The sequence below is a fragment of the Ranitomeya imitator genome, chromosome 10 (assembly GCF_032444005.1).
Source record: "Ranitomeya imitator isolate aRanImi1 chromosome 10, aRanImi1.pri, whole genome shotgun sequence".
Lineage (NCBI taxonomy): Eukaryota > Metazoa > Chordata > Amphibia > Anura > Dendrobatidae > Ranitomeya > Ranitomeya imitator.
Genome location: NC_091291.1, coordinates 30041625 through 30107164, shown reverse-complemented (window position 1 = coordinate 30107164; position 65540 = coordinate 30041625). Strand labels below are relative to the sequence as shown.

The 65540-nt window shown below is 45.5% G+C and overlaps 2 protein-coding genes across 2 annotated transcripts in view; one reads left to right on the top strand and one right to left on the bottom strand.

Moving 5' to 3' along the window:
• The first annotated feature begins 4990 nt into the window (after nt 1-4990).
• RRAS (RAS related) lies at nt 4991-38718 on the top strand. Its single transcript, XM_069742183.1, has 6 exons — nt 4991-5210; nt 30530-30617; nt 31471-31573; nt 32691-32799; nt 33100-33218; nt 36098-38718. The coding sequence occupies exons 1-6, from the start codon at nt 5109-5111 to the stop codon at nt 36183-36185; spliced, it is 609 nt and encodes a 202-aa protein (XP_069598284.1). The 5' UTR covers nt 4991-5108; the 3' UTR covers nt 36186-38718.
• A 14630-nt stretch (nt 38719-53348) lies between these two features.
• Nucleotides 53349-65540, bottom strand: part of PRR12 (proline rich 12) — a 77986-nt gene continuing 65794 nt past the window's right edge. The window contains exons 9-14 of the mRNA XM_069742591.1: nt 61162-63059; nt 60413-60538; nt 59580-59677; nt 58929-59057; nt 58261-58356; nt 53349-54760 (exon numbers count right to left, since the gene is read on the bottom strand). Of these exons, the coding sequence (XP_069598692.1) occupies nt 54620-54760; nt 58261-58356; nt 58929-59057; nt 59580-59677; nt 60413-60538; nt 61162-63059 (2488 nt within the window). The 3' untranslated portion in view covers nt 53349-54619. The remainder of the gene's footprint in view (nt 54761-58260; nt 58357-58928; nt 59058-59579; nt 59678-60412; nt 60539-61161; nt 63060-65540) is intronic.

Sequence of the window (65540 nt, the reverse complement as noted above, 5' to 3'; positions counted from 1 at the left end):
TTTTTTTTTTTTATTACTTCCTGTTTGAGAATCCCAGTGCATGCTGGGATACTCAAATGAGCCGTCAGTAGGGAGCGTGGCGTCTACACCTTCCTAAAACATCAGTGATGTCTTTTTCAGTGGCTAGGATAGTCTCTCCTCTACTGAGCAGGCAACGGTTATCAATTACAACAAATGCTCATTTGTCACTGTGCAATATGCATAGTGACAGTGCACTCCCTTGCCAGGTCTGATGAGAAAGTGACGAGCCAGCAAGAGAGCGCACTGTCAGTGTGCATTGTAAGGAGAAAATCCGGAAAAGCAGAGACCAGCACAGCCCAAGCAAATGACAGTTCACTCTCTTGCCTGCTCGTCACTTTTCGTCAGAGTGCACTGTCACTGTGCATATTGTTACTGAGCTAAGCATTTGTTGGAATTGACAGATATCAAGGTATTGCAGTCAGGATGCCATGAGCTGCGGAACCAAGGGGCGAAAGTACAGTATGTTCAGGGGTTACCGTTGCACATTGGAGCTTAGGGGTTAGTTGGGCCTAAAAGGTTCCTTTGGCCCATATGAGCAGATATATACACAGACCCATGAAAATTGGGGGCCCTGTAGGAGATTTTGCATCGTGGCCCACGAGCTTCGTGTTACACCACTGTACATAAGCGTAGTCATGAAACAGAATAGGAGTCAATAAGGCGGTGAAACCACAGGAACCAGACAAGAACGTAATCAGGAATGAGGTCAGGATGAAAGTCAGCATGGCAGACACTTCCGAGAGATGAGCTCTGATGGCTGGAAGTGTAGGAAGGCCGTGACTCATGGATGGGTGTCCAGTTGCCTCCTCAGATATGTGGCGAGCCCCCACGTAAGGGCAATGGGGTACTCGGTACCGGGTCCTTCAGTTCCCTCAGCTGGGATGTCACGATGGCCCGACCCAGACCGTGGCCCTATGAGGGGCGCCCAAATTAAATAGAGTTCATATAGTTTGTAGATGATGATAGTGTTCGTGACGCCACCTGTGGTATTCGGTCAGGGTGACCGACACTGCTTAGGGGTCCGCTGGGGTGATGGAATGGCCGTCACCGGGGCAGGATCAGCGTCCTTACCTGCCACCTCGGCGTCTTGGGTCTCGACTGGCTCCACCGGTGACAGTGTTGGTAGCGGTTCCAGTGGCAGTGCAGGGAATGGTGTCAGTGTCTGAAGCTCTTCCGCAGGCACCACCTGGTATGAGGACTTAGTCTTCACCTGCAGCCGCAGGAGCTGTTCGATTAGCTCCTCCATTCCGAGCTGCAGGGATTCAGCATCAGCAGTGAGGACTTGGCTGCGGTACCCTCCCGGGTAGCTGGGGGAGTCTCCTGCTCCGACCCCACGCTCTGGCTCCGTGTGACCTGCCATGGCGTCCTCCACGTGGCTGCTGTCCTCCTCACCCTTTTCCCGCTCTCTCCTTCTGGGGCGGTTTCGTTTTCTTTGTCTCCGCCCGCCATTGAGGATCAGGACGCGGATCTCGGCTGCAGACGGACACGTCCTCAAGGTACAGAGATATTTGGACTGGGCGGCCATTGTCTTTCACGCTTCTCAGTTCGTTCACGCCCGCAACTCCACGCCCTTCTTTTCCAGCGCTCCTTGTGGCGCTGTAATGGCGGCGATTTTGGCGGTAATCTTTGCGGTAACCAGCAACACACAGTCTTTAAGCAATTCACAGTTCCAATACAATTCTGACACAGTTCCTAGGCACACATGACCCGATTTTTCAGGCTTAAGTAGATCCTGTTCGTGACGCCAAGATTTGTGGCGCGCCCCCACGTAAGGGGGGTACTCGGTACCGGGTCCTTCAGTTCCCTCAGCTGGTATGTCACGGTGGCCCGACCCGGACCGTGGCCCTATTAGGGGCGTCCAAATTAAATAGAGTTCAAATAGTTTGTAGATGATGGTAGTGTTCGTGACGCCACCTGTGGTATTCGGTCAGGGTGACCGACGCTGCTTAGGGGTCTGCTGGGGTGATGTTATGGCAGCTAGATGGTATACCTTCCCACAGGTGAAGTGTTTCCCCAGGGCTTTCTGGAAGTGTAGATGTTGATGGTGGATGGTGCAGGGCGCGGTGAATAACGGGGACACAATGGGTGCAGTCTTTTTACCTTTACTGGAGGCTTCAGCATCCACAGTCCAGGGTGCCGGATGACGGGGTAGGCAGGGCCCGGCCGATCTGATGGCAATTCCAGAGTCCCCATATCCAGGTGGAAATCAGTAGCCTTCCCCTTGCGCACAGTAACGTAGTAGGTCCCTACGTGCATTAGCTCCCATAGGGTCCTCACTCTTGTTACTCTTCTCTCGGTCCCCCAGATGGATAGGACATAACCCGTATGACGGTGGTGGCCTGAGGCTATTTTATAGGGACCCTAGTGTCGCCCCTCCTCTGCGTTGCCACCTTGTCTGCTTAGGTGTTTAGGTCGGACAGCCAACTTGGAATCGACTGTCCTGCCGATCTCTGAAGTAAAGCGTAGAGTCTATTACTCCCTCGGTGTTCCGGCTACCGGATCTGCGCTCAGTGGGAGGCAGCCTGCTTCTGGCACACTTCCTTTCTTGTCCTTTCTTAGGAGACTGCCGCATGGGTTGCAGCTCCGTGTCCTTCTTTCCCTTCCTGGGCCGAGCCCAGTCTGCTCCTCTCCTCTCTCCCTGACTATCTCCTTCTCCCTCCAGTCAGCTTCTCCTCCAACTCCAACTGACCTCACTTCCTAACCAAACCCCCAGTTTTACCCAAGTGTGAGGAGTGGCCTAGTAGATAGAACCCTTAGCTCCCCCTGGTGGCCGGCGTGTGAAGTGTGTGGCTGTGATACCTGGCAGGGTGAGCTCCTTTGGTGCCATCAGACGTAACATTGCTCCCCCTAGTGGAAAAACAACATTACTGCAACGACCAGGACTCTGGGGCGCTGCAGATACCTCCCGAGAACCTTGAAGGAGTACCATGGACACATGGTTTATATGTCCAGTTATTAGAGCCCTCCAGGCGCCCCTCAGGACAGTGATTGGTGGACTGCGGTGCCAGCACATGTTTAGGTTTGCTAAGGTTCCAATTAAAGAGTTATTCTCAAAATTAAATAATCCCCTGTGCATATAGGATCATTGGCGGACTGACCAATTTACCCACCAGCGATCAGGAAATCAGGGCTGTGCCGAGCGCCATATTGAATGGAGCGGATTCACATGGCTCCATTCATTGTCTATTGTACTGATGGACACAGGCAAGCGCTATACTCAGCTTTCTCCAGCAGTCCCATAGACAATGAATGGAGTGAAGGTGGAGCATGTGAACCTCCGCTCCCGGGTTTCAGAACTCCGATCTCGGTTGGACCCCAAGCGATCAGTAAAGTACCTTGGGGATAATTTAATATTTTGGGAATGCCCTTTTATCCGGTCATCCCATGAACCAGTTGGCCCATGTAGCGGTCCATAGGTCACATCCACAAGCCCCTGTCTGTGCGCAGATGGCAGCGCGTATCTGCTGCTGATGGTGGACTCCAGGGAGGCCAAATGTGTGCAATCCAGTGACACAGTGTGGGCGTCTTATTGGAAGAGGAAGAGGAGTTAGTTCAGAAAACTTCTAGGAACAAAGTTCCTGAACTTTCAACATGTGGACGGGTCCAGAGGCGCGGTGGTCCGCCATGACTCACTTCCCGAGCACAGCACACACACAAGGAATGTGTAGAGTCATGGCTACACCTTCCCTGGGGATAGCGCATTGCAGGGGTCCTGCCCTCCATAGCACAGGGACATACAGATGTAGCAGAGCTGGAAGTGTCACCCGACCTCTGCTCTGATGCACTCACCCTCAATCAGGAAGAATGAGGCCATGCGTTTTCTGTCAGTTTTTTTTTTTTTAACGTTGCGTATTTAAAAAAAAAAAAAACCCAAAAAACGCAACTAACCTATTATAATGAATGGATTAGGAAAATCTCCAACATCAAAAGCTTATTTGTGGGAATGGAGCCTCACGGACACCTGAAAAAGCGGCACAGAAATGTCAACACGCCGTCGTCACTTCTACTCATGGCTTCTGGGCTCGGAAAGAAGGGACATGTTCATTCTTCAGGCGACAAAGAAGCCATCGGTATGTGGGCAGCCGCGAGAACGGAGGCAAAGCCGCCTCAGGAAATTGACCTGCATGGTTTCCGTGAAGCGGTTTCACTCTCGGCAGAGTCCACGGGTCGAATTCGAGGGACTTTATCGAGCAGAAACCGTCCAAATCCTCCTCAGAAAACCTCAGACGGCTCCAAACTTGGAGACTCCGCTCAAAATCAGCCTCTGGTGTGAACACTCCCTCAGGGGTCTGCGCACACATCGACTCCATTCCTAGCAGTTTTTTTTTTCTGTCAATTGAAGCGGTTTTGTCGTCATTTCTCGCGGCGGCAGGAACCTGTTACTCCCTTTTTACCGCCTCGCGGTTTCCGAGCCCTGACGCGGTTAAAAGAAGCTACAAAACACTGAACGTGAGGCGTTTTTTTTTTAAACAATATTTTAACTGTTTGAGGCGCTTTTTCCCAGATTCCAGGCGGAAATCGCCTGAAAAAGACATAAGAGCACTTTGTGTGAATGTGTGAGGAGACCTTGTGGGTTATACGCACACGCAAAGTGCTTTTATGGTCCATTTTTGAAGCATTTTTTTTTTACACATTTTTTGGGCGACATTGGCCTTTTTATTATAACCGCTCTGCGGAGCTAATCATTCGTCAGATGCAAGTCCGCCTTATAAGGAGGAGGCAGAACCAGAGGGACTGAATAGCCGGGGTTACCATGGGCAACATAAACATCTGCAGTGAGAACCCAGCGGCGCTAGGACCGCGGGAGGACTCGGGCTCGGCTGACCGCTCGGTAATCGCTTCGTAGCCCCTTGACCATATAAGGAGATGAAGTTTTTTTTAGTGAATCAGACCCCCGTCTTATTAATATTCATGAGCTCATTAGCATTGTCTAGGAGGAGCTCGGGCGGGAGGGAGAAAAAAAAAAAAAAAGGCAGGGCGGCCATATTTGCAGCGACTGACTCCATGGAAAGTTTGCGGAGGTGAAGAGAAGTTTGGGAGATTTAATTTTTTTTTTTTTGCGTTGCCATCTTTGCCCGGTGCCCAACATGAGTGCCAAGGACACGTCTGCCCCGGTGGAGAAGTACAAGCTGGTGGTGGTCGGAGGAGGAGGAGTGGGCAAAAGTGCCCTGACCATCCAGTTCATCCAGGTAACGCCGCCGCCGCCGCCGTGTGTGACTGGCACCGACACGGGCACCTGGTGCAGGGTGGTGGCACCGGGGGGCGACACAGATCGGGAAAGGGTTAATACACAACAATTATCGGTCCAATCGCTGCCATCAGATCTGATCGATAGCCTTTTTTTTTTTTTTTTGCAAGATTTGATCTGATTGAATCCGATTGGTCAGATATCCATACTTTTAGTTTGGGGGGTTTCGATGTTTTTTTTTTTTTTTTTAATTTATTTATTTTTTATTACATTTGTTTTACCACAAATTTGCTGTGATATTTGCAAACACAATTCCTTCTTTTTTTTTTTTTTCTATTTTTTTTTTTTTATTTTTTAAATTAAATATTTGCACGGCCCAAAACCAAACAAAGGAAAATACAGCCCGGCGTTTAAAAAACAAAAATAAATAAATGCAAAAAAAAAATAAATAAATAAAAATCCCTCCAGTAACAGGAGGGTAAAAATGGATTTGATTGACATCTGCCAGTGCGGAAGGGTGAAAAAAAAAAAAAAAATTGGTCGACTGATTGTTTACGATTAACCAACTCGGATCAATTTCCGCACACGGGATCGATTGGACCGATCTTTTGGTTGGTTTGTAGTTTTTTTGTGTTTTTTTTGCCATTTTAGAAAGGGGGGGAAAAAATACAGTTTCGGTGTATTTTCTAAGTTTCTAGTTGTGAGACTACAACTCCCAGCATGCCTCGAAATCGATACATAGCAAAGATATGAGAAATCCTTAAGCTAACGCATTTTTAGAACCTTAAAGGGATTTTTTTCCGTCTATGGCGGCTTTAATTACGGTGGGTAATGGCTATAGGATATGGGATAAGTCTGGCGCCACCCTGCGCCTGCAGGACAGTACAGGAATGACGGATTCCTGCTGCCAGAGGCGGCTTTTTCATCCAGTGATTCAGTTTGGGGTGTAATTCAATTATTGCGTAAGCCTGCATACCGCCATAGGGCACATCTGCACACCGCTGATTAATGCCGCCTTCAGCCTCCGCTTAACCCTTCGTGATTCGGAAGGTTCCTCTCTGCTGAGGTCTATTTGGATTTTAGATTCTATTCGCCACCTAACAGAATGTCATCCTTAGGGCCAAGTTCACACATCGCGTCAAATGCTGCAGATTTTAAGTGCGGCTTTATTGATTTAGTTAATACCTGACTGCAGATAAGCTAAAATTTGGGATAAATCCGCAATGAGATTAGGGGCGACGTGTTTGTTACGCCTCAAGAGGGCGCCGTATGTGTTGCGCGTCGAGTGGGCCCCATGTATGTTACGAGTTGAGGGGGCGCCGCATGTGTTGCGTGTCGAGGGGGCGCCGCGTGTGTTGCGTGTCAAGGGGGCGCCGCGTGTGTTGCTCGTCGAGGGGGCGCCGTATGTGTTGCGCGTCGAGTGGGCCCCATGTATGTTACGAGTTGAGGGGGCGCCGCGTGTGTTGCGTGTCGAGGGGGCACCGCGTGTGTTGCGTGTCAAGGGGGCGCCGCGTGTGTTGCTCGTCGAGGGGGCGCCGTATGTGTTGCGCGTCGAGTGGGCCCCATGTATGTTACGAGTTGAGGGGGCGCCGTGTGTGTTGCGTGTCGAGGGGGCGCCGCGTGTGTTGCTCGTCGAGGGGGCGCCGCGTGTGTTGCTCGTCGAGGGGGCGCCGCGTGTGTTGCTCGTCGAGGGGGCGCCGCGTGTGTTGCTCGTCGAGGGGGCGCCGCGTGTGTTGCTCGTCGAGGGGGCGCCGCGTGTGTTGCTCGTCGAGGGGGCGCCGTGTGTGTTGCGCGTCGAGGGGGCGCCGTGTGTTGCGTGTCGAGGGAGCGCCGTGTGTTGCGCATTGAGGGGGCGCCGTGTGTGTGTTACTCGTTGAGGGGGCGCCGTGTGTGTGTGTTGCGTGTCGAGGGGGCGCCGTGTGTGTTGCGCGTCTAGGGGTGATGTGTGTGTGTGTGTTGCGCGTCGAGGGGGCGCCGTGTCTGTTACGTGTCGGGGGGGGGGGCGCTGTGCTGTGAGTATATACCCTACTGTAAGTGAATAGTAATAGTGCATATAAATAACATGGGGTACTTGGTAAACACTGTTTTTGATAAAAAATAAATAAATAAACATCCCACCGCAACAAGGCGTACCCTATTCGGGATGGTCCTATCCCTCTGGTATTGAAACCTCACCTTGTGTCCATCGGGTCACCTTGTCGCGGTCGGATGGCTTTTATGCTTTTTGGATTACAACCAGTGTTTACTAGTCCCCTCTGTTGTTTGCATGCACTGTTACCATTTACCTACAGCTGGGTATGTGCCCAATTTGTCTGTTAAGGCCACAGTGTGAACATGCTCCTACCATTGCCTGTCTACCAACTCATATTCCGGCTCATTTCTTTGTCTTTGATGACTGTCCAGTTGTTGGTGCCATCTTTACGCTGGTCAGTAGGGTTTATCCCAGTAATCTGTACCAGTCACAATACTCATTATTGGGTGTAAATAGTCCCACCGTTTATTTTTTTTTTTTGCAGTGGGGGCTGAGCTGAGCTTTTTCAGGCTGAGGTAATGGTGTGCCGTCATGCAGTGGACTCTGCTTACATTCCAGCCCCAGATTGGGGATCTGTGATTGGGACCGCCGGAGGCCTGAGCCTCCTTATCTCGCCGGCCCCACCCGCTTACATCTGCTGTTACCTGAGGGGAGAATTACTGCTGGCTCCGCTCATTCCTTCATCCTCCATGATGAATACGTTTCGCAGATCACTTCTGCTCTGCCGGGATTTTTTTCGATTGTTGCAAGATGTGGGAATGTGCTGGAATTAGCGAGACGTCATTTAAGGTTTACGATTCAGTCTTGAAAGTATTATGGGATAGCGTAAACGGCAATTTCCTAGGAGTCTCTCTCTCTGTATTTTCCCATAATAAGCATCGTCATATGAAGGCTGCAGAGAGATGACGATTCTGTAAAAACCTCCTAAGGCTGTGTGTACACAATGTCTTTTTCAGGTGGAATGCTCCTGAAGAAGCGCTGCGAAACCGCTGACATTTTTTTTTTTTGTTACCTAACGCACATCAGTTATTGATTGCTCCTTTTGTTCTATCTAATCCCATACTATAAGATTTAATCTTTAAAGAGCACCTTTCACTGGATTTTTATTTAAACTACCGTAAGTACCCCCTACCATTGCCACTGCTCCACTGATTCTAGAACAGTTTTCCTTTTTCTTCCGTGCCCCTCCGTTCCAAAGTTATCCCCTTCGGAAAGAAAGATGCACATTTTTCTGTTCAACCGACTGGAGGTATACCAGAGAAACTTTTGTGGGCGTGGCCATGTTTTGATTGGCCAGCATCAGAGGAGAAAAAGCAAACGCCCACAAGGAGGTTCTATGGCACATGCCCAGTTAGTCGAAAGGGAAACTTTGCACCTTTATCTTCTGAGGGCATAACTTTGGAATGGAGGGTCGCAGAAGAAAAATAAAAACTGTTCCAGGATCAATGGAACCACGGCAATTAGAGGGGGTACTCAATTTAAATTAAAAAAATCCAATAAAAATCCCCTTTAAATAGAAAAAAGCCAACAATAAATGCACAAATCATTATTACATGATTAATCATTATAAAATGGCACAATTTTATAAAATCATAGACCATCCCCCACCAAAAAAAAAATGTGTGGATATGGCCCAATACGTGTATGAGAACATACACTGAGGGATGACGCCGTCTTTTTTCCTTGATCTGAGTTCTCTTTGATCTGAGTAATGGTGGTCAAGCTGTGACATGAGAAGGGCAAATGTCAGGGTCTGTGAAGAAAGTCTTAAGAGATCAATGGGCAATCGTAATGTTCTCAAAGGAACAGCAAGGCCAGACGGCCATGTTTATCACAATATATCCTGGAGTAACCTGGTGCACATCTCCCAGTGACAAGGTGCTGTGGGGTCCAGACTCCTTTTGGGTCCGATAGTGGCATCTGAAGCTGTCCGTACTCGGGACGTCAGTGTGATGAGCAATATGGCTGCCATCGCTGCTCGCACAGAGTCCTAAACCTCAAAATGGCTTCTCAGGGGATGTTTAATGAGATTTTTCACTTTTCTGAAACATTTCACAAATCTGTTCTGTGAAACATGGCTCCAGGTTACAAGATGTAAGTTTTCTTACTACCTTTCTGTAGTTCCTATTGTTCCCTGTTATCAGCCAGTACAGAAGAGATTTTGGCGTTATGAACTTTGACTGTAAAGCCGAAGCACCCCCATACACTTTTAGGTCGGCGGAACAATGGTTCAGCTGGCAGCGGGAGGTAGGTTAGTGTCGCCGAGGGGGATCCAACAGCTAGGTTAGGGTATCCGGCAGGTAGGTTAGTGTCTCCAAGGAGGTCCCGTGAGGTAGGTTAGTGTCACTGAGGGGGATCCGACAGGTAGGTTAGTGTTGCTGAAGGGGATCCGTCAAGTATGTTAAGGTATTCGGCAGGTCGGTTAGTGCCGCTAAAAGAGATCCAGCAGGTAGGTTAGTGTCGCCGAGGGGGATCTGACAGATAGGTTAGGGTATCCTGCAGGTAGGTTAGTGTCTCCAAGGGGTTTCCGTGAGGTAGGTTAGTGTTACCGAAGGGGATCCAACAGGTAGGTTAGGGTATCCGGCAGGTAGGTTAGTGTCTCCAAGGAGGTTTCGTGAGGTAGGTTAGTGGCACCGATGGGGATCCGACAGGTAGGTTGGTGTTGCCGAGGAGGACCCGACAGGTAGGTTAGTGTCGCCGAAGGGGATCCGTTAAGTATGTTAGGGTATCCAGCAGGTAGGTTAGTGTCGCTAGAGGGGATCCAGCAGGTAGGTTAGTGTCGCCGAGGGGGATCCGACAGATAGGTTAGGGTATCCGGCAGGTAGGTTAGTGTCTCCAAGGCGTTTCCATGAGGTAGGTTAGTGTCACTGAGGGGGATCAAACAGGTAGGTTAGTGTTGACAAGGAGGATCAGGCAAGTAGGTTAGTGTTGCCGAGGTGTATCCGTCAGATATGTTAGGGTATCCGGCAGGTAGGTTAGTGTCTCAAAGGGTGTTCCGTGAGGTAGGTTAGTGTTGCCAAGGGGAATCCGACAGATAGGTTAGTGTTGCTGAGAGGGATTAGGCAAGTAGGTTAGTGTTGCTGAGGGGGATTAGGCAAGTAGGTTAGTGTCGCCGTGGGGGATCTGACAGGTAGGCTAGTGTCGCCGAGGGGGATCAGGCAAGTTGGTTAGTGTCACCGAGGGGGATCCCTGAGGTAGGTTAGTGTCTCCGAGGGGGATCCAGCTGGTAGGCTAGTGTCTGGTAGGCTGGTGCTGGTAGGCAAGGGAGATCCGAGAGTTAGGTTAGTGTCACTGAGGGGGATACGACAGGTAGGTTAGTATCGCCGAGGGGGATTCGTGAAGTAGGTTGGTGTCTCCGAGGGGGATGCGGCTGGTAGGCTAGTGTCTGGTAGGCTGGTGCTGGTAGGCAAGGGAGATCTGAGAGTTAGGTTAGTGTCGCTGAGGGGGATACGACAAGTAGGTTAGTGTCGCCGAGGGGGATTCGTGAAGTAGGTTGGTGTCTCCGAGGGGGATGCGGCTGGTAGGCTAGTGTCTCCAAGGGAGTTCCGGGAGTTAGATTAGTGTCGCTGAGGGGGATACGACAGGTAGGTTAGTATCGCCGAGGGGGATTCGTGAGGTAGGTTAGTGTCTCTGAGGGGGATGTGGCAGTTAGGTTAGTGTCAGGGAGGGCAGGGCCTCCATGACACTTACCTCACAGATCTCCAGAAATGTGTACGTATACAGTAAATCTGAGCGATATCACACACTCGTCCTATAAGTCGCACTTCTGTAAACTGAGAGTTAGTTTTATTCATTCTTCAGGGAGGGGAAAGGGTGGGGGAGATAGAAATCCTATTTTGGGATCTATGAGGCATGACAAGTGGTTTTAAGATCTCTTCGTAAACAGTTATAAATGATTTTCTTGAAAAGGAAGTGGGGAAAAAAGAGGAGGTGAAATCCCTTTAATCATCTGATCCTTTGTATGTACAACTGGAGACGGAAAAAAATGGCGCTGGGTGGCCTGTATGTAACAAAGGGGGTTCATAAAAAAAAAAAAAAAAGTGCCTTAAAAAAAAAAAAAAAAAAGAGCAAGGGGGATTTCCCATAGAAATTTTTGAAGAGGATTTTGGTACGGATCAGTTCCCTGTTTGAACGTAGATTACAAAAATCTGGTCGCATTCTGCTGAAACGGCGCCACCCAAGTGTAGAGGCTATGATTGGTATTGCAGGAAAAAAAACAGCACCTGGTATGAGTTTAGCCAATTAACAAAATGGAGACGCCAGCCTGGTATTTATTAGTTCAGGCTAAGAATGACTTGAATGTATTAAAGTTTTATTACGCCTCTATTGTTCCGCCGCTTGAATAATTCTAGGAAAAGCCTCTGAATCTGCCAATTATTCTTTTTTCCAAGTTGTGGTTTATTTATTTTTTTTATATATATATATGTAGTTTTTTTTTACAGTTTGTGACGGTAGAACTCTTATAGGTATCCACTTCCAGTCCTCAAATGGCGGATGACGGGAAACAATAAATGTCATTTGATTATAGTGTTCTCTAATATGTCGGTCGTTGTCGTAAAAAAGGGATAATAATAGAAAAATAATGAAGCGTCCTCCCAGGAGGAAGACCGTGTGACACAGGGTGAACCTGCTCTCCTCTCTGTCTTCCTCTCAATGGCCTGTAAAAATAAACCGTTTCTTTGTCTGTTAATAAACAGGAAATGGCGAGAACTTAATAGTCCGCTGCCTTTCTCCTAAATAAACCCATGTACGGCTGGAAACAATACCGATCCGCTGATGTCATAGGACGCCTTCTTTCACCATTTTTCAATATTTAAGCTCCAGGAAATTTGATTTTCTTTGTGTCATAATCTGTCCTTTTCTATGTATCTGCTATTTATGTAGGCACAGGCAGTACAACCTCCTAGTCTCACCTGTAAATGATGTATGCGCCGGCAGTATTACCTTCTAGTCTCACTTGTAAATGATGAAATGATGTAGGCACAGGCAGTACCACTTCCTAGTCACTTGTAAATGATGAAATGATGTAGGCACAGGCAGTACCACTTCCTAGTCACTTGTAAATGATGAAATTATGTAGGCACTGGCAGCACCACTGTCTAGTCACTTGTAAATGATGTATGCGCGGGCAGTATTACCTTCTAGTCTCACATTGAAATGATGTAGGCACAGGTAGTACCACTTCTTAGTCACTTGTAAATGATGTAGGCACAGGAAGGTACTACCTTCTAGTCTCACCAGTAAAAGAATTGGGAACAGGCAGCGCTACTTCCTAGCCTCTCCTGTAAATGATGTAGACACAGGCAGTAAAAATGATTGTCTTCCATTAAAAGATGGAAAATTTCCCCCTGTAAATAATGTAGGTCCAGGCAGTACTATGTCCTTGTATCACCCTTTAAATAATTTAGGTACAGACTACCTATTTCTCCCAGTAAATAATCTAGACATAAATATTAATATATATATATATATATAGATATATCCCTGTAAAAAAAAATATAGGCACAGGCAGTACTATTTTCCTGTCTCAACCTGTAAATATTGTAGGCACAGGTAGTACTATCTACCTGCTTTTCTCAGGTTTATTTACTTGTCTCCACCAGTAATTAATGTAAGCACGAGCAGTGTTGCCTTTCTCACTTTCTGCAATCAATGATTGCTCAGTTAGTACTGTCTTCTTTTCTTACTGCAAATGTATGTTTAAATAGGACTCTCTGCCTGCAAATGGTGTATGCCCAGTACTGCCTCTGTATTATTATTATTATTATTATTTATTGTTATAGCGCCATTTATTCCATGGCGCTTTACATGTGAGGAGGGGTATACATAATAAAAACAAGTACAATAATCTTAAACAATACAAGTCATAACTGGTACAGGAGGAGAGAGGACCCTGCCCGCGAGGGCTTACACTCTACAAGGGATGGCTGAGGATACAGTAGGTGAGGGTAGAGCTGGTCATGCAGCGGTTTGGTCGATCGGTGGTTACTGCAGGTTGTAGGCTTGTCGGAAGAGGTGGGTCTTCAGGCTCTTTTTGAAGGTTTCGATGGTAGGCGAGAGTCTGATGTGTTGTGGTAGAGGGTTCCAGAGTAGGGGTGATACGCGAGAGAAATCTTGTATACGATTGTGGGAAGAGGAGATAAGAGGGGAGTAGAGAAGGAGATCTTGTGAGGATCGGAGGTTGCGGGTAGGTAAGTACCGGGAGACGAGGTCACAGATGTATGGAGGAGACAGGTTGTGGATGGCTTTGTACGTCATGGTTAGGGTTTTGTACTGGAGTCTCTGGGCAATGGGGAGCCAGTGAAGGGATTGACAGAGGGGAGAGGCCGGGGAATAGCGGGGGGACCGGTGGATTAGTCAGGCAGCAGAGTTTAGAATAGATTGGATGGGTGCGAGAGTGTTCGAGGGGAGGCCACAGAGCAGGAGGTTACAGTAGTCAAGGCGAGAGATGATGAGGGCATGGACTAGGGTTTTTGCAGATTCTTGGATGAGGAACGAATGGATTCGTGAAATATTTTTGAGTTGAAGTCGACAGGAAGTGGAAAGGGCTTGGATATGTGGTTTGAAGGAGAGATCCGCATCAAGGATTACCCCGAGACAGCGAGCTTGTGGGACTGGGGAGAGTGGGCAGCCATTTACTGTAATGGATAGGTTCGTTGGGGGGGTCGCGTGAGATGGGGAAAGATTATGAATTCTGTTTTGTCCATGTTAAGTTTCAGAAATCTAGCGGAGAAGAAGGATGAAATAGTGGACAGACATTGAGGGATTCTGGTTAGTAGGGAGGTGATATCTGGTCCAGAGATGTAGATTTGTGTGTCGTCAGCATAGAGGTGATACTGAAAGCCATGAGATTCTATGAGCTGTCCCAGGCCAAAGGTGTAAATGGAGAAGAGCAGGGGCCCTAGGACTGAACCTTGTGGGACTCCGACAGATAGGGGGCGAGGTGAGGAGGTGGTGTGTGAGTGGGAGACGCTGAATGTCCGGTCTGTTAGGTATGATGAGATGCAGGAGAGGGCCAAGTCTGTGATGCCAAGGGATGAGAGGGTCTGTAATAATAGGGAATGGTCCACTGTGTCAAAGACAGCCGACAGGTCCAGGAGGAGGAGGACAGAGTAGTGTCACTTGCTCTTGGCGGTTAAGAGGTCATTGGTGACCTTAGTAAGGGCAGTTTCAGTGGAGTGGTGTGACCGGAAGACAGATTGTAAGCGGTCAAAGAGGGAGCAAGAAGAGAGATGGGAGGACAGTTCAAGGTAGACGTGTTGTTCCAGTAGCTTGGCGGCATAGGGGAGAAGTGATATAGGGCGATGGCTAGATACAGAGGATGGGTCAAGAGAGGGCTTTTTGAGGATAGGTGTGATGGAGGCATGTTTAAAGCTTGAGGGGAAAACACCAGTTGATAGTGATAGGTTGAAGAGATGGGTTAGGGTTGGGATGAAGACTGTGGTGAGGTTTGGGATGAAGTGGGAAGGGATCGGGTCAAGTGCACAGGTGGTGAGATGTGATCTTGAGAGTAGAGTGGAGAGTCGATGTTCTGTAATGGTGGAGAAGTTGGTTTTGGAGGTGGAGGGCTGGGAAGTCGGGAGGAAGGGCTCTGGGGGTTGATGACCAAAACTGTCTCTGATGTTCTCAATCTTCTGCTAGAAATATGAGGCAAAGTCTTCAGCTGAGATGAGTGGGGAGGGAGGAGGTGTTGGAGGACGGAGGAGAGAATTGAAGGTGTTGAATAACTGTTTAGGGTTGTGAGACAGGGAGGATATGAGAGATGAGAAGTAGGTTTGTTTAGCTGTGGTGAGTGTGGTCTTGAAAGTAGTGAGGGACTGTTTGAATGCGATGAAGTGCTCGTTGGAGTGGGATCTTTTCCATCTGCGCTCAGCAGCCCTGGAAGCTCGCCTCAGTTCTTTGGTCAGGCTGGTGTACCAGGGCTGTCTGTTGATTTTGCGAGCTTTGGTATGTGTAAGTGGGGCAGCAGATTCCAAAGCTGCGGCTATTGTGGTGTTATATAGAGCGTTAGCGTCATCCGCATTGTGTAAGGAACTTATATCTGTGAGAGGGAGGAGGGATTCAGAGAATGAGTGTAGGTCAAGGTGTTTAACATTTGTGCGAGGGTGTGAAAGTTTGTGGGGTGGGGATCGTAGACATGGAGTGGAGAGGGACGAGAATGTGAGAAGGTTGTGGTCAGAGAGAGGAAGAGGTGAGTTAGAGAGGTTAGATAGAGAGCAGAGGCGGGTGAAGATAAGGTCCAGTGTGTGACCATCTTTGTGGGTGGCTGTAGAAGACCATTGAGTGAGGCCGAAGGAGGAAGTGAGAGATAGAAGTTTAGTGGCAGCTGAGAGGGAAGTGTTGTGAGTTCCGTTCTGGAGCTCTCTCCTGTGGTTGCTAATGGTATTTTTGCGAGTTCTGCCCTTGGGCTCCCTCTGGTGGTTTCGAGTGGAACTGCGGCTCTGTTAGGTAGCTGTAGCAGCTGTCTTCACTAATCGCCTTGCCTGGGTTTGTTATTTAAACCTGCTCTGGGCGTTAGTCCATGCCTGCTGTCAATGTTCTTGGTTGGATTTGATTCTTCGCTTGGATTTCTCATATGGCCAGTCCTTGTCTGCAAAAGATAAGTTTTGCTAGTTTGTCCATTTGTTTGGACTCTATTGCTTTGCATTTTGTCTCTTTTGTCCAGCTTGTCACTATGTCTTATTCAGGCTAGCTGGAAGCTCTGGGAAAGCAGATTTGCCCCTCCACACCGTGAGTCGGTGTGGAGTTCATTTTTGTAAACTCTGCGTGGATTTTGTAGTTTTTAATACTGACCGCACAGTTTCCTTTGCTCTCTGTCTATCTAGTTTAGTTTTGGCCTCCCTTTGCTGAAATCTAATTTCATTTCTGTGTTCGTCATTTCCCTCTCCTTTCACATTCAATATTTGTGGGGGGCTGTCTTTCCTTTTGGGGGTTTCTCTGAGGTAAGATAGCTTTCTATTTCCTTCTTTAGGGGTAGTTATATCTGAGGCTGTGACGAGGTGTCTAGGGAGTGTCAGGAACATCCCACGGCTATTTCTAGTTGTGTTGTTAGGATTAGGGACTGAGGTCAGTAGAGATACCACCTTCTCAGAGCTCGTTCCATGTTGCGTTTTAGCCACCAGGTCATTTCAGTGTGGCCTCTTAACCACCAGGTCATAACAGGGAAGTGTCAATGGGGATGTTGAAGTCGCCCATGATGATAGTAGGGATGTCCGCGGAAAGGAAATGAAGTAGCCAGGTGGTGAAGTGGTCAAAGAAGGTGGTGGCTGGCTCTGGGGGGTGGTAGATGACAGCCAGTTGGAGGGGGAGTAGATGCGCACAGAGTGCACCTCAAAGGAAGGGAGGGTAACAGGGTGGCAGTGGGATTGGGGTGAAGGAGCAGGTATCTGACAGGAGAAAACCAACTCCTCCGCCATGTTTGCTGCTGGGGCGGGGTGTGTGAGAAAGGTGGAAGCCACCATACGAAAGTGCAGCAGGAGAGGCTGTGTCAGAAGGGGTGAGCCAGGTTTCGGTGATGGCGAGGAAGGAAAGTTTGGTAGTAACAAAAAGATCATGGATGTAGGAAAGCTTGTTGCAGACAGAGCGAGCGTTCCACAGAGCTCCTGTTAGTGGGACTGGGGAAGCCGGGGCTGGGTGAATGGGTATAAGGTTTGAGAGGTTACGGAAGGTTGTGATAGAGCGTAAATGGGAGGAAGAACTGACTGTGGGAATGTGGTGAGGAGGACCAGGATTTGGAGAGATATCACCAGCAGTGAGAAGGAGCAGGGAAAGTGTTAGCAGGTGGGAGCAGAAGAGGGCATGATGGGGCTGTCTGTGTTTGGAGACAGAGGATTGTATGTTAAAGGGAACCTGTCACCCCGTTTTTTCAGTAGGAGATAAAAATACCGTTAAATAGGACCTGAGCTGTGCTTTACAATAGGGTATTTTTTGTCCCCTGATTCCCTACCTATGCTGCCGAAATACCTTACAAAAGTGTCCTTTTTCGCCTGTCAATCAGGCTGGTCAGGTCAGATGGGCGTGGTCACAGCGCTGTTTCTCCCCCACATCTTGCTTAAGTTTCCGTTGGTGGCGTAGTGCTTCTCGCATGCGCAAGTGCCGAATGCACTGCGCAGCTGTAGAAAAAGAGCGCGCTCGCCGCTATTCAGCGGTTTCTCGGTGGGCGCGGCCATCTTCCTGAGGCCGCGCATGCGCAGATGGAGTCTCCTGCTTCTTGGGGCTTCAGGAAAATGGCCGCGGGATGCCGCGCGTGCGCAGATGGACATCGCGGCGGCCATTTTCCTGAAGCCGAGATTCGAACTCGGCTTCAGGAAAATGGCCGCCGCGATGTCCATCTGCGCACGCGCGGCATCCCGCGGCCATTTTCCTGAAGCCCCGGGAAGCAGGAGACTCCATCTGCGCATGCGCGGCCTCAGGAAGATGGCCGCGCCCACCGAGAAACCGCTGAATAGCGGCGAGCGCGCTCTTTTTCTACAGCTGCGCAGTGCATTCGGCACTTGCGCATGCGAGAAGCACTACGCCACCAACGGGAACTTAAGCAAGATGTGGGGGAGAAACAGCGCTGTGACCACGCCCATCTGACCTGACCAGCCTGATTGACAGGCGAAAAAGGACACTTTTGTAAGGTATTTCGGCAGCATAGGTAGGGAATCAGGGGACAAAAAATACCCTATTGTAAAGCACAGCTCAGGCCCTATTTAACGGTATTTTTATCTCCTATTGAAAAAACGGGGTGACAGGTTCCCTTTAAGAAACAGTTTTGAGGAGGAGGTGAGATGGATGGGGAGGATTGAAGAGGAGATGAACAGTTCCTTACTTGGTGTAGGGATCAGGGGAGTTAGCAGAAAGTGAAGGATTATAGGGGCGAAAGTGAAAAAAAGTAGAAACATTGTTTACAGTGACTGGCCAGTTACCTTAAGTTCCCTTCTGGTTCAAGTTCTGGTTTTAATTCTAAAATTAATCTTCACACTTCTAGGACACACTTATAGGAATCACACAGCAGACTAAAGTCATTGCAGACTTGAGCTATGTATCTCTCAATTGTATGCCCAGTTAATACTGCCTCCTTGCCTTTCTGCAAATGTATGTTTAAATAGTACTGTCTTTCTGTAAATGGTGTATGTTCAATACTGCCTCTGTATCTCTGTAATTGTATGCTCAGTTAGTACTGCCTCCTTGATTCGTTCTGTAAATGGTGTAACAGCACATAATACTAGCTCTTTATTTCTCCATGGATATTATGTATGCTTAGATACAGTGGGGCAAAAAAGTATTTAGTCAGTCAGCAATAGTGCAAGTTCCACCACTTAAAAAGATGAGAGGCGTCTGTAATTTACATCATAGGTAGACCTCAACTATGGGAGACAAACTGAGAAAAAAAAATCCAGAAAATCACATTGTCTGTTTTTTTAACAATTTATTTGCATATTATGGTGGAAAATAAGTATTTGGTCAGAAACAAACAATCAAGATTTCTGGCTCTCACAGACCTGTAACTTCTTCTTTAAGAGTCTCCTCTTTCCTCCACTCATTACCTGTAGTAATGGCACCTGTTTAAACTTGTTATCAGTATAAAAAGACACCTGTGCACACCCTCAAACAGTCTGACTCCAAACTCCACTATGGTGAAGACCAAAGAGCTGTCAAAGGACACCAGAAACAAAATTGTAGCCCTGCACCAGGCTGGGAAGACTGAATCTGCAATAGCCAACCAGCTTGGAGTGAAGAAATCAACAGTGGGAGCAATAATTAGAAAATGGAAGACATACAAGACCACTGATAATCTCCCTCGATCTGGGGCTCCACGCAAAATCCCACCCCGTGGGGTCAGAATGATCACAAGAACGGTGAGCAAAAATCCCAGAACCACGCGGGAGGACCTAGTGAGTGAACTGCAGAGAGCTGGGACCAATGTAACAAGGCCTACCATAAGTAACACACTATGCCACCATGGACTCAGATCCTGCAGTGCCAGACGTGTCCCACTGCTTAAGCCAGTACATGTCCGGGCCCGTCTGAAGTTTGCTAGAGAGCATTTGGATGATCCAGAGGAGTTTTGGGAGAATGTCCTATGGTCTGATGAAACCAAACTGGAACTGTTTGGTAGAAACACAACTTGTCGTGTTTGGAGGAAAAAGAATACTGAGTTGCATCCATCAAACACCATACCTACTGTAAAGCATGGTGGTGGAAACATCATGCTTTGGGGCTGTTTCTCTGCAAAGGGGCCAAGACGACTGATCCGGGTACATGAAAGAATGAATGGGGCCATGTATCGTGAGATTTTGAGTGCAAACCTCTTTCCATCAGCAAGGGCATTGAAGATGAAATGTGGCTGGGTCTTTCAACATGACAATGATCCAAAGCACACCGCCAGGGCAACGAAGGAGTGGCTTCGTAAGAAGCATTTCAAGGTCCTGGAGTGGCCTAGCCAGTCTCCAGATCTCAACCCTATAGAAAACCTTTGGAGGGAGTTGAAAGTCCGTGTTGCCAAGCGAAAAGCCAAAAACATCACTGCTCTAGAGGAGATCTGCATGGAGGAATGGGCCAACATACCAACAACAGTGTGTGGCAACCTTGTGAAGACTTACAGAAAACGTTTGACCTCTGTCATTGCCAACAAAGGAAATATTACAAAGTATTGAGATGAAATTTTGTTTCTGACCAAATACTTATTTTCCACCATAATATGCAAATAAATTGTTAAAAAAACAGACAATGTGATTTTCAGGATTTTTTTTTTCTCAGTTTGTCTCCCATAGTTGAGGTCTACCTATGATGTAAATTACAGACGCCTCTCATCTTTTTAAGTGGTGGAACTTGCACTATTGCTGACTGACTAAATACTTTTTTGCCCCACTGTAAGTGTCACTATAAATGTATGTTCAAATAGTACTGTCTCCATGTATCTCCCTATAAATGGTAGTCACAGATAGTGTTGCCTCCTAGTCTCACTATACATGATGTATGCTTAATTATACTATTCCTATTTTTTTCCTGCATATGTTTTTTTTCAGATGATAGTCAGTCACCAGGACTTGCTTGTTGCTGCTACTTCTTAAACGGAGGGTGGTCCAAAGTTTCCTCTGTCACCTAACATGACAATAATATTATAAACTGTATATGCTATATGGGGGGGGCGCTGTTGTATATTTTGCATTTGGACAAGACACCTTCTAGTTACACTGCAGATGAAGTAGGGACAGGTGCTGCCGCCTCTCAGTTCCTCAGCATCAAGGGTGTAGGCACAGATAGTGCTGTCTCCTCCCATTTTGTTTTCCTAACAGAAAGAAAACATGTTTGTGATGCTTGGAAGCCGTTGTGCTCACACTACTCGAGATTGATTTATACTTTTTATACACTTTTTTTTTGTTTGTTTTCTTGTACTTGCATAATCTTGTGCTACGCCTTGACTAGAGCATACCAGTCATGCGCTTTTTGTTAGCCTGTGGAAGTAGATTTCGTGTTCAGCTGAGGCCTCCGGTCGTGTATCCAGCCTCAGGAACGTTGCACTTCTGTCCAAAGTCTCGCATACCAGCCAAATATATTGTTTCCTTAGCTATTTTTGTCCCTCAGTTCTCAGTGCCTCAGACTTGGAGTAAGAAGAAGAAGAAAAAAAAAAAAAAAAAGATGAAACTCTCCTGCAGGCGCAGAGTGTTTTCCAAGTCTACGCACAGGATTTGGTGCGATCTGCTTGTCTGGCTGCAACACAAGTTTTGTTATAAGTGTGATTATTATTAATATGGTCTGTATGACCCTGACTTGGCATATCATGGAATTGCGTAAGGATCTATTTCTGGATCAAATGGTAATTATGCAGTGGAGCTTAAAGACACGCCCCTGAGGATCCTATGAACAAGAACCACAAGAAGAAGCACTAAATACAAAGGCCCATATCTCTCTAAGTGTATGGCTAATAAAAAAAATAAACAAAACAATATTTAGGGAGCAGTAGGAATAAAATAAGATCAAAAACTTTGCACTTTTGACCGACTCCCTGATCAACTCCTGGTCAATTTTCGCTTTAGTTTTCTTTCTTTTTTTCCAGAACCATAGCTTTATTTTTCTAATCATCATTGCAATATGATGGCTTGTTTTTGTTTTTTTTGTTTTTGTTTTTTTTGCAAGTTGCAGTTTTGAATGACACCATTCTACACTATTCTATATAACACAGGTGGGGTAAAATGTTGAAAAAACCCCCCAGCAAAAACAAACAAAGCAATGCAATTCCACCAGTGTGCTTTTGGGTTCTGTTTTTACAGTGTTCATAGTGCAATGTAAAATTATGTGGAAATTTGATTCTTTATCTTGGTACTATTCAGGCGATACCAAACCTGAATCTTTTTTAATTTTAGTGGGGGGTTTACAAAAAAAAATTGACTTTTTTCTCCCTTTTGAAAAAAGCTTGGAAAATTTGCTATTCTTTTGCATAACTTGAGATTGCACAGAAAAGTGCGACTTCACATCCATCCTCACTCCAGAAGCTGGAGTAAGCTTTGTAGTGAGACGCAGAATGATGCACACACCACTACGTGTCTAAACTTATTCATTAAGAGACGTGCGCCTTGTAACGTGTTTGCTCCAACATGCCCCTTTATCAAGACAGGAGAGATAATCGCCGATGTTGATGAAACACCATCTATGTCGGGTTCACTGTAATTAGACACTGCAGAAAAAATCTGCAGAAATTAAACTGCTTTTAAATTTATGCCATGTCAAAACTGACCGTAGAACTTTGCCAGCTCTGAAGGTTGTTACCTGGCTTTCCCGAAACTGACTGTTCTTCTCCCTTCAGTCTTCTTTTCCTTTCTATCTTCTTTTCCCTACTCCCTCATGCCATTGTCGTCTTCTTCTCCCTCCTCCTCTTCCTCCCATCTTCTTCGTCCATTCTCCTTCCATCTTCTCCCTTTTCGTCCTCCCGTCTTCTCCCTTTTCGTCCTCCCGTCTTCTCCCTTTTCGTCCTCCCGTCTTCTCCCTTTTCGTCCTCCCGTCTTCTCCCTTTTCGTCCTCCCGTCTTCTCCCTTTTCGTCCTCCCGTCTTCTCCCTTTTCGTCCTCCCGTCTTCTCCCTTTTCGTCCTCCCGTCTTCTCCCTGTTCGTCCTCCCGTCTTCTCCCTGTTCGTCCTCCCGTCTTCTCCCTGTTCGTCCTCCCGTCTTTTCCCTGTTCGTCCTCCCGTCTTCTCCCTGTTCGTCCTCCCGTCTTCTCCCTTTTCGTCCTCCTCCACCCATCTCCCTTTTCCTCCTTCTAACCCTCCTTCTCCAATCTTCTTCCTCTTCCTTGTCCCTTTTCCTACTTGTCTTCTCCCTTTTCCTCCTTCTCACCCTCCTCCCATCTTTCCCTCGCTTTCTTCTCCCTCTATCACCTCCCTTCTTCTCCTTCCTCCTCCGTCTATTTCCCCCTTTTCCTCATCCCTCCCGTCTTCTTATTCCTTTTCCTCTTCCCTCCTCCTGTCTTCTCCCTCTTTTTCCTTCTCACCCTCCTCCTCCCTTCTTCTCCCTCTTTCTCCTCCCTTCTTCTCCCTCTTTCTCCTCCCTTCTTCTCCCTCTTTCACCTCCCTTCTCCCTCTTTCACTTCCCTTTTCCTCGTCCCTCCTCCCGTCTTCTTCTCCCGCTTCCTCCTCCCATCTTCTCCCTTTTTCTCCTCCCTTTTCCTCCTCCCATCTTCTTCTCCCTCTTCCTCCTTCTTCTCCCTCCTCATCCCGCTTCCTCCTCCTTCTCCCTCCTCCTTCCGTCTTCTCCCTTTTCCTCTTCGCTCCTCCCATCTTCTCCCTTTTTCCTCCTTCTCACCCTCCTTCTCCAATCTTCTTCCTCTTCCTTGTCCCTTTTCCTCCTTGTCTTCTCCCTTTTCCTCCTTCTCTTCCTCCTTCTTCCTCTTCCTTCCTTCTCCTTCCTCCTCCTCCTCGTCCCTCCTTCCTCCTCCTCTTCCCTCCTTCCTCCTCCTCCTCGTTCCTCCTCCTCGTCAGCCCTCTTCCTCCTTGTCCCTCTTCCTCCTCGTCCCTCTTCCTTCCATCTTCTCCCTTTTCCTCCTCCCGTCTTCTCCCTCCTCCTCCTCCTCCGTCTTCTCCCTCTTCCTCCCGTCTTCTTCTCCCTTTTCCTCCTCCTCCTTCCATCTTCTCCCTTTTCCTCCTCTCTTCTCCCTTTTTCACCTCCTCCTTCTCCTCCAGTCTTCTCCTTCTCCCTCTTCCTCCCATTTTCTTCTCCATCTTTCTTTTCCTCTTCCCTCCTCCCATCTTCTCCCTCGCTGCTCCTCCTTCTCCCTCTTGCTCCTCCTCCTCCCGCCTTCTCGTTCTCCCGCTTCTTCTTCCTCCTCCTCCCGTACTCTCATTCTCCCTCCTTTCTCCTTCTCACTCTTTCTCCTCCCATTTTCTTCTCCCTCTTCCTCTTCCCTCCTCCTGCCTTCTTCTCCCTTTTTTTGTCTTTTTTTCTCCCTCCTTCTTCTCCTTCTCCCTCCTTCTCCCTCCTCCTCCTTCTCCCTCCTCCTCCTTCTCCCGTCTTCTCCTTATCCCTCCTCCTCTTTCTCCCATCTTCTCCTCCCTGTTCCTCCTCCTCCCGTCTTCTCCCTCTTCCTCCTTCTCCCTCTTCCTCCTTCTCCCTCTTCCTCCTTCTCCCTCTTCCTCCTCCCTCTTCCTCCTCCTCCCGTCTTCTCCCTCTTCCTCCTCCTTCTCCCGTCTTCTAATTCTACATCTTCCTCCTCCTCCTCCTGTCTCCTCCTCCTCCCGTCTTTTCATTCTCCATCTTCCTCCTCCCGTCGTCTTCTCCCTCTTCCTCCTCCCTCCTCCTCCTCCTCCTCCTCCCGTTGTCGTCTTCTCCCTCTTCTTCCTTCTCCTCCTCCTTCTCCTCCTCCTTCTCCTCCTCCTCCTCCTCCTCCTCCTCCTCCTCCTCCTCCTCCTCCTCCTCCTCCTCCTCCTCCTCCTCCTCCTCCGTCGTCTTCTCCCTCTTCTTCCTCCTCCTCGTCCTCCTTCTTCTCCTCCTCCTCCTCCTCCCGTCTCCTCCCTCTTCCTCCTTCTCCCGTCTCCTCCCTCTTCCTCCTTCTCCCGTCTTCTCCCTCTTCCTCCTCCTTCTCCCGTCTCCCCCTCTTCCTCCTTCTCCCTCTTCTTTCTCCTCCTCCCGTCGTCTTCTCCCTCTTCTTCCTCCTCCTCCTCCCCCCTCCTCTTTTTTGCTCTTGAATAGTTGCAGGTGAATTTGCCTTACAATGACCTATTAGGACTGTAAGTCGTCAGCCATTGAATGTCGTGGGGTGATATAATGCCGGCATTCATCCATAAGAGGAAAAGGCTTCTAGTTGCACACTTGGCTGCTTGTTTATAAGGCTTCTCTCTTTTTTTTTTTTTTACGTGAAAGTGGAGTTTTCGGGAATAGAATCTATATTTTTCTCCCACCGGTATAAATGCAGCTTGTGTTCGGTGTGAGTCACGCCTGGTAAAGGAGCGACACGGAAGCCTTGCTAGGAGGCAGGTGACCAGGAGAACACAGAGGACTTTGTGAATAGAGATCCTGGACTTGTCCTCGTCAGTCGGCTCACTGAACGTTTTTATTTGTTTTTTATCTAATATCCATTATGGCTGCCGGTTGCTGTTTCTCATGAGAAAATTATTATTTTTATATATTTTTTTTAACTAAGTGGTTAAATCTACTGATAATTTAGTTTGTCGAAATGTGGATTCGGATCGGAAAAAATATTTGTATTTCTGATAGAAAAATCTAAATTTACTTAAAATTGGACAATTACGGGTATAAATGAAGGGTTTCCGACCCACTTTTTATGATGTCTCCCAACTTCCAATCCTCATTTCCAAGATAAATCTGTGAATACGCCTGTCCCGTCACCCTCCCTTGTTCTGCGTGACCTTCCCGGCGCTCAAGTATTAGGTCGATGTGACTGGAGGATAATTATAATATCACATGGATGTGGAATCCTATGTTACGGCCGGGGCATGGGATTCCTGGTCTGTGGGTCGCCACAACTTCCTTACATTTCTGCAACGCCCAGAAAACTCAACCAACTGGCGAAGAGGAAGAGGACGTATCCGGAAACTTGACCGGTGGATTGGCATTTCAAGGTCCAGTGGTGGCCTATTTCCAGCCGTGTTGATTTATGGCCGCTACACACAGCAGGATGTGTGACTTGGAGATAAAGCTGTTGATTCTTTGCAGCTACCTGCCACGGTTTTTATGGCTTCCGTGAACGTATTTGGTTTAGCAAAAAGGGATAGGTTTTATTGATATGACGTTTGCGAAGAATTGCGTCAGTGGGATCTCCCTCCCGACGCGGGACAGTGGGATATGTCGCCTAGAGGCTCCGATTGTAAAAGCTGTATACAACACAAGTGCGCTCAGGGTATGTTCACACTGGGTTTTGTTTTGTTTTTTTCCCCTGAAGATTTTGGAGAAAAAATTGGCTCAACCTCTTTTTCCACCTGGAAAAATGGACACCATATATAAACGACATTACTGCGCACGTGTTCAGTCATATGTTCCTTCTTAACACCCCTTGGAAATCCGGGAGCATTTAAAAGAAGTAACATGTTCGTTCTTCAGATCAGAAGACTCTTGTCTCTTAATGAAGGTCTTAGGGAAAAGACAACGACGGCGAAACCGTAAAAAAGTGAAGTCTTGTGCACACAGGCACTTGTCGGAAACTCTCCAAATTTCAAAAGTTTGGAGTTTAGGCTCAATTTCTACTTTGAAGACTCTTCAAAAAGACTCTGCACATACCAAATTTTTTTGGTCAAGTTTTTTTGAGCAGAAACTCAAAACTTGGAAATTGTGCAGAAGTATTTTGAGGATTTTAAGAGTTTCCTGCTCAGCAAAACAAACTCTCTAAGGATCTGTGCCCACAGAGATTTATTTTTTGGGGGTCAAAAATTGTTTAATTTTTTTTGTGGAAACACTCCTTCTTTAATGCGATCGTTCTGTGCGCATTATGACCGGCCCCGAGTGATCCAGTTGACCTCCGAACGACGGTTTTGTTCTTCTGTCGGGGGTGAATGCCTGACCTGTTTGCAGTTTGGATCATCCTCTCGTCTAAATGGGCCAGAGGGCCGTTTCTTTGATTCTCGCACCAATTTTCTTGGTCCATGTACGTTTCATGGTGAAACCAACCGGTATCACTTGGAGGAGCTCCAAGAACGATGAAGGGGCGCTGCTTGTCAATGGGAGGTGTCTTCACTCCAATATAGAAGACAGACCCCTGCACTTAAAAGGGTTGTCCAGAAAACAAAAGTATGTCCACCTTCTTCCAGGAACCTCGCCACTACTCTCCATGGTTAGCCCCATCGGATGAGCAGTTATGGCACACATCACCACACACAAACTGTGGACCGGTTTGGGTTGAAGAACTCCACCTGGACAACCCTAGTTGCCCGATAGTCTGCCACGTCGGTCCTTCTTTGTGTTACATTGGCTGTCCTCCCATGTTATCCAGCTGAGTGTTTGGTGACGGGCCACACTGATATGACCTGTACACGTGACCATGACTTCTGTTTACTGCTGGCACCACCTGAGCAAAGTCTGAGGCAATTACCTGGTGAGGACCTTGTTTGCTGCCGTCTGGAGGAGCTCTGGGTGATCACCTCTGTCTGCTCCACACCAGATGTTCCTGGGGAGAGATGTCTGGAGCATTCATGGATCATTTCCTCCCAAACTAAGAGCGAGTCAATAAAAGCCACTGCCTTGTGTGACACTCCGCAGATTTGTCAGGAGAACTGTAGCATCAGCCATGTGAGTTGGCCTCACAATACACAAGATGGGTTTCTCCTCTGGTCTTTATGGTTGGGCTGATTTTATACGATATGTCTGATTGGTATTTGCAGAGGAGTACTTATAAGGGATGAATAGGAAGCCATCACACCTGAAAACAAAGCCCTAACACTCATCAGGCATCATACATGACACCTGATACTTGCACATGCTCCACTCGGCTGCATACAGGACTCACATGGAAGAAGGCTTTGGGGCAGAAACGCGCGTAGGGGCACTTGGTACCACACTCCAGTTCTGGTGAATCAATCATGCTATTCGTTTTTCTGTTTATATTCAATTTTGGTTAGTTTTCAATAAAGTTTATTTTTCGTTTTTCTAAAATGATGTGGTTATCTACACCTTCCTTATTTTTTTTTATATGATTTATGTTAATCAGGTGTAACCAAGTGCTACGGTCCTTACTATTAGGTATCATGATAACTACAACACATCGTTACGTATTTATTTGTTTGATACTACATATAAGTTGCTGTGTTTTTGCTCTAACACACACAGGCATTATAAATAACACCTGATACTTGCACATGCTCGCCTCTGCAGCATACGTACATACTTATGCAAACACACCCACCCACCCCTGTCACATGTACATGTAGACACACCCCTCTGTCACCTGTACACGCACACACCCACCCCTCTGTCACATGTACGCAGACACACCCACCCGTCACCTGTACATGCAGACACACCCACCCCTCTGTCACCTGTACACGCACACACCCACCCCTCTGTCACATGTACACGCACACACCCACCCCTGTCACCTGTACATGCAGACACACCCACCCGTCACCTGTACATTCAGACACACCCATCCCTGTCACCTGTACACGCACACACCCACCCCTCTGTCACATGTACATGCACACACCCACCCCTCTGTCACATGTACACGCACACACCCACCCCTCTGTCACATGTACATGCAGACACACCCACCCCTGTCACCTGTACATGCAGACACACCCACCCCTGTCACCTGTACACGCACACACCCACCCCTCTGTCACATGTACACGCACACACCCACCCCTCTGTCACATGTACACGCACACACCCACCCCTCTGTCACATGTACACGCACACACCCACCCCTCTGTCACATGTACATGCAGACACACCCACCCGTCACCTGTACACGCACACACCCACCCCTCTGTCACATGTACACGCACACACCCACCCCTCTGTCACATGTACACGCACACACCCACCCCTCTGTCACATGTACATGCAGACACACCCACCCCTCTGTCACATGTACACGCACACACCCACCCCTCTGTCACATGTACATGCACACACCCACCCCTTGCACCTGTACATGCAGACACACCCACCCCGTCACCTGTACATGCAGACACACCCACCCCTGTCACATGTACACGCACACACCCACCCCTGTCACCTGTACATGCAGACACACCCACCCCGTCACCTGTACATGCAGACACATCCACCCCTCTGTCACCTGTACATGCAGACACACCCACCCCTCTGTCACCTGTGCATGCACACACCCCTCTGTCATGTGTACATGTAGACACACCCACCCTTCTGTCACATGAACACCCCCCCGTTACATGCACACACGCAACCCTGTCACGTGTACGCACACACACCCCTCTGTCACGTGTACGCACACACACCCCTCTGTCACGTGTACGCACACACATCCCCTCTGTCACGTGTACGCACACACACCCCCTGTCACGTGTACGCACACACACCCCCTCTGTCACGTGTACGCACACACACCCCCTCTGTCACGTGTACGCACACACACCCCTCTGTCACGTGTACGCACACACACCCCTCTGTCATGTGTACGCACACACACTCCTGTCACGTGTACGCACACACACCCCTACACTCCTGTCACGTGTACGCACACACACCCCTACACTCCTTTCACGTGTACGCACACACACCCCTACACTCCTTTCACGTGTACGCACGCACACCCCTACACTCCTGTCACGTGTACGCACACACACCCCTACACTCCTTTCACGTGTACGCACACACACCCCTACACTCCTTTCACGTGTACGCACGCACACCCCTACACTCCTGTCACGTGTACGCACGCACACCCCTACACTCCTGTCACGTGTACGCACGCACACCCCTACACTCCTGTCACGTGTACGCACACACCCCTACACTCCTGTCACGTGTACGCACACACACCCCTACACTCCTGTCACGTGTACGCACACACACCCCTCACGTGTACGCACACACCCCTACACTCCTTTCACGTGTACGCACACACACCCCTACACTCCTGTCACGTGTACGCACGCACACACCCCTCTGTCACGTGTACGCACGCACACACCCCTCTGTCACGTGTACGCACGCACACACCCCTCTGTCACGTGTACGCACGCACACACCCCTCTGTCACGTGTACGCACGCACACACCCCTCTGTCACGTGTACGCACGCACACACCCCTCTGTCACGTGTACGCACGCACACACCCCTCTGTCACGTGTACGCACGCACACACCCCTCTGTCACGTGTACGCACGCACACACCCCTCTGTCACGTGTACGCACGCACACACCCCTCTGTCACGTGTACGCACGCACACACCCCTCTGTCACGTGTACGCACGCACACACCCCTCTGTCACGTGTACGCACGCACACACCCCTCTGTCACGTGTACGCACGCACACACCCCTCTGTCACGTGTACGCACGCACACACCCCTCTGTCACGTGTACGCACGCACACACCCCTCTGTCACGTGTACGCACGCACACACCCCTCTGTCACGTGTACGCACGCACACACCCCTCTGTCACGTGTACGCACGCACACACCCCTCTGTCACGTGTACGCACGCACACACCCCTCTGTCACGTGTACGCACGCACACACCCCTCTGTCACGTGTACGCACGCACACACCCCTCTGTCACGTGTACGCACGCACACACCCCTCTGTCACGTGTACGCACGCACACACCCCTCTGTCACGTGTACGCACACACACACACCCCTCTGTCACGTGTACGCACACACCCGTCACGTATACACCCACCCCCCTGTCCAGTGTACACCCCCTTCATGTGTACACACCCCTCATGCACACACACACTCACTCCTGTTGTGCACTCACACCACTCTTTGTCACGTGCGCGCACACGCACCCTGTCACGTGTATACACATTGTTAATAGCATTTTATAAGATTAGGAAACGCTGTCAACTTTTGTTTCCTGTGACAGCGCCACTCACACCCAGAGGCTTGGTCTGGTATTGCTGCAGAGTCCGGTTTTTTTCTTCTGCAGCAGTGTAAGGGCCATTTATACTCCGCTGCTGCTGATAAAACACTTTTTTATACCGAACATTTTGACCAGTAGAAAGTTTGTCTGATTATTTTCTTGACCTGTTATAACGGGTCGCTCCCTGCCGCGTGCGGCCCTGTGGTCGGTGTCGCCTAACGCTGCTCCGTACACAGACGGGGGGATATCCTCTCTGCAGACGGATTACTAACCGGCCTTTCCTCTCTTCCAGTCCTACTTCGTTTCTGACTATGATCCGACCATTGAGGATTCCTACACGAAGATCTGTAACATTGATGGGAAGCAGACCCGGCTGGACAGTAAGTGCGCGGTGGACATTTTTTTTTTGGGGGTCCTGAGAATCCGACTTATTTAATTCAGTCGTTATACGGCTGTACATCACATCGGCAGCGCTGCAGCCAATCGTTGAGCTCAGCATCTCGTGCTGTCAACTCATGCAGATGCCCTGAGCTCAGTTTTTAACTGCAGACAATACATGATGTCTCACGGCAAAGACTTGGCACTGGACCTGGGGAGGGTGAATAAAGCATTGTTAGTTTGTTTTAAAACTAACAGCAGCCCAGGCACAAGTAAAAGTGATCAGGGGTCTTCAACCCCAGATGGTCAGGTCAATTCTTGCATTGCTGGGGGCAGTAGAACTTGCAAATGGAGGGGAAAAAAAGTTCAGGCTCCGGGGGTGTAAGGGAACTGGAGGGACCCCGGAGGGATCTGTGCGGGAATGTCTGGAATGTGACACGGTGATCTCTGCAAATAAAGCGGTAAGGAATTCCGATGAAGAGAAATTCCCAACCTGAGGGGAGAGAACTAGGTGGAGGCTTCTCCTAATAAATGACCATAAATCGCCCTCCTGCACCCCCCATGTATATCCACACCCTGGTCCTTCATGACGATTCATCTGGGACTGTACGGACCGGAGAGATTTATACATAATGGAGAGTAATATAGGGCATGTTCTAACAGTGCACGTCTCTTAAAGGGATATTCCGAGATCAGAATAACTCCATCCGACCAAAAAAACGGAAATGAAACCGTGTTGATGCGACGACGTGTCTGAGACATTTAAAACCTTTAATGATACATTTTTAGAGAATCAATGTTCCCACTGTAAAACCTTTTGACTTTTTTTTTTTTTTTTCCCCTCCTACGTTTTAGTTTTGGACACGGCCGGACAAGAGGAGTTTGGGGCGATGAGAGAGCAGTACATGCGGACAGGAGAAGGGTTCCTGCTCATTTTTGCCATTAATGACCGAGGAAGGTAAATTATTCAAATGACAGAACATGTTTTCTCCTCTGCTGCCCGGACAAACGATGGATCCCAGTGTTCTATTCTGATGCTTGGCTTTTCTTCCATATTTTTTTTTTTTTTTCTTGCTCTGCATGTAGTAAAGATGGATATATGTTTTAGCCAAAAACGACTCCTTTCCAAATTACCTCCTTTAACCCCTTGTACAGGCGAGCGCGCGCCGGGGCACAGGAAGGCGAGCGCGCGCCGGGGCACAGGAAGGTGAGCGCGCGCTGGGGCCGAGTAAGCCGAGCGCGCCCCGGGGACAGCTTTTCAGTTACTGCACATCTTGCAAAAAAAAAAAACAGTAAAGAATAAAGTGATCAAAACATTGTGCATATACCCCAAAATGTTAGTGGTAAAAACTATCTGCTTGCCATGCATAACCCAAGGCCTTTTATGCAGCTGAAAATTTTGCCAAAAAAATAAGATAACCGGATCCGGTCACATGCTCATGCCGAAATCGACAGGTTCGTTGCAAATTAGCATTTATTGGAAATACTGATGACATCATAGTATTTGAGCCAGGGTTGATTTTTGGCGATCCATCGATTCCCATGGCAGCACAGTAACATGTCCTCTTGTATACACAGGGTATTTGTCTATGTAAATAATGGAATAATTTTTTTTTTTTCCACCAATGATCTGAGCATTTTCTCCCCATTATACGGCTCTAACCTCCCCTCCCCCCATCTTAATAATTGATAGTTGGTGTTACAGGGAGGAAATGAGACTTGGCGTCTGCGATGTCTGGGTACTTTAAATAGTCTTATCCTACAGTCCTTGCTCCACACAATGGCAGACAGGGGCGAGGATGCGTCTGACGGCGGTTTTAGATTTTTGTCTTCATTACGGCTTTTATAATCCAATTATGGGTTGATATTGTAACACAACACGCGCATTGTGGCTCCTGCCATCGGGGCTCATGTCAGATCCTGCTTTGTGCTTGATGACTGCATGTTCAATACACCTTAAAGGGGTCATCCATCTTTAGTGACTGTTTTCTTTACGTAAATGCTTGTATTTGGGGCAGACTTTGCTCTGAGAGCCACATGAAGGTGACGCCATTACCGCCTTCTTCTCTCCCCAGCTTCAATGAGATCAGCAAGTTTCACACGCAGATCCTACGTGTCAAGGACCGAGATGAGTTCCCTATGATCCTGGTGGGGAACAAGGCAGATCTGGATCTCCAGAGACAGGTGAGACCCCCCCCGTCCTCACTGAACGTCTATGCGCAGAACTTGGCCGGACGTCTGCGCACTGTGCGCTTCACGTCTCTTCCGTGGTGACCTGGGCCAACGTGTTCCAGAAGACCGTGCGAAACGAGAAAGGGTTAATGAAATGCATTCAAGACGGTAGTTTGCCCCCCAACGTTACGTACAAAAAGGAACCTGCACCCGACGCGCAGTCAGTTGTCAACGCCGAGGAAGAAGATGGGAATCGCGGCTCCTTCTCCGACTCTCACGGATCTCTCGTAATTGCTTTTCGTCTCCCGTCAGGTGACCAAGGAGGAAGCGCTGACCTTCGCCCGGGAGAATCGGATCCCCTACATGGAGGCCTCCGCCAAGATCCGACTAAACGTAGACGAATCATTCCACGAACTGGTCCGGGCAATCAGGTAATGCAGGAGACGCTGGTGATATGGAAGTATATAGAATATTAGTATTTTATACATATTTTTCATTATATATATTTGTTATTTTTGTAAATACAATTTTTTTTCTTTGCTTTTATCATTTACACACTCAACGTAAAAAAAAATGTATAAAATAAATATTTATTTTATGCCTTTTTTTGTGTGTGTATATATATAATATTGCTCAAAAAATAAAGGGAACGCTAAAATCCCACATCCTAGATATCACTGAATAAAGATTTACAACTGGAATATTTCATTCATTGCATAGTGGAATGTGTTGAGAAGAATAAAAACTAAAAATTATCAACGTAAATGACAACTAATATCTCATGGAGGTCTGGAGTTGGAATGATGCTCAAAATCAAAGTGGAAAATACAGGCTGATCCAACTTCAGTGGAAATGCCCCAAGACAAGGAAAAGATGCTCAGTATTGTGTGTGGCCTCCATGTGCCTGTATGATCTCCCTACTGTACAACGTCTGGGCATGTTCCTGATCAGGCGGCGGATGGTCGCCTGAGGGATCTCCTCCCAGACCGGGACTAAAGCATCTGCCAACTCCTGGACAGTCTGTGGTGCAACGTGATGTTGGTGGATGGAGCGAGACATGATGTCCCAGATGTGTTCAATCTGATTCAGGTCTGGGCAATGGTCGGGCCAGTCCATAGCTTCAATGCCTTCATCTTGCAGGAACTGCTGACACACTCCAGTCACGAGGTCTGGCATTGTCCTGTATTAGGAGGAACCCAGGGCCAACCGCACCAGCATATGGTCTCACAAGGGGTCGGAGGATCTCATCTCGGTACCTAATGGCAGTCAGGCTACCTCTGGCGAGCACATGGAGGACTGTGCGGCCCTCCAAAGAAATGCCACCCCACACCATTACCCACTGCCAAACCGGTCATGCTGAAGGATGTTGCAGGCAGCAGATCGCTCTCCACGGCGTCTCCAGACTCTGTCACATCTGTCACATGTGCTCAGTGTGAACCTGCTTTCATCTGTGAGGAGCACCGGGCACAAGGGGTGAATTTGCCAATCCTGGTGTTCTGTGGCAAATGCCAAGCGTCCCTGCACGGTGTTGGGCTGTGAGCACAACCCCCATCTGTGGACGTTGGGCACTCAGACCATCCTCATGGAGTCGGTTTCTAACCATTTGTGCAGACACATGCATATTTTTGGCCTGCTGGAGGTCATTTTGCAGGGCTCTGGCAGTGCTCGTTCCTCCTTGCACAAAGGCTGAGGTAGCGGTCCTGCTGCTGGGTTGTTGCCCTCCTATGGCCCCCTCCACATCTCCTGGTGTACTGGCCTGTCTCCTGGTAGCGCCTCCAGCCTCTGGACACTACTCTGACACACAGCAAACCATCTTGCCACAGCTCGCATTGATGTGCCATCCTGGATGAGCTGCACTACCTGAGCCACATGTGTGGGTTGTAGAGTCCGTCTCATGCTACCACGAGTGTGAAAGCACAACCAACATTCAAAAGTGCCAAAACATCAGCCAGAAAGCATTGGTACTGAGATGTGGTCTGTGGTCCCCACCTGCAGAACCACTCCTTTATTGAGGGGGTCTTGATAATTGCCAATAATTTCCATCTGTTGTCTATTCCATTTGCACAACAGCATGTGAAATTGATTGTCAATCAGTGTTGCTTCCTAAGTGGACAGTTTGATTTCACAGAAGTTTGATTTACTTGGCGTTAGATTCTGTTGTTTAAGTGTTCCCTTTATTTTTTGAGCAGTGTATTTCGGTATATATAAAATGCCCATAACATAGTGCCCCCAAAAAAAGAGTGGGAATTGATGATAATGGAGCAGGTTCACAGTTCTGTCTGCTGCACCCGCAGAGCAGACGTGACCGCCGGACCGGGGTCCTGCAAATCCATTTTCTTACCTTTTGATTTTTTTTTTCTATTTTGCATTTACATCTGCAGTCTGAAGCATTCCTATAAGATGGGCAGGTAGTGCAGAGTCCGTGCTCCTGTCACTCGCCCGGCTTGTGAAAGTGTCACAGGGGCAGATATCCAAAGACAAAGTATCTTCAGCAGAATGTACAAAAAACTTACAATTCAGGAGAGTCGTCCTGATGAACCATTTTTTGCACCTTTTTCAGGAGTTTTTTTTTTTAAGCAGATTTTGGCTTTTGCACCATTTTACGTCGGTGTTGGTCTTTTTATTTTTTATTTTTAATCTGGGTTGTTTTTTTATTATCTAGATGTTTTAGCTAAATTATCAGTTGAGACTTCTCAGTGTCAAAATCTTTGTGGTGGGGTAGAGTGCAAGATCTTTTTTTTCCTTTTTTTGTTAGACATCATTAAAGCTTTTTGTAAGATTTGTGCAACATTTCGCTACAAAAAGAAGGTAAAGGGCGTATTGCTAGACTATAACCGGTGCAATCGCCACTCCTGAGAGCGTAGGGGACGGTGCCTCCATCTTTGGTTTGCCCTGTGCCGCACTTGGAAGTTAATTTCGATATTTGAGGCTGTCCGTAAGTCAGACAGCAGACGAAGAGCAGACGCTTCCTCCATGGTGTAATCCTCCCAGAGTTCAGCGCGGTGGCTCTGACCTCACCCCACAGCCATGACACGTTACAGGAGCATAACTCTCATCATCTGTGGGATACTGTTAATCCCGTCATTGCATCACGGGAGGGGGTGGGAGTAAATTATTGGCGTCATCAGTGTAAAACTTGAGGAGCTTTAATTGGGAAATGGGTATTTACGAAGTTACTAATCTGTTAATTCGACTCCTCTGATTAGTTTATCTTGAAGACCCCTTGGTTGTCCCTTTTTTTTAAGATCTATAAAGGGTCTGCATTATTTTATACGGTTACTAAATTTTTTTTTATTTTCTTCCTTTGTAGAAAATTCCAAGAGCTGGAGTGCCCCCCGACCCCGGCTGTTCACCCCAAGAAGAAAGAGTCTAAAAGCTGCCCCTGTGTGATCCTGTAACCTCGCGCTGCCACCAGCCGCCCAGTTGGCCCGGGCAGAGAGAGAGAGGCGCCGCAGCAGCTGCCTAGGGAGGGGCTTAGACCACTCATGGAGAACCGGGCATTGTTGGTGCGCATGAATGGTACTCTCTTCAGCCAACACCATCCAATAGACCCATCCCATGCGCTGAGGGGGGCTCCTCTGTAGTCCGAACAAATCCCCCCCTCTTCTCCCAACCCTTCCGTGCATCAGGGCAAGATGCTTCGTTTTACTACAAAGGATCGCAGTTTGCACACTCCCTCCGTCTGGGTCGACACTTCCTTATTTTTTTTATATGCTGGGATTTGCATGTAAATATATATTCTGTATATATTTTATATATGTTTTACATTCTCTTATATTCAATGAGCTTTTCAGGTGTGGACCGGAGACTATTGGGGGAGATTCTCCAATGTGTAAGGAGACCATATAGCAGAAAGGCACGCTTTCTCTTCTTTTACTAAGATTTGGTACTTTCTCGTTTTTTGGGGGGTACAATGAGGCGGTCTCTGCAGAAAAACAATTATTCCTGCTCCCTGCAAGTCGATGCCGATCTGCGTACACTACACCGGTGGTCTGCACCCTGCACGGCCTGTAGCTTGCAGACCACCGCATAGGAGAGTGAAGACCTCATTGTACAGTTAGCGTCCTACATGGAGAAGTCTCATTTTGGCTTATCGATTTCTCCTTTCCTGTCGATGGAGAGATGCTGCTTCCCACCAGGCAGGACGATGGGCGAGACCACCACCTGGTCAGTGTCTGATTCTGCAGCGTCTCTCCCCGCGCCCTCGGTATTTGCCCCCAAATCCTGGGTTCACTTTTTTTTTGCAAATCATGATTATTTTTTTAAATCTATGAAACTTTTTTTTTTTTTTAAGCAATGGTTATATATGGTATTTCAATTTCTAACTGTGCGCTCAATTGCTCTGTTACCAGCCGTTTGCATTCTCTTAATGGACCACTACTTATTTACAGACTTAAGACCCCAATACACGGTGGTCTGACGTCGGCCGAATCGGCAGATATCAGCAGGTTCGTCACAGTCTAATGTGAATCGTTGTTTTAGGGGGGAGATAAGAGATCTGGCGTGTCCTATATCGGGCTGATGATCCTTTTGTTCTTCGCCACGGCCAGATATATCTGACCGGGGGGGTCTTATCGAGAACACAGGCGCTTTCGGCACAGAGTATGGGACAGTTGGGCGAGATCACCATCGTTTATTGTAAAACGTGCAGTTTTTTTCATTGAAATCCCTGTTTTGTATGCATGAGTCTGGTGGGCGGTCCTACTTGCAAGTCCAGTGGGCGGTCCCACTTTGACACTTTCTTATATGACTATCTATGCAAAGCTAACTGTCAATCACTAGCAGAACTGCCCACTGGACTTGAGTAGGACCGCCCCCTGGACCTGTATGCACACAAACACCAAGGACTTCAATTACTTGGTGTTTTTGCGCATACGGGTCCAGTGGGCGGTCCTACTCATGAGTCCAGGGAGCTGTCTTACTAGTGATTGACAGATATTTTTTGCACGCAGTCATACAAGGAAGCGTTGTCAGTAGAACTACCCTCTGGACTCGTATGCATACAAACACCAAGGACTTCAATTAATAAAATACGAGTCCAGTGGGTGGTCCTACTCTGACACTCTTCCTTGTATGACTGCATGCAGAAATAGCTGTCAATCACTAGTAGGACCGCCCATTGGACTCAGAGTGGGCGGTCCCACTCTGAGTCCAATGGGCGGTCCTACTAGTGATTGTACTGGACTTGAGTAGAACCGCTTACTGGACTTCTATGCATGCAAACACCAAGGACTTCAATTATTAAAATGCAAGTTATGCTGAACCTTTCCCTATACACTGTCATTGTGCGACGCTTTACCTCTAGACCCTACTGTCCACAGATTGTTCTCCGTGACCGCTTCCCTTTTTAAGTTTTATTTTTTTTCTAACCCAGGGCTCCTTATTTGGGTCTCTAAACGCAGAAAGTTCATTTCTGTAGCTTGTGTTAGTGAAATGAATGTGAGACCCCACGACTAAGGGCCGCCATGTCGCCGCATATTTTAGGTCTTCGATCGCATTCATGTAAAATAATGGAGCTAAAGTCCGCGCAGGACTGCTCATCACTCGCCTTATGGTATTTTGTACTCGCTTCGACCTAGTCCTGGTGGTAGCAGCACGAGGAGCGGCGCGCAGGTGTGATGGGGCGGGAAGGCCGACTGAACACTACATGGGTGGTCCAGTATTAGAAAATGGCACAACCCCTTTAAACCTAAGGGCCAAGAGAAGTAAGACCAGGGACCTGCAGCATCCTCGATAAGTGGTGACTACCGGCGAAATTGTTAGTATAGTACAAAGTGACAGACACACCATTTGTCTACAAAAAACCCGCCATTCACGCTCCCGTGTATTTCCGCCATAAGGCGGCGCTCATTTCTATGTATATTGTTTACAAGTCATCCTACGTATAATCACATATCCTTGAACGTTCATTAAAGTGATGATATGTTTTAATGATGGCGTCTCGTTCCTCTGTGTGGTCATACCAAAGCGACCGTCGAGATTCTTGCGGTCCTGTAAAACGTATAGGGTTACTTAAAAGTGTCATTCCTCGTTTTTTTTTTTAGAAACGGGTTTTGTTGGATAGAGCTTATCAAGAAGAGCAATTTTGCAGTTTACTGCCAATTAAAATTTGCAGCCGTTTTTGAGATATTGACACTTTCTTTTTTGTCAGCTGCTCGTTGCCGAGGAGACCGACCACCGCTGATATTACAGATTGTTTTCTACTCTGCTTATAAGCAATGTTTTCAAGCTGGTCGGGATCGCTGCAGCGCGCGGTCACCTCCTAATCCTGGGCTAGATTCAGGGCAGTGCTTACAAGCTAAACAAGGGTGGTCGGTTTCCTGGGCAACGAGCTGTAAACAAGAAAAAAAATAAAGTGTTAATATCTCAAACTCTTGTCCACAGGTGAAGATTGAGGCTAAGCTTCAATGCCAGGCAGCTGCCTTTAAGTAAGAGTTGTGTTCAGCATAAAGCAGCCATGTTTTAGTATGTCATTTAGCCTCTTTAAAGGGATAGTTTATTTTGCCACTTCACTTTTTTTTAAGAACCTGGGCTCCTTTTAGGAGACATTGGATGGGCTCAGGCAGTACCAAAATGAAACTACAGGTCCTTCTCAAAAAATTAGCATATAGTGTTAAATTTCATTATTTCCCATAATGTAATGATTACAATTAAACTTTCATATATTATAGATTCATTATCCACCAACTGAAATTTGTCACGTCTTTTATTGTTTTAATACTGATGATTTTGGCATACAACTCCTGATAACCCAAAAAACCTGTCTCAATAAATTAGCATATTTCACCCATCCAATCAAATAAAAGTGTTTTTTAATAACAAACAAAAAACCATCAAATAATAATGTTCAGTTATGCACTCAATACTTGGTCGGGAATCCTTTGGCAGAAATGAATGCTTCAATGCGGCGTGGCATGGAGGCAATCAGCCTGTGACACTGCTGAGATGTTATGGAGGCCCAGGATGCTTCAATAGCGGCCTTAAGCTCATCCAGAGTGTTGGGTCTTGCGTCTCTCAACTTTCTCTTCACAATATCCCACAGATTCTCTATGGGGTTCAGGTCAGGAGAGTTGGCAGGCCAATTGAGCACAGTAATACCATGGTCAGTAAACCATTTACCAGTGGTTTTGGCACTGTGAGCAGGTGCCAGGTCGTGCTGAAAAATGAAATCTTCATCTCCATAAAGCATTTCAGCCGATGGAAGCATGAAGTGCTCCAAAATCTCCTGATAGCTAGCTGCATTGACCCTGCCCTTGATGAAACACAGTGGACCAACACCAGCAGCTGACATGGCACCCCACACCATCACTGACTGTGGGTACTTGACACTGGACTTCAGGCATTTTGGCATTTCCTTCTCCCCAGTCTTCCTCCAGACTCTGGCACCTTGATTTCCGAATGACATGCAAAATTTGCTTTCATCAGAAAAAAGTACTTGGGACCACTTAGCAACAGTCCAGTGCTGCTTCTCTGTAGCCCAGGTCAGGCGCCTCTGCCGCTGTTTATGGTTCAAAAGTGGCTTTACCTGGGGAATGCGGCACCTGTAGCCCATTTCCTGCACACGCCTGTGCACGGTGGCTCTGGATGTTTCCACACCAGACTCAGTCCAATGCTTCCTCAGGTTCCCCAAGGTCTGGAATCGCTCCTTCTCCACAATCTTCCTCAGGGTCCGGTCTCCTCTTCTCGTTGTACAGCGTTTTCTGCCACATTGTTTCCTTCCAACAGACTTACCATTGAGGTGCCTTGATACAGCACTCTGGGAACAGCCTATTTGTTGAGAAATTTCTTTCTGGGTCTTACCCTCTTGCTTGAGGGTGTCAATGATGGCCTTCTTGACATCTGTCAGGTCGCTAGTCTTACCCATGATGGGGGTTTTGAGTAATGAACCAGGCAGGGAGTTTATAAAAGCCTCAGGTATCTTTTGCATGTGTTTAGAGTTAATTAGTTGATTCAGAAGATTAGGGTAATAGGTCGTTTAGAGAACCTTTTCTTGATATGCTAATTTATTGAGACAGGTTTTTTGGGTTATCAGGAGTTGTATGCCAAAATCATCAGTATTAAAACAATAAAAGACCTGACAAATTTCAGTTGGTGGATAATGAATCTATAATATATGAAAGTTTAATTGTAATCATTACATTATGGTAAATAATGAAATTTAACACTATATGCTAATTTTTTGAGAAGGACCTGTATATCACTGAATGACTCCAGAGCCTCAGCTCTTCCACAGTTTTGGTTTTTTTTTTCCTGGAGGACCTGTCCTACCCAAGGCCACTTTCACAAATCCATGCTTCACGGATCGCAGTGACTGACCAGAGGCCTCCTGCCCAGAACGCGACAGCCTTATAGGCAAACATGAGGCAGTCCCTTTCTGCCAGTCCGTACTACGTCCGTGGAACACGGATGTGTGGCACTAAAACACACAGACAACCCATTGATAGGAATATACCAGTGTACTACCCGATTTCTCCTGCGGGAGTGCTGTAGGCTAAGTTAACACTTCCAGGTTTCCCTACAGATTACAACTGATCACTGAATCTCAGCCGGGACAAAATCTTCTGTTAGGCTTGTAGTCAATGCAACTTCTTTAAAGGGACACTGTCACCTGAATTTGGAGGGAACAATCTTCAGCCATGGAGGCGGGGTTTTTGGGTGTTTGATTCACCCTTTCCTTACCCGCTGGCTGCATGCTGGCTACAATATTGGATTGAAGTTCATTCTCTGTCCTCCGTAGTACACGCCTGCACAAGGCAATCTTGCACAGCGCAGGCGTGTATTATGGAGGACAGAGAATGAACTTCACTCCAATATTGTATCCAGCATGCAGCCAGCGGGTAAGGAAAGGGTGAATCAAACACCCAAAAACCCCACCTCCATGGCTGAAGATTGTTCCCTCCAAATTCAGGTGACAGTGTCTCTTTAAGTCGGGTTTACTCAAGGAGAACAACCTCCCTTTAAAAAAAAGGGACATTCCAGGGAATATACATTTTTAATATGACCGTCCGGAAACGCGTGCCACAGTAAGTAACAGAAAGCAGAAGAGATGAGTGCTGGTTTGAGACATGCAGAGGATCAGGGAGGGAGACATTTAAAATATTTTAAACCCTCAAAAGCCCCTTTAATTGTCCAATTGCTAGATTAACTCCATCTAGTGGTGACTCCGGGTACTGAGAATCTACAAAAGACTCCACCTAGTGGCAGCTCTGGGTACTGAGAATCTACAAGAGACACACTCCACCTAGTGGCGGGTGTAGATACTGAGAATGTACGAAAGACTCCACCTAGTGGCGGGTGTAGATACTGAATCTACGGGACACACACTGCACCTAGTGGCAACTCCGGGTACTGAGAATCTACGAAAGACTCCACCTAGTGGCAGCTGTGGGTACTGAGAATCTACGAAAGACTCCACCTAGTGGCAGCTGTGGGTACTGAGAATCTACGAAAGACTCCACCTAGTGGCAGCTGTGGGTACTGAGAATCTACGAAAGACTCCACCTAGTGGCAGCTGTGGGTACTGAGAATCTACGAAAGACTCCACCTAGTGGCAGCTGTGGGTACTGAGAATCTACGAAAGACTCCACCTAGTGGCGGCTGTGGGTACTGAGAATCTACAAGAGACACTCCACCTAGTGGCTGGTGTAGATACTGAATCTACGGGACACACTGCACCTAGTGGCAACTCCGGGTACTGAGAATCTACGAAAGACTCCACCTAGTGGCGGCTGTGGGTACCGAGAATCTACAAGAAACTGGCAGCTGTAGGTACTGAATCTACGAGTCACACACTCCACCTAGTGGCAGCTGTAGGTACTGAGAATCTATGAGACACACTCCACCTAGTGGCGGCTGTGGGTACTGAGAATCTATGAGACACACTCCACCTAGTGGCGGCTGTGGGTACTGAGAATCTACAAGAGACACTCCACCTAGTGGCGGGTGTAGATACTGAATCTACGGAACACACACTGCACCTAGTGGCAACTCCAGGTACTGAGAATCTACGAAAGACACTCCACCTAGTGGCGGCTGTGGGTACTGAGAATCTACAAGAGACACTGGTGGCTGTAGGTACTGAATGTACGAGACACACACCATCTAGTGGCAGCTGTGGGTACTGAGAGTCTACAAGAGACACACTCCACCTATTGGCGGGTGTAGGTACTGAATCTACTGGACATACGCTGCACCTAGTGGCGACTTCGGGTACTGAGAATCTATGAGACACACACTCCACCTAGTGGCGGCTGTGGGTACTGAGAATCTACAAGACACACACTCCACCTAGTGGCGGCTGTGGGTACTGAGAATCTACAAGACACACACTCCACCTAGTGGCGGCTGTGGGTACTGAGAATCTACAAGACACACACTCCACCTAGTGGCGGCTGTGGGTACTGAGAATCTACAAGACACACACTCCACCTAGTGGCGACTCCGGGTTCTGAGAATCTATGAGACACACACTCCACCTAGTGGCGACTCCGGGTACTGAGATTCTATGAGACACACTCCACCTAGTGGCGACTCCGGGTACTGAGAATCTACGAGACACACACTCCACCTAGTGGCGGCTGCAGGTACTGAGAATCTATGAGACACACACTCCACCTATTGGCGGCTGTGGGTACTGAGAATCTACAAGACACACACTCCACTAGTGGCGACTCCGGGTTCTGAGAATCTATGAGACACACACTCCACCTAGTGGCGGCTGTGGGTACTGAGAATCTACGAGACACACACTCCACCTAGTGGCGACTCCGGGTACTGAGAATCTACAAGACACACACTCCACCTAGTGGCGGCTGCAGGTACTGAGATTCTATGAGACACACACTCCACCTAGTGGCGGCTGTGGGTACTGATATTCTATGAGACACACACTCCACCTAGTGGCGGCTGCAGGTACTGAGAATCTATGAGACACACACTCCACCTAGTGGCGGCTGTGGGTACTGATATTCTATGAGACACACACTCCACCTAGTGGCAGCTGTGGATACTGAGAGTCTACAAGAGACACACTCCACCTATTGGCGGGTGTAGGTACTGAATGTACTGGACACACACTCCACCTAGTGGCGACTCCGGGTACTGAGATTCTATGAGACACACTCCACCTAGTGGCGACTCCGGGTACTGAGATTCTATGAGACACACACTCCACCTAGTGGCGACTCCGGGTACTGAGAATCTACGAGACACACACTCCACCTAGTGGCGGCTGCAGGTACTGAGAATCTATGAGACACACACTCCACCTATTGGCGGCTGTGGGTACTGAGAATCTACAAGACACACACTCCACCTAGTGGCGACTCCGGGTTCTGAGAATCTATGAGACACACACTCCACCTAGTGGCGACTCCGGGTACTGAGATTCTATGAGACACACTCCACCTAGTGGCGACTCCGGGTACTGAGATTCTATGAGACACACACTCCACCTAGTGGCGACTCCGGGTACTGAGAATCTACGAGACACACACTCCACCTAGTGGCGGCTGCAGGTACTGAGAATCTATGAGACACACACTCCACCTATTGGCGGCTGTGGGTACTGAGAATCTACAAGACACACACTCCACTAGTGGCGACTCCGGGTTCTGAGAATCTATGAGACACACACTCCACCTAGTGGCGGCTGTGGGTACTGAGAATCTACGAGACACACACTCCACCTAGTGGCGACTCCGGGTACTGAGAATCTACAAGACACACACTCCACCTAGTGGCGGCTGCAGGTACTGAGATTCTATGAGACACACACTCCACCTAGTGGCGGCTGTGGGTACTGATATTCTATGAGACACACACTCCACCTAGTGGCGGCTGCAGGTACTGAGAATCTACGAGACACACACTCCACCTAGTGGCGACTCCGGGTACTGAGAATCTACAAGACACACACTCCACCTAGTGGCGGCTGTGGGTACTGATATTCTATGAGACACACACTCCACCTAGTGGCAGCTGTGGATACTGAGAGTCTACAAGAGACACACTCCACCTATTGGCGGGTGTAGGTACTGAATGTACTGGACACACACTCCACCTAGTGGCGACTCCGGGTACTGAGATTCTATGAGACACACTCCACCTAGTGGCGACTCCGGGTACTGAGATTCTATGAGACACACACTCCACCTAGTGGCGACTCCGGGTACTGAGAATCTACGAGACACACACTCCACCTAGTGGCGGCTGCAGGTACTGAGAATCTATGAGACACACACTCCACCTAGTGGCGGCTGCAGGTACTGAGAATCTACGAGACACACACTCCACCTAGTGGCGGCTGCAGGTACTGAGATTCTATGAGACACACACTCCACCTAGTGGCGGCTGCAGGTACTGAGAATCTACGAGACACACACTCCACCTAGTGGCGGCTGCAGGTACTGAGATTCTACAAGACACACACTCCACCTAGTGGCGGCTGCAGGTACTGAGATTCTATGAGACACACACTCCACCTAGTGGCGGCTGCAGGTACTGAGATTCTATGAGACACACACTCCACCTAGTGGCGGCTGCAGGTACCGAGAATCTACGAGACACACACTCCACCTAGTGGCGGCTGCAGGTACTGAGAATCTACAAGACACACACTCCACCTAGTGGCGGCTGCAGGTACTGAGAATCTACGAGACACACACTCCACCTAGTGGCGACTCCGGGTACTGAGATTCTATGAGACACACACTCCACCTAGTGGCGGCTGCAGGTACTGGGATTCTACGAGACACACACTCCACCTAGTGGCGGCTGCAGGTACTGAGAATCTATGAGACACACACTCCACCTAGTGGCGGCTGCAGGTACCGAGAATCTACGAGACACACACTCCACCTAGTGGCGGCTGCAGGTACTGAGATTCTATGAGACACACACTCCACCTAGTGGCGGCTGCAGGTACTGAGATTCTATGAGACACACACTCCACCTAGTGGCGGCTGCAGGTACTGAGATTCTACGAGACACACACTCCACCTAGTGGCGACTCCGGGTACTGAGATTCTATGAGACACACACTCCACCTAGTGGCGGCTGCAGGTACTGAGAATCTACAAGACACACACTCCACCTAGTGGCGGCTGCAGGTACTGAGATTCTATGAGACACACACTCCACCTAGTGGCGGCTGCAGGTACTGAGAATCTACGAGACACACACTCCACCTAGTGGCGGCTGCAGGTACTGAGATTCTATGAGACACACACTCCACCTAGTGGCGGCTGCAGGTACTGAGATTCTATGAGACACACACTCCACCTAGTGGCGGCTGCAGGTACTGAGATTCTACGAGACACACACTCCACCTAGTGGCGGCTGCAGGTACCGAGAATCTACGAGCGACATCTACATAAGAGTACGTCTCAAGGGGGGTTAGAAAAGCTTGTTGAGATGTCACAGACCACAACATAAAAAAATTACAAAGAAAGAAAACGAGAAGAGCAAACAGGATGCAAAGAAAGAGTGTTTTTTTTTTTCTTTTGTGTACACATTATACAATGTGAGTTGTACATATTGAGAGAAAAAAACGTCAGACACTAATTGACGATAAAAATATATAATAACATCCATACAGGAACACAAATTCAATTATTGTAACAATACCTTTGAGGCAAGAACAAGATACACGCAGTACACAGCGTAAAAAAGGTCGAGATTAGGACACATAAAAAGGAGCAAGTGTGAACGCGCCCCAAGAGCCGCCAGGGGTTTAGCTGAGAAATACATTTGGTAACATAGAGAGAGAGAAATTATTATTTTTTTAATTATTTTATTCAGACATTTTATTTCCAACCAAGCTAATGAATTAAAAATAAAGATTCCCCCACAGAAGAAAGGCAGGGGCAGAATTATCCCAGGAATATTTGGCTATTTTATTTTATTTTTTTTACTTATTTACCGTAAATACTTTTTACACCCATTTTATTTTCCTACTACTTACAAAGTCAATTTTTTTCTTATTAAAAACCCAGAATTTTGTCACCATCTTCATTCACAGAACCATCGTGTCCTATGTTTACACTATGATACAAGTTTCGGGGGTGGTTCGACCTCTTGGCTTTTCCTTACCTCCCCCCCCCCGACCACCACTGCTGCCACTCCAGCCTTCATTTTATTTTTTGTTTTTTTACATCTTCATGTAAATTAACAAACTTTACACAAAAGACGAAGTATTATGAAAACATGTATAAAAAAAAAACACAAAAAAAACCCCCCAAAAACCTAGTGCCAATCTTGTATCCGAGTATATTGTAGCTTGGATACATTCACTTGAATGGAGCCGAGTTGTAATACCACACGCGGCCTGTGAACAAGAGTGGCGCTGTTCCATTAAAACGAATTTCATACCTTTTTTCCCTCCCCCCCCCCAACTATGGATAATGCATAAATGCATAAATTACGCCCTTGAATGTTTTATTTCCAAGGTGAAATTCGTGATCAATTTTCCCCATTATTCAAATTGCAAACATCCACTATTCTCTCAAAAGTGTGTAATATAGAACGGTCCCATCTTCGATTATAGGGGGTCTTACGGTGAAAATGTATTTATCCACAAGATAGGGGGAATTTATATAGTTGATCAGCACATCTGCTGCCCGACCACCTCTCCATTCATTCTCTATGGGGGCTAAGGGAAAAAGGCGAGTGCAGCGCCGGGCTTCCTCATGAAGGGAGCGGCGGTCGAGAATGTCCATTCTAGCAGGGATAAAAGTCCCGGTTCTGTTCCAGCAGTTGGAAGTCCGCCAATCACCAAGTTGTCACCTATCCTAATAATTTGTTTCCACCCAACATTTTTTTATTTAAAAACAACAACAAAAAAAAAAAAAACGCAATATATATTTTGCTAAAAATTTATTTTTCCTATGTCCTGGTTCCGTAATATTTTGCTAAATTATATTTACACCCATAATAAGCAAATAGTAACCCAAAAAGAAAAAAAAAAAAAATACCTGAAAACATTGAATCTAAAGTGCTACCAAACCCTGCGTCAATAGAAGACGGAACTACTAAAAATATATATATAAAAAAAATAAAGTAAAATATCTGCAGCAACTGCAACTCCTATCATCCTATGCAGAATGTTGTAGTACCAGTGGTAAGGGGGCAAATAACAGGATCTACTAGGAATAAAGTGTCAGATCTATCATGTACCCCAAAACTGGAGGCGCACATTAAAGGGGTTGTCCAGCGGTGCTCTTCTGATTGATGGGAGCAGGGCAGGGCGCATGTTCGACCACGGTTCCATTCATTCCCTACGGAGCTGCGCTCAGCTTCCCCCCCCCCCCCCCCCCTCACCTCCATAAAGAATGAATGGTCTCCCATCAAATCGTCCTTGCTCTACTGACCCCAATCGATTAGTAAGTTATCACCTATCCCTTTAAGATATAGATTGGCGGAATTTTCTTAAAGGCAATGCGTCATCAGAAAACGGCATTGTGCTAATCAAGTTTTTATTTTAAATATATATATATTTTTTGTTAATGAATGGGGGCCCCTCTTGTCACTCACTTCTTATAAAGCTTTATTATGGATCAGGTACAAAAAAAAATAATCTACAATTAAGAATTAAAACCAAATTAATCTGTTTCTAAAGAGTTTTTCTAGGCGAGACATTCCCTTTAAGCTGCCCATACACATACAATAACTGTCGGCTCATATAGCTGTCGGTGATTCCTTCCAACTCTCCTACACATGGGTGACAAGGGAATGAGCCGATTTTGGACACCTGGGCTTATCTCCTGCAGAAACAAAGGATTGGGCATGTTAAAGTGCAACATGCCTGATCCTTATTTATTTTTATTTTTTTTGACAGTCCTTTTGCTCTCAGGGTTACTTTCTCAGATAAGATGGTGTGACAAATGTATGATCGCTGAGGAGGAATCTGACTGCAGAAAGCACCCAGTGATCACAAGAACAGGGGTCCTAAAGCCTCCTGCATGAATGAAGAGTTACTGAGCATGTGCGACCACTGCTCCATTAACGGTCTGTAGATAGGTGGTTGCACATGCTCACTAACAGTCCATTCACATGGGACTTTGGGAAGCAGTGGGGGTCTCCGCAGCCAGACCTAGCAATTATATATTAGCCATCATGTGAATAGGTAATAAATGTTGTTCAAGAAACAACCCCTTTAAAAAAAATAATCTATCAGCAGGTTGGTGCTATGTAATCTGAGAGCAGCATAATGTAGGGGCAGAGAGCCTGATTCCAGTGATTTGTCACTTACTAGGCTGTGTGTTTTTGTTTGAATACAATCAGTGTTTTATCAGCAGGAGATTATCACTACAGGACTAGGTGTCTCATGGCTCTTGATCCAACCGCACTGATTAGCGCATAGATTTAATTTTCCAAGCTCATCATGGTAATAAAGGACAAACGGCTGATGGGGTGAGCCTGGCGGGATTAATATTAGGTAACAATTTTTTTTTTTTTACAATTAATTCAAATCAATGAGTTTGCCAACAAGTTTGTGTTCAGGTGTGCCATTTTTTGCAGCTTTTTCTTGGGAAAAAAAAAAACAAATATGTTGCTTTCCATTTTGGCAAATAATTATAGTCAAAATGACATAGGAACACAGGAAAGCTCAACCTACAAAGTTAATACCACTGTACCATTAATACACAGTTTAGGCTGTGTTCACCTGCACTGTACTTGCCATTAATGTAGTTTAGGCTGTGTTCACCTGCACTGTAGTTGATATTAATGTACAGTTTAGGCTGTGTTCACTTCCACTGTACTTGCTATTAATGTACAGTTTAGGCTGTGTTCACCTGCACTGTACGTTCTATTAATGTACAGTTTAGGCGGTGTTCACTTCCACTGTACTTGCTATTAATGTACAGTTTAGGCTGTGTTCACCTGCACTGTACTTGCCATTAATACACAGTTTAGGCTGTGTTCACCTGCACTGTACTTGCTATTAATGTACAGTTTAGGCTGTGTTCACTTGCATTGTACTTGCTATTAATGTACAGTTTAGGCTGTGTTCACTTGCACTGTAGTTGATATTAATGTACAGTTTAGGCTGTGTTCACCTGCACTGTACTTGCCATTAATGTACAGTTTAGGCTGTGTTCACCTGCACTGTACTTGCCATTAATGTACAGTTTAGGCTGTGTTCACCTGCACTGTACTTGCTATTAATGTACAGTTTAGGCTGTGTTCACCTGCACTGTACTTGCCATTAATGTACAGTTTAGGCTGTGTTCACCTGCACTGTACTTGCCATTAATGTACAGTTTAGGCTGTGTTCACCTGCACTGTAGTTGATATTAATGTACAGTTTAGGCTGTGTTCACTTGCACTGTAGTTGATATTAATGTACAGTTTAGGCTGTGTTCACTTGCACTGTACTTGCCATTAATGTACAGTTTAGGCTGTGTTCACCAGCATACTTGCCATTATAATAAAGTTTAGGTTGTGTACACCTGAACTATACTTACCATCATACAGTACAGGGCTCATTAAGAAAAGTGTGTAATAAAGATATGTAATGTCCGAGTAAAAGAAAAAAAAAAAGGGACAGCACACTTACCAATATTATTCAATAGGATTGTTCAGATGACTAAGCGCCCATGGGAAAGAAAAAAAAAAAAAAAAAAATCAGAGCATGCATCATTCTCTTTCAATTCCTGGACAAGACTCGCCCAATTCAAGTGTATGGGTGCGCAAAAAAGAAAAAAAAATCAGATACCATACAGAATATCTGCACTGCAGCTGATGTTTTAGGATATATTGCCATGATTAACCTAGGTAACGGTATTCAATAAAGTACATTATAAAAATGGATGGCACAGGGATATCACAAGGATGTAAAAAAAAAAAAGGACACATGACAATATGGATGAAAATTGTCTGAGTTTTCTGGATGAAAATCGGACACTTTTTCATATGCTCATCAGACACCGGCTTTAGGCTGTGCACTGTACTTGCTCTTAAAATACAGTTTAGGCTGTGTTCACCTGAACTGTTCTTGTTACTAACATACAGTTTAGGCTGCGTTCACCTGAACTGTACTTGCTCTTAAAATACAGTTTAGGCTGTGTTCACCTGAACTGTTCTTGTTACTAACATACAGTTTAGGCTGCGTTCACCTGAACTGTACTTGTTACTAACATACAGTTTAGGCTGTGTTCACCTGAACTGTTCTTGTTATTAACATACAGTTTAGGCTGTGTTCACCTGAACTGTACTTGTTACTAACATACAGTTTAGGCTGTGTTCACCTGAACTGTTCTTGCTACTAACATACAGTTTAGGCTGTGTTCACCAAGACTGTACTTGCTCTAAACATACAGTTTAGGCTGTTTTCCCCTGCACTGTTCTTGCTACTAACATACAGTTTAGGCTGCGCTCACCTGAACGGTTCTTGCTACTAACATACACTTTAGGCTGTGTTCACCTGAACTGTTCTTACTACTAACATACATTTTAAGCTGGTTCACCAATATTGTACTTGCTCGAAACATACAGTTTAGGCTGTGTTCACAAAGACTGTACTTGCTCTTAACATACAGTTTAGGCTGTGTTCCCCTGCACTGTTCTTGCTACTAACATACAGTTTAGGCTGTGTTCCCCTGCACTGTTCTTGCTACTAACATACAGTTTAGGCTGTGTTCCCCTGCACTGTTCTTGCTACTAACATACAGTTTAGGCTGTGTTCCCCTGCACTGTTCTTGCTAGTAACATACAGTTTAGGCTGTGTTCACCTGTGATTTTCTTTACCTTTTTTAACTACAGTAATCTTTTTACTGTACTAAAAAAAAAAATATCTAAGCAATACATTTTTGAACCCTTGATCCAAGGTTACTGATTTTACTGGAAAATATAGAACATGAGGCTCACTCTTCCATATCATGTCATGTTTTCTCATGGATAGGACACTGGTAACATCAGGTTTCAAAAACAAACAGCTTTGGTGACAACAGCAAAATATTCGGATGCGTCTCGTTGTAACCCAAACCCTACTGAAAATGAAATTCAACAGTTATCCCTCCACTTAAAAAAGAAAATCAGATTTAAAAAGGGAAAAGTAGTGGAAAAAGGTCAAAGTAGCTTAAGAATACCCCAATTTTTTTTTGCTTTTTCTCTCTGTTCTAAGTTTATTTTTTTCTGAGCAAAATACTAATCCAAGTTCAGTTAAACTGAACACTTCACATCTAAGCAACATCATCATTATCAATTAGATATAGTCAAATACAATATTGTACATAGATTTTTTTTCTTCCTATACAATATTTACAGTCAGTTAAAAAAAAAAAAAAATTAACATAAAATTAAAAACACTCAAAAACAGTTCATCTCTCCCATCATTTCATCGTTCCGACATACTGGGAATATGTGATTTGATGCACGAGAATTATAAAAAAAAAAAAAAAAAAAAAAATTGGAGATACGACCATGTAATAATGTTTAAATAATGTTAGAACTGTGAATTTAAAAAAATATCTAGTTTTTTTTTGTGTTTTTTTTTTATTATTATTTTTTATTATCACCCTTTTTATATTTATGGGGCAGAAGGCCCACCGCACCCTAGTCATCTACAGCAAATAAAAAGAAAAAAAAAATTAAAAACTTTTGCTTTTTGTTACAAGTGGATGTCGGCATGTTGTATAGCCCCCCTAATAACGGTGATCAGGGTGGGCAAATAATTTAGCCTCTAGGCTGATGAATATTATGCACACGGAAAAGGTAGCAAAATTTAACGTAAAATACTTACAAAATGCCTAATATGGTTTCACAAATTTTGTTGTTTTTTTTTTGTTTTTTTTACAAATTTCCAATAGCAAAGGATCATAAGAGCTGCTCCACCCGTCCTCTCGAAAAAAGAAAAGAAAAGAAATCAACGTAGAAAACACCATCTTTATGTCAAGGGCTATTAACAAGACATAGAGAAATAATCCTGCGACGTGAAAAATACTGAATGTCAGGGTAACCGTTTGTGGACTCTTGAAACAAAAATACAAAAAAAATAATAATAATAATAAAAAAATTTGATATTGGATTAACAAAACTTTTATGGTTGCATGTAGGACCCTCCATCGAATTCAATACAGTAGAACACAGATTTACGATACCATTTTCTTACGACTATCACCTTTCAAAATTTACGCAAAACATCTTTGGAGATAATAGCTGTACCCTGTTAAAATAATAAAAAAATAAAAAAATCAGGAGCGTCCCCCTTAGAATTGACCACAACCACCAGCAACAAGGGCGGCGACCTTAGTAGATTAATTTTTTTGCCCCTCAGATTCCTAGAAATACCTTAGAACTTTCTGTCCACCCAAAAAATAATAATAATAAAAAAAAAAAAATCAATAAAAATTGAAAAGTGACTGTTGAATTAATACTATTAATATGAACAGTTTAGGCTGTGTTCACCTGCACTGTACTTGCTATTAATGCACAGGTTAGGCTGTGTTCACCTGCACTGTACTTGCTATTAATGTACAGTTTAGCCTGTGTTCACCTGCACTTGCTATTAATGTACAGTTTAGGCTGTGTTCACCTGCACTGTACTTGCTAGTAATGTACAGTTTAGGCTGTGTTCTCCGGCACTGTACTTGCTATTTATGTACAGCTTAGGCTGTGTTCACCTGCACTTGCTATTAATGTACAGTTTAGGCTGTGTTCACCTGCACTGTACTTGCTATTAATGTACAGTTTAGGCTGTGTTCACCTGCACTGTACTTGCTAGTAATGTACAGTTTAGGCTGTGTTCACCTGCACTGTACTTGCTAGTAATGTACAGTTTAGGCTGTGTTCACCTGCACTGTACTTGCTATTAGTGTACAGTTTAGGCTGTGTTCACCTGCACTGTACTTGCTATTAATGTACAGTTTAGGCTGTGTTCCCTTGCACTTGCTATTAATGTACAGTTTAGGCTGTGTTCCCTTGCACTTGCTATTAATGTACAGTTTAGGCTGTGTTCCCTTGCACTTGCTATTAATGTACAGTTTAGGCTGTGTTCACTGGCACTTGCTATTAATGTACAGTTTAGGCTGTGTTCACTGACACTCCATTTGCTATTAATGTACAGTGTACGCTGTACACACTAGATTTGCATTCTTAATAAAGATTTTTATTTTATTTTAGTGCGTGACCATACCAAAACTGGCAGTGAAAAAGCGAGCATCGTCGTATTTTTCGAAAAAAAAAAAAGATTTGTTAATCCAAAATCTCAAAAAACAAAAACATGCCCACCACCCAGTCCAAGATGGGATTCTGGCTCTTACACACGCACAACATATACACGCATGCTTCCCAATAAATAAGAATTAGGGCCAAAAAATGTCAGCCTGCCGTCTTCTGTCAGAATGTGTCAGTCATTGGATGCGGGTCTGAGCAGAGGGCAGAGCCAGAAAAAAAAAAAAACGTTCCTTTTTACGGGAGTATGACTAGGATGAGGAACAAAAACAACGTACGTTTATAGAAACTTTCTCTGCGGGAGAAAAAAAACAAAACAGTAAAAGAACAAAAAGGAAGAAGACAGAAGTCAAGAGAAAGAGAGGACCACCTCCATCCAAGTGTCACTATTCAGAAGCCAGAGACCTGAAAGTCAACTTGAGGCCTCCAACACTTACGTCAGCTACTCCTCTTATAGCCTTGTTGTGTGGACGGTCTTCCCGACCACAAAGTTAAGTCCAGGAAAGGATCGCTTTCCTTTTTTTTTTTTTTCGGCCTGGCATGTCTCTCTTTCTCATCTTTTTTTTTTTTGACGAGTCACATGGTTTCAGTTTGTCTATTGAATCCCTGGTTGACAGGTTTCGCTTCGTTCTGCAGCCTCAGGTAGCTGTCGTGGGTTTGGTCACGCGCACTTATTCTGTGCTTGCGTGAGAAGGTCGATGAAAGAATCGAAGACTTTTTCGAGCCAAGGTTGGTTTCTCATGCACTGCTGAACCACCTCCTCTTGACCCAAGTCGTCATTCTGTTCTTCTATTGCGTTGGTCTGGAAAAGGCGGGGAAAACAACGGTGGTTAGTGGCAAACCGGAGTGACAATCAAACAAAGCCAACCACGAGATGGGTGTACAAAGTAATAAAAAGTATGATTCTAGTAACACAACTAAATAAAGGTTGAAGACTCGTTTGTACAGATAGGAGAATCGATTTGCAGGACTACGGTCCATCGGCCAGGTCTGGGAGGCCATAAAGTCTCTTTACATCCCGGTTATTCTTTTGACTGGTGCGACGACACCAATGCGGCCTGAAGCACACATGAAGTTGAGCCAGCTCCAAGAAGCTTACAAGAGCTAGAGATGCCTCCAAGTATGAGGTGGCTTTCAGAAATACAGACTTGGCCGATGGACCAGACAAGAAGAGCCAGAGATGCCTCCAAGAATGAGGTGGTTTTCAGAAATACAGACTTGGCCGATGGACAAGACAAGAAGAGCCAGAGATGCCTCCAAGAATGAGGTGGTTTTCAGAAATACAGACTTGGCCGATGGACCAGACAAGAAGAGCCTGAGATGCCTCCAAGATTGAGGTGGTTTTCAGAAATACAGACCTGACCGATGGACCAGACAAGAAGAGCCAGAGATGCCTCCAAGATTGAGGTGGTTTTCAGAAATACAGACCTGACCGATGGACCAGACAAGAAGAGCCAGAGATGCCTCCAAGATAGAGGTGGTTTTCAGAAATACAGATCTGGCCGATGGACCAGACAAGAAGAGCCTGAGATGCCTCCAAGATTGAGGTGGTTTTCAGAAATACAGACCTGACCGATGGACCAGACAAGAAGAGTCAGAGATGCCTCCAAGAATGAGGTGATTTTCAGAAATACAGATCTTGCCGATGGACCAGACAAGAAGAGCCAGAGATGCCTCCAAGAATAAGGTGGTTTTCAGAAATATAGACCTGACCGATGGACCAGACAAGAAGAGCCAGAGATGCCTCCAAGTATGAGGTGGTTTTCAGAAATACAGACCTGGCCGATGGACTAGAGCGCTGCGAATCGATTCTCCCATGTCTACTCATCAGTAAAATAAACACTTAGGCTACTTGCAGATGGAGCCTTGAGATTTTTTTTGAGCATATGTGCTCCAAAAACCACCATAAAAGTCAACAAAAAGATAAAAGTAAGAAAAAAAAGACATTAATTTCAATGCAATTTTTTTTTGTGTTTTTCCCCCATTTCAGATTTTGAAAAACTCCTGGTGTGTAAAAAAAATAAATAAAAAAATGGGGGTGGGGGGGATATTATATTTAAATTTGTTTTCTGTCCCAATTTTTCTCAAATTTTGCTGTGATTTCACTATGAAGAAAATAAAAATCAATAACCGCTAAAAATGAGTCTCCACTTGGAGTCTAAAACATGAAAACCGAAGAAAGATATTAAGCACTGAAGGACCAAAAAATGTGTGCCACCTGATTTCTCATGGCTACACAGCCTGTTCTGACAGTATTGTCATAGAGACCTGGTGGATGTAGACCACCACATACGGTCACGGTCAAAATTGTTGGCACCCTTGAAATTGTTCCAGAAAATGAAATATTTCTCCCAGATAATTATTGCAATTACACATTTTTTTATACACACGTTTATTGCCTTTGTGTACATTGGAACACAAAAAAAAACAGAGAAAAAAAGGCAAATTGGACATAATTTCACATAAAAACCTTAAAAATGGGCAGGACAAAATTATTGATACCCTCAACTTAAAGGGGATATCTGGGACTTAAAAAAAAAAAAAAAAGTAAAAAAAAAGACAACTACTGTCCGTTGTACCCGGCAACGGTCATTGACCGCTCCTGCCAGAGATTCAGCTGCTCCCTGCCAGCAGAACAGCAGCTGCTCTTCCTGTTGGCATGGCGCGACTACTGGTGTCATGCTGATTGACAGTGGTTTCCACATTGCCTATTTGGGGGAAGCCAGCTGTCAATCAGCATGACATTAGTAGTCCTGCCCTGTCAACAGGAAGAGAAAAAGCTGCTGCTCTGTTCACAGGAAGTAGCTGAATCTCTGGCAGGAGCGGTCAATGACCAGCGCCGGGCACAATAGACAGGTAGTTAGCAACTACATGCCATTTTTTTTATTTTACAGTCCCAGATATCACCTTTAATATTTTGGTTTCACCCTTTGGAATAAATAACTGCAATCAATCGTTTCCTATAACCAAAAACAAGCTTCTTACACCTCTCATCTGGAATTTTTGACCACTCTTCGTAAACTGCTCCAGGTCTTTCATATTTGAAGGCGCTCTCTTCCCAACAGCAATTTTAAGGTCTCTCCACAGGTGTTCAATGGGTTTAGATCTGGACTCATTTCTGCCACTCCATAACTCGCCAGCACTTTGTTTCCATCCATTTCTGGGGGCTTCCTGAAGTATGTTTGGGGTCATTGTCCTGCCGGAAGACCCATGACCTAGGACACAAACCCAGTTTTCTCACCCAAGGCACAACAATGTAACTCAAAATCCTTTGGTGATCTTCATATTTCATAAGGTCTTCCACATAGTCAAGGCCAGTGCCACAGACAGCTAAATAGCCCCAAAACATCTTTGAACCTCCACCATATTTGATTGTAGGTAATGTGTTTTTTTCTTTGTAGGTCTCATTTCATTTTTGGTAAACAGTAGAATGATATTCTTTACCAAAAACTTCTATTTTGGTCTTATCTTTCCACAAGACATACATTTTGGCAAAATCCAAAGTTTTTTTTTTATGTTTCTATGTATGCGGTAGGATCCTCCTGGGACTCCTGCTATAGCGTTTCATTTCATTCACATGTGAACAGTTAGCTTGCACTGACACTGATGCATCCTGAGCCTGCAGGACAGCGTGAATTTTTTTGGAACTTTATTGAGGCTGCTTATCCACCATCCGGACTATCCTGTGTTACAACCTTTCACCAGTTTTTCTCTGCCGTCCATGTCCAAGGTTGTAAACTTCTTGATTATGTTGTTCACCATAGTCCTCAGACAGTTCTCTTCTCTCTCCGTTCTCCATGTTTAGTGTGGCACACACAAACACAATGCAAAGATTGAGGCAACTTCTCCCATTTTTATCTGGTTTCAGGTACGATTTACATATTGCCCACACCTGTTACTTGCCACAGGCGAGTTTGAACGAGCATCACATGCTAGAAACAAAGTTGTTTAACCACAATTTTGAAAAGGTGCCAACAATTTTGTCCGGCCCATTTTTGGTGTGTGAAACTATGTCCAATTTGCCTTTTTTTGTATTTTTTGTGTTGATACAGTACTTACAAAGGAAATAAACATGTGTATAACAAAACGTGTAATTGCAATAATTTTCCGCTACAAGTTCCCCTGAAACGACAGCTAACTTTCCCATAGAAGTTTATGAGCACCAACTATCATCTCCCATCTCGGTAATGTAACAATCTGTCTTCACTGAATACGGATTTTACCCTTAAATTGAGAATTTTGAGAATGATCGATTAGTCCAGAAGGTGCAGGAAGTTACCACTCCCTCACTCATCCGCTTACCTCTTGCTTGCAACGTAGGAAGGTGTGAAACTTGTAGTGATGCAAGGAATGGTACAGAGAGTAATAAAGTGACTTCTCGGCATCCACCTTAAATTCCTTAAAATAATAAAATAAATAAATATTAATGACAGAGACCGCAACGTTAACAAAAATTTAAAGGGTTATTCCCCATCTTCGTAGATGGGTATTGTCGGATACAGCTTGTAAAAACAAGCACTTTTGCAATTTACTGCCATTTAAAATTTTCAGCCGTTCTTGAGATATTCACACTTTTATTTTGTTTCTATCTCGTTGCCTAGGGGACCGACCACCGCTGTTGTCTATAGCTTGTAAGCGCAGCGCTGAAGCTAGCTGCGATTGAGAGGTAACAATGCTCTGCGGTGATTCTCCTCAGCTTCTAAACCATGCTTGTGAGCTTATTAGAAAAGAGCTTGTAAGCACTGCGCATATTTTGTCTAGCTGAGGTGGTCGGTCTCCAAGGCAACGAAATAAATAAATAAATGGGAATATCTCAAGAACGGCTAAAAATTTTAAACAGCAGTAAATTGCTTCTATTCCCAAGCACTATATAATGGGCATGTGTACATCCAAACGCCTCGGCTTTACCATTATGACACATCCTGCACGCTATTATCTTGGTCCTTTTTAGATGTAAGATCATTTTATACCTGTGGTTTGGCTACATTCTTTTTTAATTTATTGAGTGTTTTTCGGTTGTAGGGCTCTCCTCCCGGCTTCATCCTGACGGTAGATTCTCCAGGATCAATACTCAGTTGTGGGAACGTGTGAAGCGCCTCCTACAGGTCATTGAAAGCGGAAGATGCAAAATAAATAATCAATAAATGAGCATTTATATTTTATATTATATTTATATTAAGTAAAAAAAAAACTAGAAAAGTCTGCACTTATAAATAATAATAAATATAAAGCTTGTTGTCAGAAATTTTTTTGAAGAGTAAACGCTCCAAATCTCAAAATCCCTCAATTTCTTTTAGCTTCTGCTCTAAACACTTAATTTTATCTGCCTCTGCCCACCACTAGGGGGAGCTCACTGTAGACAAATGTGTCATTGCATTCAATGGAAGCTATACAAGTATGTAGACAACAAACTCCCTCTAGTGGTGGCAGCAAAATAATTTTAATTTAACTCTACAGCTCCAAGCCTTAAAAATATATAGAAAAAATTAGCACTTTTAATAAAAATTTCAAGAAAAATAAATAAAATATTGTATAATTTTTAGACCCCAAAACATACATTTTAAGCCAAAAAATAACATATCCATCTATCGCATTAGTGTATGTCTACAGTGGGACATTACCTGAGCGGATGAGCTCAGAGAGATCTTCTTCAGGACTTTTTTCTTGTGTTCATTTACAATTCCATCGATTTTTCTCATGGGCGGAAGGTAAAGTTCGTCTGGAACAGAGGAGGAAGATAAACAGTGACACGGCATAAGGGGCAATGAACTGCCGGTCATTGACCTGGCTACACAGACCATTCATTGAGACTAATGCTGGCCTACACCCCAAATACTTTTAATACAAAATTTAAAAAATATTTTAAAAATAAATATTTATAAAATGCATTTGATAATTTTCAGACCCCAAAACATGCATTTATATTTATAATTTTTAGACCTCCAAAACATGCATTTATAAGAAAGATTATATATATATATAATATTATATATAATTTATAATATATAAAAATAAATAAATATATATATATATATATATATATATATATATATATATATATATATATATATATATATATATTTTTTTTTTTTTTTTTTTTTTTTTTTAAACAAATACATTCATTGAGGTCTAAAAATAATTTTTTTACTCTTCGGTTTGAATTACAAAATTTGCATTTGCAGAAGAAAGATAATTCTGACATTATTTATACATATGCATTTAAGTAAAAGTAAAACTATATGTATAAGTATATATATATATATATATATATATATTTTTTTTTTTTTTAACAAATACATTTATTTAGGTCTAAAAATTATTTTTAGCCAAAAATACATGTATTTAAGTTAGGTAAGAAAAAAAAAAATGTCACAAAAGGTGGAAAACCCCTTTAAAGTATTGACTTGTTGCATATGTAGCAAACTGTTGGAGAGGCATTGTAATTGCCACTCACCACTTGTATCTTCCAATGCTTGGATCATATCCGGGTCTAATGCCGTGCTGACCAACATCTCAATGTAGCTTCGGTACATCTCCTTCATGGCTCTTGTGTTCAGTACTCGGCCAACGGGAACGCGCTCTGCAAAGCACATGTAAAACATTAAGGTTATTTGATTTGCCCTTATCACGTTGTTAGATATATATTAGATCATATATAGCAGGCCAAGTATTAAGGGGGAAAAAAAACAATTGCCATGTCTGGAGTGGTGTAATACAACACAGTTGCCTACAGGTGGCGCCATGTGCAAAACAAAAAACTGAGTATTTTATTCAGAATATGTAAATAATTTCCTCATATTTCTACAGTGACCAGGGTCAGCTGCAGTCCATTCATTCTCAGAATTAGCGGGGATCCCGGAGGATATCCGCCACATTTAAAGTCATGGCTAGTGATATGCTCTCACCAATCTGTGACATGTATGTATAGGATACAGGAGCTGAGCTAGCGCCATAACCCAGGAGATGCTGGCTGTGATACACAGCTGACATCTTCATGTAACAGTACAGTGATCCAATTGCTATTGCTTAACCATTTAAATACCGCGATCCACCACTGACAGAGGCATTTACATGGCATGGTTGGTGGTGTAGGGAAATCTGATAGTGTCGCTGACAGACGCCACTGTCCTGACACTCATTGACGTTAATTATAAGCAGTGTTGTGAGAACAGTTTGGTCATATTTCTATAATCATCATCTTACCTTCTTCACTCTGCTGGTCAGGTGAAGAGTCAGAATCGGAGGATGATGCCACCTCTTTGAACCACTTTTTCCTCTTCTTCGGTGGTGGTTCAGCCTTTACTTTTGTGTGTTTTTGTTTAGGTTTTAGTGCTACTTTAGGAGGCGTTGGTTCTACTTTGTCCACTTTTTCTACCCTTATGTGTTTTTCAATCTTCTCAACTCGGACAACTTTCTCAACTTTGTCGTTCTTTGTCACTTTTTCAAGCTTCGTTGGTTTCTCCATTCTTTCTAACTTAGGCATTTTTTCCGGTCTTTCGGACTTGTCCGTTTTTGAAGACCTGTCTGTCCTGGCGGTTTTAGAAGATCTCTCAGCTCTAATAGGTTTGTCAGGCCTCTCAGCCTTGGCTATCTTTTCAGCTCTCTCCGACCTTGGTGACCTATCGGCTCGCTCCAACCTGGGCGATTTGTCTGCTCTCTCCAACCTTGGGGATCTATCGGCTCGATCCAACCTTGGCGATCTATCGGCTCGCTCCAACCTTGGCGATCTATCGGCTCGCTCCAACCTAGGCGACCTCTCGGCTCTCTCCAACCTTGGCGATTTGTCGGATCTCTCCAGCCTTCGTGATTTTTCAGTTCTCTCTATCCTGTTTGGTTTGTCTGGACGTTCAACCTTCCCAGTTTTTTCAGAACGTTCAGCCTTTGTTGGCTTGTCCATCTTTGAAGTTTTTTCTACCTTTTCCTTCCTAATTCCTTTCTCTTGAGACAATTCTCCCTCGGATTTTTTTGGTACTTCACTTTTTGCTGTTTGTTCCACCGCTTCTGCCTTGGCCTGTTTCTTTGATGCTTCATTCTGCTCCGCTCTACTGGGTGCTTCAGGTTTTTCTATCTTCTCTACTTCAGCCTTCTTTGGTGCCTCCAATATCTCATCTTTTAATGACCTTTCTGTTGGCGGAGGCAACTTTACTGAAGATTCAGTCTTCAAAGCTTTTCGGGTTGTCTCCACTTTTGGGTCTGGTTTTAGTTCCATCTTCTCTGGCTTGACCACGGTTATATTTTTCTCTGCTTTGACTGTAGTGTCCACCTTCTCTCGTCTTACGGGAGCTGTGGGCTTTACGACAGGTTCCACCTTGTCCTTCTTTACTGTTGTTGAATTCTTTTCTGGTTTTATAATACGTTCAGGTTTGTCTTGTCTCACGGCAGAAGCCTTTTCTGTTTTTACAATGCGTTCCGGCTTTCCTTGCTTACCACCTGTGGTAATCTTCTCAGCCTTTGTACCCGGTTCCAACTTTTCTTGCCTTCCAGCAGATGAAATCCTTTCAGTCTTTGGAGTAGGTTCTTGTTTTTCAGGTCTTGCTGCATGTGGGCTTTTTTCAGTTTTTACAGTTGTGTCTGTATTTTCCACTTTCGTCACCACTTCAACTTTTTCAGGTGTCAACGTGGGTTCGGTAGTTTCCGATTTTGCCATAGGCTCAGACTTCTCTGCCTTGGCCAGTGGCTCAGGTTTCGCCGTAACTACAATTTTATCCTGCACCACAGGTTCAGATACGTCACTATTCTTAGCCAGGACTTCATTTTGGTGTGAGGGTTCTGTCTTTTCCACTGGATCAACCTTTTCGATTATTTTTTCAGTTTCTACAGGAGCCCCTTCCTTTGTTATGTTGGTTTCAACATTTTGAGGTTCTTGATCTTCTTCAACATTTGCCTTTTCAATATTGCGAACAGCTTCGTCCTTTTCAATGTTTTCCTCTTCTTCAGTATTTTCAAGCTTCTCCAGTTTCTCAATCTTCTCTCCAGCGTCCGTTTTTTCAGGTCTTTGAACGGGTTCCATTTTGACCAAGCAATCTGATTTATCGCATTTCTCTGGCCTGGTCACGGCCACCGGACTTTTAGCTCCAGGTGCTTTTGTTTGACTTTGCCTTCTACAACGGAAACATAAAAGATGATTGCATTAGATGCAAATATACAAAAAAAAAAAAATTCTAAATAATAAAATAATAAATTTCCTCCTATAAAAATAAATCCAAAGACTACTGGAGAATTTTCCAACATGACAAAGAACTTGAAAAAAAAAATCCCAAAATTGTGGTTTCCAAGGAGTATAAAAAAAAAATAAAATAAGTTCAGTCACCTTTGAAATTGGAAAATTACCCCTATGCCCCAATTTATGGGGGTCTTCCAGGCCCGATTTAACAAAACAACACCTACCAGTCTCGGTAGTGCCCTTTCTGTCCTGGACAAGCATGTGATCACGTCGGCCAATCACTGGCCGCAGTGGTGATTCAGACATCACCGCTGCTTCCAGTGATTGGCTGCAGCAGTCACGTGTATACAGTAAATATGGTAAGTACAGAGCATTGGTGACGCGCCCAGTTGGCCAACAAGACTAGAGTGAAGATTGGGCCATATCTCAAAAATGGAGAGGAGCAGGAACAAAAGAAAAATAACGCCGGAATCAGGAGAACAGCGGCATTTACACTGGGTAACAAAACTACATATTCACGGCAAGGTCATCTTGAAGTGTTGGCTCTCGGCATGTGGAGGTCCAACAGTAGCCCTGGGCGACACGGTCAGTGCAAAATTATTGCACCCACCTTGCAGCACATTAGAGAACTATTACAATAGACGATACGATGTCAGAACAACGCAGTCTTGCAGAATGCTCAGCTGTCAGGTAATCCATTATTAAGAGGGAGAATATGATGTCCACAGCTCTGCTGCCAAATACTGCAACACGTGACCTTCTGATCAGTACTGAAGCCTCACAGTGAGGTCGCCCCCCAAGGTCACCAGTAGGGTGGTCTCTAATCTCCACACCGCCATGTAACGCCAGGAATCCTATCATTTGCTTTCATCAACTCGGCACTTGTCCTTTATCATTCAGGTAATAAATCTATCTTTATTTTAAGAGTCCTCTTATTAATGACCCGGGTCATCAGCTCCCTTCCCTATGTGCAAATCTTCGGGCATCCTCCCTTCTATGCACTTCACTTACAAGATTTAGGATAATGACATGAAACCGTAACACTGATTACAGAGAGTGCGGATATACATCAAATGATGAATCCACTGACATACATACACATCTTTATACACACAGACAAATATACTATGTACAGTGAGTACGGAAAGTATTCAGACCCCTTTACATTTTTCACTCAGTTTCATTGCAGCCATTTGGTAAATTCAAAAAAGTTCATTTTTTTCCTCATTAATGCACGTTCTGCACCCCATCTTCACTGAAAAAAAACAGAAATGTAGAAATTTTTGCAAATTTATAAAAAAGAAAAACTGAAATATCACATGGTCATAAGTATTCAGACCCTTTGCTCAGCATTGAGTAGAAAAACCTTTTGATCTAGTGCAGCCATGAGACTTCTTTGGAATGATGCAACCAGTTTTTCACCCCTGGATTTGGGGATCCTCTGCAATTCTTCCTTGCGGATCCTCTCCAGTTCCGTCAGGTTGGATGGTGAACGTTGGTGGACGCCATTTTCAGGTCTCTCCAGAGATGCTCCATTGGGTTTAGGTCAGGGCTCTGGCTGGGCCGGTCAAGAATGGGCACAGAGTTGTTCTGAAGCTGCTCCTTTGTTATTTTAGCTGTGTGCTTAGGGTCATTGTCTTGTTGGAAGGTGAACCTTCGGCCAAGTCTGAGGTCTAGAGCAGAGAAGAGGTTTTCATCCAGGATATCTCTGTACTTGGCCACATTCATGTTTCCTTTAATGACAACCAGTCGTCCTGTCCCTGCAGCTGAAAAATACCCCCATAGCATGATGCTGCCACCACCATGCTTCACTGTTGGCAGGGCAGGCTCCAGGTTTTCATGGGCCCTGGGCGAAAGAGTCCCGGTGGGTCCCTTTAACACATACCACAATTCATAATGCACGGCTACGGCAGAGAAATATAGGTATAGTACAATGGCAAAGATTTCACATACCTCTTACATTACATGAGTGATATCTATTGTGCATTCTACATTAGCTCAGAAAGCGGACAGTATAGTCCTCTATACAGAATAATGAGCCCCATATATTGCTCCAAACAGAATAATGAGCCCCATACAGTATAATGGCCCCATATAGTGCTCCATACAGTATTATTGGCACCACATAGTCCTCTATACAGAATAATGAGCCCCATATATTGCTCCAAACAGAATAATGAGCCCCATACAGTATAATGGCCCCATATAGTGCTCCATACAGTATAATTGGCACCACATAGTCCTCTATACAGAATAATGAGTCCCATATATTGCTCCAAACAAAATAATGAGCCCAATATTATGCTCCATACAGAATAATGAGTCTCATATAATGCTCCATACAGTTTAATGGGCACCACAGAGTGCTCCATACAGAATGAGCCGCATATATTGCTCCATACGAAATTGACCCCATATA

Bases quoted from the DNA above. Each gene is read 5' to 3' on its own strand.
- RRAS (XM_069742183.1), top strand. From the start codon at position 5,109: ATGAGTGCCAAGGACACGTCTGCCCCGGTGGAGAAGTACAAGCTGGTG. The intron at 31,574-32,690 runs GTAAATTATTCA...TTCTCTCCCCAG, and splicing joins GCCATTAATGACCGAGGAAG to CTTCAATGAGATCAGCAAGT. The intron at 32,800-33,099 runs GTGAGACCCCCC...GTCTCCCGTCAG, and splicing joins ATCTGGATCTCCAGAGACAG to GTGACCAAGGAGGAAGCGCT.